Raw genomic sequence first — 72,089 nt, forward strand, 5'->3', positions numbered from 1 at the left:
CACATTTTTATGCGTGCAGGACAAGTTCCACCTGAACACCCTTTTAGATTTCATCAACCTCAGAGCATTTCATTTTATAACATGGGGCAGGGCTTCCCTGTTGGTCCAGAAGTTAAGACTCTAATGCAGGAGATCCCTGGTAGAGGTACTAAGATCCCACATGCCTTGCAGTGTGGCCAATTTTTTTTTTTTTTAAAGCATAATGTGGGCAGAAGCTCAAACAGGAGAAGGGACATGTCAGGTCCACAGGGGAGTCAGGTGTCAGCACTCACTGTCACACAGGTTAGTGGAAACCTCATCCACAGATTGCCCTACTTGACTGGGGTAGCAGGGGGACCCCATGGCCTCAGGAGAGGAAGGGGCATGGACAGGGAGAGGAGAGGCTAGTCTGGGGAGGACAGAAACAGCATGGACAACAGACAGGCCAGAACAGCCCAGCAACCTTTCTCTCCTGGATGCACTCCCCAGAAATGGGCCAGGGTACCTGGCCAAGGCCAGCATGCACCCGGTCTACAGTGAGGCGGGTGGACACGTGATCAGCTCTAGGAGGAGTCCCACACCGTGACCCCAGGAAGGTAGCAGGTGGCTCTGGGAGAGAGGAGACAATCCATGGGACCCAAAGATTTCCTGGGGTCTTCCCTGGTGGCTCCTGATTAAAAAAAAAAAAATCTGCCTCCCAATGCAGGAGACGCAGGTTTGATCCCTGCATTGGGAAGATGCCCTGGCGAAGGAAATGGCAACCCAATCCAGTAATCTTGCCTGGGAAATCTCATGGACAGAGGAGACTGGTGAGCTACAGTCCACGGGGTCATAAAAGAATCAGACACAATTCAGCAACTAAACAACAACAAAAGATTTCCCAAGTGGTGCTTTCCTCATTACCCCACATTTTATTCTAGAAAAATCAGAAAGATGTGAGCTCTATGGCCACAGGGTTGGGCACAATTCATCATCCAAGAACCTGTGAAACTCCAGAACCTTGCTGAATGGGGATTCACAGTGACAAGTAGAAGAAAGTGTCTAGTGGCGTGCCACAGGACTCTGTCCTCTACACTCGACTACTAACAACTTTTATTAGGTTCATACATGACATGCATGCATGCTAAGTTGCTTCAGTCATGTCTGATTCATTGCAACCCTATGGACTGTAGCCCGCCAGGCTCCTCTGTCCATGGGATTCTCCAGGCAAGAATAGTGGAGTGCATAGCCCTGCCCTCCGCCAGGGGATTTTCCCAACTCAGGGATTGAACCCTCATCTCTTATGTCTCCTGCATTGTCAGATGGGTTCTCTACCACTGGGGCCACCTGTTCATACATGAACTCTCTGCAAACCCAGATGGGTAGAAAAGCAAGTGTGAGGGATAACAACTTCAGGATCCCAGACAGGGTTTCAATAAGCATTTATTAAGTGCCTACTCTGTGCAAAATTCTTCTGTCCCCTAGTCTCATGATGACTTTAGCCTGAGAAGACTGAGGAAAGAACACAGTGGGGTAACTGAGGCAAGAAGAGCCCCTGGCGATGCAGCTACAGTCCAGGGGTTATGGGGACAGAGAAGCCTGAAAGGAACCCCAAGGCTCCACACTGCCACCCAGACCCCTCAGGTGGGGGTCCATACAGGAGAAGGGCAGCAAGGCTGGGAGCAGTTGAGTGTTAGCAGTAAACTGGCCCCAGCCTCCCTTTCCTATGAGCAACCCCACTACTCCAGCATGATGGCGCAGACACTCCAGGGACCTGTTGCTAAGAGACAACCCTGAAGCCAGACTCTCCGTGGCTGCTGACCTGGGGGTGAGAGGGAGGGATGGGAAGAAGATACACCATCGCTAGCTGCTGCCCCTCATTTTGCAGGCCTGGTGACCCAGTGGGAAAAGGATACCCAGAAGGTACCTGGAGGTACCCTCCTGGAGGCTGGTCCTGGTCTCTCAGCCACCACACCCAGATGCTCCTCTTTAACCCTCTAGGTACCAGGCCCCTCTCTCCACCTTACCATTCTGTCCTGAACACCACCGCCCACCTCAGCCTTCAGCTCAGTCTGCCTCCTCAAGGAAGCCTGCAGAAACCCGATACTCTGCTCTCCCTAGACTCAAGTAGCCCTGATTCATCTGGCATGGGTTTTCCCTGTATCTCGTAACCACACTCAGAGATCCCCTACAAGCTTAGAGAGTCCTGCCCCGTCCCCTGGCAGTTTTAATCACCCCCTTTCTTTAAGCATCTGGGTCAGATCTTCGCTGTCCACAGGTAAAATGTGAGACAGTGTGGGCTCTCTCTGTCCAGACTGGGTGCTCTGTAATTTGTTTATTCCATAATAAGGTGTATGCCAAACCCTGAGTTAGGTGCTAGGGACACCCCAGTAAACAAGACACCAGCACTGACTTTAGAAACTTATCGTCTAGTACAGACAGAGACCAGTAAATGACAATCCAGGTGCCATGCTGCAAGAAGGCAAACCCTAGAGCCTGCAATAGTACCACGTGGCAAGGGCACCTAACTCACATCAGGGGCATGCAAGAAGGCTGCCTGGAGGAAGGGGCATGCACTCTGAGACCTAAAGGATTAGCAGGAATTAGCCAAGTGAAAAAAAGGGAAAGAGTGCGTTTTTCCAATAAACAACACCTATTTTTTAAATGTCTTCTTTGCACCGGACACTGGGGATCAGCAGTGAATAAGGCAAACACACTCCTTGCTTTGATGGAGCTTAGAGCCTGATGTGGACACTGATGTAACACGAGTAATCACAACACTGAATTACAACTGTGTAAGAAGAAAAGGTCAGGGCATTCAAAATGCAAAGTAAGAAGACAGGCTGGTCTGAAGATGGAGACAGAAGTCCCCGGGAAGGTCAGTTTAGGCTGAAGCTCAAGGAAAGAGAAGGTAGAGGTCTGCCAGGCATAGGGAAATGCAGCCAGGAGGGACAGAATTACAGGCAGAATGACCTGTGCAAAGGCCCTGAGACAGCAAGGAATTCACTACTTTAATAAATGAAAATGAGAAATGAGTTTTTCCCATTGTGGCAGTGCTTTAGTTACCCTTCATTATTATTGACAATTAATATTGTTCAGGGACTTTAGAGGTTTTAATGTTATCATATTTCTTTCCCACCTTAGTCATCACAGGTTATGGTGGAACAATCTCCCCACTTCACAGATGATGAAATTGAGGCTCAGAGGTAGAGGCAGGTGCTCAAAGTCACAGAGCAGGAAGTGGGTATGAGGATTCAAACCTAGATCCATGGAACCCCAGAGGAGCCTCTTTGCTCCCCTCCCCACGGCTCCAGTACATGCCCAGCACCACAGCCTCACTCACTGTAGGTGTGAGGTTGTACAGCTCAGACCCACCCCCCGGGTCCATAGCCTCCCCAGGCCACGGAGGTTCCTGGCCTCTCATCTCATCTCACCAGCTGTACCCACAGACATGCTTACTGGCCTCAGACTCAAACACTAATTGCCCATAAAGTTTTTTATCTCAACAGATCCCAGCTGTGACCTGGAGGGACATGGGAGGCTTAGGAGAGGAGGTTGTTAAAATGTGGAACTTGGAAATAGCCATCTCCTTCAAAAACAAAAGCGTGTTTTCACTACAGACATCTCAAGGGCCTCTTGTCTCCTCAGTCACCAGCCAGAGTATGCGTTGCTTGTCAAGTGATTCCATCTTAATCGACAATTCAATTGGTCCAAATTACATTATGTATGTAAATTTCCATCTGCAAATCAGCGCAGCTTGGACATCACTCTTGTCGGGCTGCTGCTCTGGTCTCCGGCTCCAGAGCCCACCCTCAGCTCAGCCTCTGCCACCCAGGGAGAGATGCTCTGGGAACCAGGAGGTAGACAGGTGTTGGCGTTGCATACCATGAAGTAGAAGTGCCTCCTGACCGAGGCTGGGGGATGAACCAGGCTCCAGGTGCAAGCTGGCTTTATACCATCAATTCCCAATAAGAGCAAAGGGGAAAGCACCTGCAGCAGAGCCACCTACCTCTGACTTTAAGTCCAGGCAGCATCGGAGGAGGCCAAACAAGGGCACTCTGCCGCGGGGAGGCTGTCATGTTTTAGAATATGTGTTCTGGAGCTGGACTGGTTGGGTTTATATCCTAGCTCTGCCACTTGTCTGCTCTCTGACCTTGGGTAGCTTGCCTAAGCTCTCTCAGCTTCACTTTTCTGTAAAATGAGGATAGAATGGTCTCTTCCATAGAGGTTAAGTCAGGAGGCACTATGGAGCATTTGCTGTCACCATCAGCATCTTCATCAGTACTACCACTTCTTTGCTGCACAGCAGGCTAGAGTATTGTACATGTTATGCGCTAGAGTGAATCTGCTAAACTCTATAGGGCACAAGCTATAGATGCCCTCCGGTGGGCAGGGGCGCCCCAGGCTTTGTGGAGCTGGGCAGTGGGGAGTCTTAGACCATGGGAAAAAGGGAAGGCAGATCTGCAGGGGAATCAGAGGTAGAATCAGTCAACTTTAACTTCCCTTTCAGCCTGGAGACCCTCTGATTTCTTGATTCCTGGACACTTGGGAATTAAAGAAGGAGCTCTGACACAGCCAAGGGCTGCAGGATTCCAGTCAAAGGAAATGGCAGACCCTGGGCAAGTCCCTTGGTCTCTCTGGACCAGAAAATGAGAGGCTTGGGAAACGTGGTCACAGGCTCTCTGGGCACAGCCACCTCCCAGGATTCTTGGCTCTCAGTGGCCGAGGCACAGGCAGTCCTGGGCTGCACTGGTCGCCCCAACCAAGCCCCAGTGAGGACCAGGCAGCACACACGTGGAAAAGGGGCCCGAGTTCAGGCCTCAGTGGGAGATGGGGTCTTTGTGTCTGGCTGTGAGTTGCGCTGAGGTATTGGTGAGAATTCAACCAAGGTCAAGCCCTGGAAGCTGGTCTTTATGCTTCTGTGCCTTGACTCCACCAGTTCTCCCAACCCTTCCTTCCAACCCTGTTTCTGGGCTCTCAGCACTATACTAACCTCCCAGCCCTGCATCCTTCTGCAGACCCATGGTCCTTCCACCTTGTATGCCCTTGTCCACCTTCCTTACCTGGAAAATACTCATTCACTCTCTCATTCAGTGAGCGTCTACCAAATATATTATCCCATGGGCCAGGCACTGTTCTAGATGGTGAGAATTCAAGGGATGCTAAGACAGGGTCCCCAACCTCCCTGGGGACACAGATACATAAATGATTAAATGTTAAGTGCAGTGCAGGAGATAATCACAGTACCATTCAGGCCTCACTTGATTATCACCTCCTCCAGAATTCCTTGCTAGCATCAGACAGCCAGGGGCCCTCCTGTGTGACCCCATAACACCCTAAATGAGCTTCAAGCACGCTCTTGTCGGGCTTCCCAGGTAAAGAATCTGCCTGGCAAAGCAGGAGATGCATTTCGATCTCTGGATAGGGAAGATCCCCTGGAGAAGGAAATGGCAACCCACGCCAGTATTCTTGCCTGGGAAATCCCACGGACAGAAGAGCCTAGCAGGCTATAGTCCATGGGGTCACAAAGAGACGGACATGGCTTAGTGGCTAAACAACCACAACAGGGCTCTTATCACATATTTTATTATGGATACTTTTAAGCAGAATCAGAAACAAAGGTATATTCATTTCAATATCCCTAAGACCGAGCTCAGGACCTGGTACTTGTGAGGATGGGTTGAATCAATCAGTGAATGAATGAAGGCAGACCATTTCCAGCTTGTTTTCCTGTGGCTGTTTCTATTTGCACACACACTAGTGTGTATGCATGTTTCTGTTTCGCTGACCATCTTTGTGGACACTTACTACCTGCCTGTTGGGCAGGTCCTGGGGCAAGCGGACAAGTGGGACTGGGACGTGCCTCCTGACTGCAGACGGCACGGGTGGCAGGGCAGGCAGGCCCATAAACACATGGCCGCATCCAGTGGGGGCTCTCCTGACCTGTGCAAATGTGCATTTCCACTTGAGCCATGCGGTTTCACTCTTATCCCCCAAAAGATAATTGGAAACGTGCCTGGTGAGTCCATCGAACCCAGTCATCTGAGAGTGATTTTGATGATACGACAATCTGGCCTTGAGCAAAAAAGAAATGAGGAAGAAAGAGGGAACTTTTGTTGGTGGAGTTGAAAGCTTGAGTGCAGTCCAGGGAAGCAGAAATGATGGTTGAGAAAGTGGTGGGGGCAGAAGAGAGGAAATGAGCCATGGCATCTGCTTGACCAAACAGTGCTGGGACCTGGAAGGTGGCTGTGAAATTGGAGCAAGTTGAAGAAGAGGTGCCTGCCATGGGGAGGCAAAACCAACTCAGAGGCAGTGCTGGCAGTGTCCTGCAGGCTGGGCCCCCAAGGGTGAAGGGCACTCCCTCCTTGCCCACTCACTCGTCTCGCCCCCGCCTTCTCCACCTGGTGTCACCTCCCAGAGGTGCACAGACTAAAGAAGGGCCTGGGTCTCCACCAGGCAGCAGGTGGACAGGAAGTGGCATTTGGCAGCTCTCTGATCAGGGGTGGGAACACTGCCGCTTCCCCAAATTGGTTTTCCGACAGTAAATGATAATTGCTCTAAGTGTTCTAGAACTCAGGGATGGAGATTAATTACAGCTCCGTATCCTATGGCGCCCTGAACTTTAAGCACAGCATGACATGCAGGTTGTTAATAAGAAGGAGGATCTGGGAGGACTTTTCTGATGAGCAAATAAGAAAAGGAAAACAATTTGAATTGGCTTCTGTACCTACCAAGGGGGACCCTATGGGCCTGGAAGTATGCTTCCCATCTTCCCAGCCTGGCCACGAGTCGTGTTTATGATGGTCAGAGACACAAAGTGGCTCCCAGGACATGGGGACTGATGGTTGGTCTCCAGTCCCCCTGGCCAGGATGGATCCAACTCCCAGGCCGCTCAGTCTCTACAGGGCTCATGAGACCAGCAGTCACAACTCAAATGGCAGCCAAGTCAGGAAGGCAAAGTAACCAAGCAGGGCCTGCAGACAGGGGACACGGCAGGGAGAAGTGGATACTGGGAGCTGAGGAGCCCATTATCTCAGGGGCAACCTCATGTCAACTCCAGCCCGCCACTGTTACCAGGGAAAGCTGGGTCTTTAAGAGCAGAATGACAGGTTTCTATATAAAATCTCTCTTTTTACAGTTGGAAGCTTATTAACATTTTAACATAGTTGACAGGGCCAAATAAAACATATCCATGCTGGAATCTGGTCCGTGGGCCACCATCTTGAAACCTCTACCTCAGCAACCAGTTACTTCCCTCTGGCGAATGGGAAATCTGGACCTCTGTCTTCCTGGAGAGAGGAGAGCTTTCCAGCCATCTGCCTCCTGGTTTCTTCCCTCCCACTGCGTTCTCTCCACAACCCTTGCCACAGGCACCGTCCTCATCTTCTCCTCTGTCTCCTTATCTCCTTATTAAACTTTGAGCCCCTTGACAAGCATGGATTATGCACCCCTGAATCCAGAGCAACTAAGGAAAGGCCCCAAAAGAAAGAGCTCAAACAATGATTGCTGAATGAACGAATAAACATCATGAACTTTAAAACCTCTCTGATTTTGCCCTTTCTCTTCCTCTAACTCAACAGTCCCTAATTCAAAACTAGACACATGCATATACTCCAAACTTCTGTCCCCTCCATTCCCTTCACCACATCCACAGCTTCCAAAACATATCAACACCAAGGAGGGTTAGAAATAGAAGGGACATAGAGTCTGGTAGCCATGGTTCAGAGGTGGGAAGCAAAGTCTGGCAGGAAGAAAGGATTTTCAAAAGACCAGACCATGGTCCGAGCTGAACCTTCAGTCTAGAGTGGGTCAAGGTGATGTGGATGCTCCTGACATGTCCATCCTGGGCCCTCCTGCCCTCCTGCCCTCCCTGCCTCTCCAAGGGCACTGCCTATGCTCTGGACACCAACCACCCTCCTGCATCCCATTCTGGGGACAGGCCTGAAGCAGTCCAAGTAGCCCAGTACTTCCCACTTCCTCAGCAGAAGACCTGAGAGCCACCATCAGCCCAACATGCACTTGGCTCGAGATGCACCAGGAAAGCCATTTATGTAGCATAAAACAGAAATTACTATTTAGAATATGAATGTAATGGATCTTATCAAAATGTCTTTTGGAGCCAGGTTTCGTGGCTGTTTATCCCTGCTGTTGGGCCCACGTGGGGGACACTGATGCTTGTAGCCCAGTGCTTGGCTGAGACCAGGGCTGTGACCTGCCCCATTTGAGGGCCACTGCTTGCTGACATGGTGGCAGTCAGGCTGCCATCTGGATACAAGAAAGAAATTCAAAGGAAGAGCACTTTTGTGCTGAGGGCTAACTGGCTTTCCTTCTTCCCTGCTTCTTCAAGGTGCAAACCCAGTGGGAAATGGATGTGGGTGAGTATAGAGGTCAAGAATGTGGGCTTTGGAGTAAGACAGACCTGGATTAGAGTTCAGGCTCTGGTGTTTACTAATGTGTGACCTTGTACCAGCCTTTTTATCTCTCTCTGCTTTGGCTTCCTTCACTACAAAATGGGGATATGTGAGAAGAATATAAAACAATCAGGTTCCAGGTACTCATTGAAAGATCTCCCATACTTTAGATCATTTAATCCTCATGGACATCACCCGATGGCCAACATCAAAATCAGATTGATTGTATCCTTTGCAGCCAAAGATGGAAAACCTCTATACAGACTGCAAAAACAAGTCCAGGAGCTGACTCTGGCTCAGATCATGAACTCCTTATTGCCAAATTCAGACTTAAATTGAAGAAAGTGGGGAAAACCACTACACCACTCAGGTGTGACCTAAATCAGACACCTTATGATTATACGGTGGAAGTGAGAAATACATTTAAGGGAGTAGATCTGATAGACACAGTGCCTGATGAACTATGGACAGAGGTTCATGACATTGTACATGAGACAGGGCTCAAGACCATCCCCAAGAAAAAGAAATGCAAAAAAGCAAAATGGTTGTCTGAGGGGGCCTTACAAATAGCTGTGAAAAGCTAGAGAAGTAAAAGGCAAAAGAGAAAAGGAAAGATATACCCATTTGAACGCAGAGTTCCAAAGAATAGCAAGGAGAGATAAGAAAGCCTTCCTCAGGGATCAATGCAGAGAAATAGAGGAAAACAATAGAATGGGGAAGACTAGAGATCTCTTAAAGAAAATTAGAGATATCAAGGGAACATTTCATGCAAAGATGGGCTCAATTAAGGATAGAAATGGTATGGACCTAACAGAAGCAGAAGATATTAAGAAGAGGTGGCAAGAATACACGGAAGAACTGTACAAAAAAGATCTTCACAACTCAGATAATCACAATGGTGTGATCACTCATCTAGAGCCAGATATCCTGGAATGTGAAGTCAAGTGGGCCTTAGGAAGCATCACTACGAACAACACTAGTGGAGGTGATGGAATCCCAGTTGAGCTATTTCAAATCCTGAAAGATGATGCTGTGAAAGTGCTGCACTCAATATGTCAGCAAATTTGGAAAACTCAGCAGTGGCCACAGGACTGGAAAAGGTCAGTTTTTATTCCAATCCCAAAGAAAGGCAATGCCAAAGAATGTTCAAACTACCACACAAATGCACTCATCTCACACGCTAGTAAAGTAATGCTCAAAATTCTCCAAGTCAGGCTTCAGCAATATGTGAATCGTGGACTTCCAGATGTTCAAGCTGATTTTAGAAAAGGCAGAGGAATCAGAGATCAAATTGCCAATATCCTCTAGATCATTGAAAAATCAAGAGAGTTTCAGAAAAACATCTATTTCTGCTTTATTGACTGTGCCAAAGCCTTTGACTGTGTGGATCACAATAAACTGTGGAAAATTCTGAAAGACATGGGAATACCAAACCACCTGATCTGCCTCTTGAGAAACTTATATGCAGGTCAGGAAGCAACAGTTTAACTGGACATGGAACAACAGACTGGTTCCAAATCAGGAAAGGAGTAGGTCAAGGCTGTATATTGTCACCCTGCTTATTTAACTTATATGCAGAGTACATCATGAGAAAAACTGGGCTGGAAGAAACACAAGCTGGAATCAAGATTGCTGGGAGAAATATCAATAACCTCAAATATGCAGATGACACCACCTTTACGGCAGAAAGTGAAGAACTAAAGAACCTCTTGATGAAAATGAAAGAGGGGAGTGAAAAAGTTGGCTTAAAGCTCAACATTCAGGAAACGAACATCATGGCATCTGGTCCCATCACTTCATGGCAAATAGACGGGGAAACAGTAGCTGACTTTATTTTTGGGGGCTCCAAAATCACTGAAGATGGTGATTGCAGCCATGAAATTAAAAGACACTTACTCCTTGGAAGGAAAGTTATGACCAACCTAGACAGCATGTTAAAAAGCAGAGACGTTACTTTGTCAACAAACATCTGTCTAGTCAAGGTTATGGTTTTTTCCAGTGGTCATGTATGGATGTGAGAGTTGGACTATAAAGAAAGCTGAGAGCCAAAGAATTGATGCTTTTGAACTGTGGTGTTGGAGAGACTCTTGAGAGTCCCTTGGACTGCAAGGAAATCCAACCAGTCCATCCTAAAGGAGATCAGTCGTGTTCATTGGAAGGACTGATGCTGAAGCTGAAACTCCAATACTTTGGCCATCTGATGCAAAGAGCTGACTCATTGGAAAAGACCCTGATGCTGAGAACGATTGAGGGCAGGAGGAGAAGGGGATCACAGAGGATAAGATGGTTGGATGGCATCACTGACTCAATGGATATGGGTTTGGGTAGACTCTGGCAGTTGGTGATGGACAGGGAAGCCTGGCGTGCTGCGGTTCATGAGGTTGCAAAGCGTCGGACACAACTGGGCAACTGAACTGAACTGAATCCTCATAACAACTCTACGTGATATGTACACTAGTAGACTATCAGTTCAGTTCAGTTCAGTCACTCAGTCATGTCCGACTCTTTTCGACCCCATGAATCACAGCATGCCAGGCCTCCCTGTCCATCACTAACTCCCGGAGTTCACTCAGACTCAAGTCCATCGAGTCAGTGATGCCATCCAGCCATCTCATCCTCTGGCGTCCCCTTCTCCTCCTGCCCTCAATCCTTCCCAGCATCAGAGTCTTTTCCAATGAGTCAGCTCTTCACATGAGGTGGCCAAAGTACTGGAGTTTCAGCTTGAGCATCATTCCCTCTAAAGAAATCCCAGGGCTGATCTCCTTCAGAAAGGACTGGTTGGATCTCCTTGCAGTCCAAGGGACTCTCAAGAGTCTTCTCAAATACCACAGTTCAAAAGCATCAATTCTTCGGCACTCAGCCTTCTTCACAATCCAACTCTCACATCCATACATGACCACAGGAAAAACCATAGCCTTGACTAGACGAACTTTTGTTGGCAAAGTAATGTCTCTGCTTTTGAATATGCTATCTAGGTTGGTCATAACTTTCCTTCCAAGGAGTAAGCGTCTTTTAATTTCATGGCTGCAATCACTATCTGCAGTGATTTTGGAGCCCCAAAAAATGAAGTCTGACACTGTTTCCACTGTTTTCCCATCTATTTACCAAGAAGTGATGGGACTGGATGCCATGATATTTGTTTTCTGAATGTTGAGCTTTAAGCCAACTTTTTCATTCTCCTCTTTCACTTTCATCAAGAGGCTTTTTAGTTCCTCTTCACTTTCTGCCATAAAGGTGGTGTCATCTGCATATCTGAGGTTATTGATATTTCTCCCGGCAATCTTGATTCCAGCTTGTGTTTCTTCCAGTCCAGCGTTTCTCATGATGTACTCTGCATATAAGTTAAATAAGCAGGGTGACAATATACAGCCTTGACGTACTCCTTTTCCTATTTGGAACCAGTCTGTTGTTCCATGTGTATAGAGTATAATAATAACAGTCTCCATTCTACCGATATGGAAACTGAGTCACAGAGAGGCAAATTGAGTTATACAAAGTGACACAACCAGTAAATGCTGAACTGTTACTCAGACACAGGTACAGATAACTGTGAAATCCATATTCACCTTTTCTCAACTTTAACAGCTTATTGATCAGAGACATATTAATACATCTTTTGTTACACAAACGTTATTGACCAGAGGTGTTTTAATATTCACCTACATAACAAGTCACCGGCCACAGGCATTAGTTTCTGCAAAATCTCCCAGTTATTAAGAAACTTAAGAAAACATAAACATGATGCAAACCTCAGAAAGCATCAGAAAAAAAACTCAGAAAGATAGAGAAAAGCAGCCTTCTCGTCATTATCCTGTGCCTTCAACCATCCTCTGCTTCAAAACTATTTTTCTACATCTCTTATTTTAACTTAAAGAGTTTCTTTAAGCATGTACAAGAAATATGATCACAAATTTTACCCCTCCCTTATACTTGTTGTCCTGCACCTTGTTGTTTTTATTTTTAAATCATTTAAGACTCACTTAGAAGTTCCAGAATAGTGCAGAGAATCCCAATGTACCCTGCACCCAGCTTCTCCCAATGATAATATCTTAAATAACTATAGTACAACTATCAAACCAGGAATTTGGCAGTGACACAACACAATTAAACCTATTGGGGTCTCCCTAGGCTTTGATGTCATTTTTTTTTATGTCTTGGTAGGTAGCTCTATGGGGTTTTATCACATATGTAGATCTGTGTGACCACCACCTCAGTCAGCATTCAGGACTGTTTCATTACCACAAACAAGTTCCACAAAATACCGGTTTATATTTACACATGCCTCCCAACCCTGCTGCTACTGCTAAGTCGCTTCAGTCGTGTCCGACTCTGCGCGACCCCATAGACGGCAGCCACCAGGCTCCCGGTCCCTGGGATTCTCCAGGCAAGAACACTGGAGTGGGTTGCCATTTCCTTCTCCAATGCACGAAAGTGAAAAGTGAAAGTGAAGTCGCTCATTAGTGTCCGACTCTTAGTGACCCCATGGACTGCAGCCCACCAGGCTGCCCCGCCCCTGGGATTCTCCAGGCAGGAACACTGGAGTGGGGTGCCATTGCCTTCTCCATAGTGACCCCATGGACTGCAGCCCACCAGGCTCCCCCGTCCCTGGGACTCTCCAGGCAGGAGCACTCGAGTGGGCACCATCGCCCCCTCCGGCCTCCCAACCCTGCCTCTGGCAACCACTGAGCTGCTCTTGGTCACTATGTTTTCTCACTTCAGTTATAATAAATAATACACAGGGGTTATAACCAACATCTTATAATACCTAAAATGGGGTTTGATGTTTAAAACTTGTGAATCACTATTTTGTACATCTGAAACTTATAAGTCAGTCAGTTAGTTCAGTCACTCACTTGTGTCTGACTCTTCCAGACCCCATGGACTGCAGCACACCAGGCTTCCCTGTCCATCACCAACTCTGGGAGTTCACTCAAACTCATGTCCACTGAGTTGGTGATGCCATCCAACCATCTCATTCTCTGTCATCCCCTTCACCTCCCGCCTTCAATCTTTCCCAGCATCAGGGTCTTTTCCAATGAGTCGGTTCCTCACAGCAGGCGGCCAAAGTATTGGAGCTTCAGCTTTAGCATCAGTCCTTCCAATGAATATTCAGGACTGATTTCCTTTAGGATTGACTGGTTTGATCTCCTTGCAGTCCAAGGGACTCTCAAAAGTCTTCTCCAACATCACAGTTCAAAAGCATCAATTCTTCAGTGGTCAGCTTTCTTTATGGCCCAACTCTCACATCCACACATGACTACTAGAGAAACAGACCTTCGTCAGCAAAGTAATGTCTCTGCTTTTTAATATGCTGTCTAGGTTGGTCATAGCTATTCTTCCAAGGAGCAAGCGTCTTTTAATTTCATGGCTGCAGTCACCATCTGCAGTGATTTTGGAGCCCCAAAAAATAAAGTCAGCTTCTGTTTCCCCATCTATTTGCCATGAAGTGATGGAACCAGATGCCATGATTTTAGTTTTCTGAATGTTGTGCTTTAAGCCTACTTTTTCACTCTCCTCTTTCACTTTCAAGAGGCTTTTAGTTCCTCTTCACTTTCTGCCATAAGGGTGGTGTCATCTGCATATCTGAGGTTATTGATATTTCTCCCAGCAATCTTGATTCCAGTTTGTGCTTTATCCAGCCCAGCATTTCACATGATGTACTCTGCATATAAGTTAAATAAGCAAGGTGACAATATACAGTCTTGACGTACTCCTTTCCTGATTTGGAACCAGTCTGTTGTTCCATGTTCAGTTCTGACTCTTGCTGTTTGATCTGCATAGAGATTTCTCAGAAGGCAGGTCAGTTGGTCTGGTATTCCCATCTCTGGAAGAATTTTCCACAGTTTGTTGTGATCCACATAGTCAAAGGCTTTGGCATAGTCAATAAAGCAGAAGTAGATATTTTTCTGGAACTCTCTTGCTTTTTCAAAGATCCAATGGATGTTGGCAATTTGATCAACTGACAATTATAAATCAACCTTACCTTAATAAAAGTTGTTTAAAAAGAATAATAAATAACAAATGGAATCCATAGTATGTGCCTTTTGAATTTGGTTTTTTAAAATTCAAGATAAAGCATCCACCATGTTGCGTATATCAATAGCTCACTCTTTTCCCTTGCTGAGTAGTATTTCATTGGGTAAATGCAACACAGCTTATCCATTCACTTGTTGGAAGACCTTTGGGTTGTTTTTACTTGTAACTATTACAATTAAGGCTGTTTGCACACTTGTGTATAAGTTTCTATATGAGCATAAGTTTTCATTTTTCTTGGGTGAATACACAGGAGTAGAATAGCTGGGTCATAAGGTTCGTGCATGTTTGACTTTGTAAGAAACTGCCAAATTATGTTCTGGATCGGGTGTTCTGTTTTTCCTTCCTATATGATAGGTCTTTTGCTCTGCATCCTCACCAGCGTGTTATATTGTCAATATTTTTATTTTAGGCATTCTAATAGGTGTGTGGTGGTACCTCATAGTACATCTTACTGCTTTAACTTTGAAGAGCTTGACTCTCTTTCTGTATCAGAACAGAAAGCTCCTTTTTTCTTTTTTCTTTCTGCAGCTGCATCCTACTTCCTTTGGTGTATAATCCTTACAGACATTCACTAAAATTTATTTAACTGATCCCTTTCTGATTGATATTTGGGTATCTGCAATCTTTGTATTTCAGTTATTTAAGCCACAAACTCTCAACCACCATATTTAACTGCCTTTGCAAGTATCAAATGCTCTGGGCATGTACATCCCATTTTTTTCAGCAAAGGATTCTTCCCTGGTGGCTCAGACTGTAAAGTGTCTGCCTGCAGTGCAAGAGACCTGGGTTTGATCCCTGGGTCGGGAAGATTCCCCCAGAGAAGGAAATGGCAACCCACTCCAGTATTCTTGCCTGAAGAATGCTAAGGACAGATGAGCCTGGGTGGGCTGCAGTCCATAGGTCACAAAGAGCAGACACGACTGAGTGACTATCACACAAGCCACAAACTCTCAGCAACCCTATTTAACTGCCTTTGCAAGTATCAAATGCCCCGGGCAAATACATCCCATGTCTTTCAGCAAAGGATTCTGAGTGATTCTTTTGATTATAAGTGAAAGAAACCTAAAACTATCTTAATTTGAAAGAGGTGGAAGTGATTGGATCACAGATGGCAGGACTGAGCAATCAAACAGCAGGAACAGTGGGGTCAGGACCCTCAGAACCAGATGGTACCTGATCTTTCTCCACCTCCCCTGTTTGTCCTTGCTCGTGTCCAGATCTTTCCTCCTCTCTTCACTGGACAGCAAGCATGGCCACCGACAACCTCCCCCACGCTGTGGGGGAACCGCTCGCTGCTCTTTGCCAAATCTAAATCAAAGGTGTCAGACAAGGGTTCCGGTCCATTTGGGGAGGAGGTTCCCTTTAAATACCACCTTGGCCATCTCAGGTAGGTAAGATAGCTCCTGATAGTCCCTCCTGTGTGTGCAAAGGTTGGAAAATGAATCCCAAGATTCAGAGATTTCTCCTTTCTTGGGATTGACCATATCAGATTCATTCCTATATCTCCCAACACAAATAGCCACACTCAGCACACATTACATGCTAAAGGCATGAGGCTCATTCAGAACAAGATATGTGTCAATCAATCACACTTTCTAGTAAATTGCCTCTTATTTCTTCGCATGCTGGGGAACCCACCATTTAAAATAATACCGTTAAATTCCTCTACGAAGCTGGCTTTCTTCACCTAAATGCTCACAGCAGGATTTGCTTAAAGTGGGGCATGCCTGTAATCTCAGTTCCTGGGGGAAACCTTTGATTTTCCTGACAACCCACTGAGATAGGCGAGGATGTTACGAGGGCAAATGGTTAATGGATGTGAAAGCTTTCTGTGACCTGTAAGTGGTACAGAAATGTAGGACCTCACCATGACTATTATGATTATCCTTATTTCATCTCTTCTTTGAAGAGCTTTACACTGTAATTTTGGAAGTGGAATTGGAGACACCTCTCTAACAGTTCAACTTCATACTTCTCCTCTAAGTCTCACTCCGGGTCTCAGAGCAACGTTTCCACCAGCCTATTGCTTCTATTAAATGCAACATAAAGAGGTTTCCACAGCCAGAGGCCTCCCTGGATGGGAATAAAAGGAGGCACTGAGGCACGTTGAACCATCTCTAAACTACCCTACACCCACTCTTTCTAGCCCCAATTTGAGGATTTGGTTTCACAGTCTTCCTAGAGCACCTAGCTCTATGCCAAGCCCTGTGCTGGATGCTGGAGTCCCAGGCAGCCCCCAGCCTGGGGGAGGCAGTGTATCCCTCTAATTGTGTTTCCAGGAGGTGAAGAGAGACACAGAGGTCCCCAGGATGGAGAACTGGGAAGGTGATTTGGGAAGAGTGGGTTCTCTGGTGACTCAGACAGTAAAGAATCTGCCTGCCAATGCAGAAGACCCAGGTTCAATCCCTGGGTCAGGAAAATCTCCTGGAGAAGGAAATGGCTATCCACTCCAATATTCTTGCCTGGAAAATTCCATGAATGGAGGAGCGTGGTGGACTACAAAGAGCTGCAAAGAGTTGGACATGACTGAGCAACTAATTTGGAGGAGGGGGCGGTGTGGGCAGGTAGGTGGAGAAGAGCTCCAGCTCTGCCCTTGACAGAAAGATGAGATGGATTTTAATGATACCACTGACCCTGGTAACCTCAATCCTTCCCAGCTGCCCCTCTAATCCTAGGGCCCCTGCAGCTGCATGGGAGTCTCTGTATTAATAGTCCACCCCCAAAGTTCTTCCTCTCCTTCTCTACATTCTCCCCTCCTTTTCTCCAGATTCCTTCTCAGTGCTTTCCCCGCGCTTTAAAGTCCGCCTCCATTCCCACCTCCTGTGGGAGGAAGTCTCCTGTGCTCAGTTTTACAAAGAATCCCACCAGCATCCCCTTCCTTCCCTTGCTCTGTGGGGCCACAGTAAAATGGATGTAGCTCCTAGAGCCTTGGTCATAAATCAGTCTCTATGGAGGCTCGATCGTGAGCATCTTGTCGTTCCTCTCCACTTCAGATATTGGCGAGCTTGGAACTCACAGCCCTCTAACCAGATACATCTCGTTAGAGACCTGCCAACGGCTGTGCACCTTTGCACTGTGAGGCTTCTCCGGCCAATTATCTTACCCCATCATAACTTTTGGCAGACACCCCCAAAAAAGGCAGTGTAGGTTGCATTTCTCTTATTAACTAGGAGTCTCAGGACCTCACAGTGCCTGTTCTTCCTTCTTCCTCATTCCTCTGAGGCAGCACATCTCTGGGGATCCCAGAAACCATGGCTGAGACTGGGCAATGATGTTGAGGACCATCCTGAGCCCCAGCGCCCAGAAAGAGGTTGAAGGGCTCTAACGCATCGGAGCAAATGCCACCCTGCAGTCAAGAGGCTCTGTGATATTTATGGTACATAGAAAGGTTGGTGAGTGGGCAATAGTGATCAAAGGAAATGAATTCTACTGAAGGGTAATATATCACAATGGTTAATAAACACAGACTGTCTGAAGTCAGAGAACTCAGTGGAAAATATACAGGTCACTAGGACCTTGAGGAAGTACAGACAAAGCAAGGCGTGGAATTGCTGCAGACTGTTTATATCCTCACCATCTCAAGAGGGAGGTGAGCTGAGAACCTGCTGGAGCTTGACCAGATGAAGCAGGGGTTCCCACAGAGGCTGGTCTGTTCATGAGCCCCTGTCTGTCTTAGAAGGGAGTAACAGAAAGAGAAAAGCAATGTGTCTGAATAAGTGTGGTTACTGGAACTTGGATGTGGACCAACGCGTGGTCTAATTAAGTTCCACGGTAGGAGCTTGGGAGAGGTCTATGCTGGGGACAAAGAAGCCCCCAGGTCTGTGCTAGGAACAAAGCGGGAGCATTTGAGAGCTATGTCAGTTTAAATGAGGTCTTTGCCCTCAAGGCAGCATGATCTCTCCCACTGGCTTGGGGTGAAATCAGCCTGAATTATGTCATGTGACCACAGGTCTGCATGGTCCTACCCATTCTATTGATGGGCACTGTCTCCTGTAAGAACTTTGGCCCAAGGGATGCTTGTCAGTCAGTTTGGTTGCTGAGCACTTGTATTGGTTTGATACCTAGATTCTTTACCTACCTGACTGATCTACAAAGTTGGGCCCTCCTGGAGGGGAGTAGTTAGAATAAAACAAGGAGTTAAGGGACTTCTCTGGCAGTCTAGTGGTTAAGACTTTGCCTTCCAGTGCTGGGGGTGAGGGTTTGATCCCCGGTCAAAGAGCTATGATCTCACGCGCCTTGTGGTCAAAAAACTAAAACAACAAACAAACAAAAAAACAGAAGTAATATTGTAATAAATTAAGTATGTGGAATAGTCCACATAAAAAATCTTTATTCGTTAAGTCGTGTTCAACTCTTGCAACCCCATGGACTGTAACCCTCCAGGCTCCTCTGTCCGTGGGGTTCTCCAGGCAAGAATACTGGAGTGGATTGCCATTTCCTTCTCCAGGAGATCGTCCCAACCCAGGAATCAAACCTAGGTCTCCTGCACGGCAGGCAGATTCTTTACCAACTTAGCTACAAGGGAAGCCCCCCAAAAGATAACAAAGAGTCAATAAACAGAATCAATTACTCCTTCAAATCTTAGTTACTGAGAATCTATTATTGCCAGGACCATTCTAGGGGCTATGAATACAACAGTGAACAAAACTGACCCCTCCCCCCCAAATCTCTGACTTCATGGTGTTTATAACCTAGTTCTCTGAATATTTTCTGAAAATCAGATGACCCTGTGTGTGGTTAAAACTGAAAGACTTTTCTTCCTTAAATCTGTCCTCTTCCCTTTGCTTTCTCAACTACAGAAGGCTCCATACAATAAAAAAACCTAAAGCTTAATGTGCAGTTCAGAGAGAAAAAGAAATATGTTTCAGTTTAAGTGGGAGCATTAAGCAAATCCACTCAAAATTTCATAGTCAAGAACTGAACAGCAGTCTCTATGTTAGGTATAAACAAGATTAAAATAATCAGTATGGCAACCATGCAAACATTGTTCAGGGAAAAAAGAAAGGGAAAGGAAGAAGCAGGTAAAGAATCCAGTCTGGGGGTAAAAAAAAAAAAAACCCAAATAATAGAAGAACTTGTCTCCATTATAATAAACCTTAAGTAAATAAATGAATGTACCAAAATAGGAAGATAAAGCACAGATGATGAAACAGAAAAACTTTCACTTGCAGCCAAAATGAAGAGATGGGCACTAGATTTACCTTATCACCTGAAACAAGCAAGAAAAGGGACAAAATATTTGAAACAACAGTTCTCAAGACGAGGACGGTGATCCCTTAGAGATAGGAAACAAAAGAGATAAGCCTTACAGTTGTCTCAGCGTATGGCCTGGGGCTTCTAGGCATCAAGTGTGCAGGTGATCATGCAGGGTAGGAAGGGTTCCTGTCCCCACGGGAACAGACAGAATGCACACGCAAGAGGCAGAGCACTGAACCTTTTCTTCAGGAAGTGCAGCAAAACTGGCCCCGCACTAACTGTTGCTCTGGTCAGACTTAGCAAAGCTTAAAAGCAAACATGAAAAGATTAAAGCACATCCTAGAACAAAGCTCAGTGTATATATATACACACAAACTACATACAAAATATATATACACATATATGTATGTATGTAGGTAGGTAGGTAGGTGTGTATGTGTGCCAAGTTGCTCCAGTCATGTCCAACTCTTTGCGACCCTATGGACAGTAGCCTGCTAGGCTCCTCTGTCCATGGGATTCTCCAGGCAAGAGTACTGGAGTGGGTTGCCATGCCCTCCTCCAGGGGATCTTCCTGACCCAGGAATTGAACCTGAGTCTCTTAACATCCCCTGCACTGGCAGGGAGATTCTTTACCATCATGCCGCCTGGAAAGCCTGTATGTGTGTGTATATATATATATGGTGCTAAGTCATTGCAGTCATGTCCGACTCTGTGCGACCCCATAGATGGCAGCCCACCAGGCTCTGCATATATATATATATATACACACAAGTATAATATTCATATATTAAATAAGAATATATATTCATATATATATAGGAATGTAAAATACACAATATATAAGGAATGTAAAACTATCTAGCACCTAATAAGATAAAAGTCAACATCACCAACATGCAATAACAGATTATAAGAAAAGCAGGAAAAGCTAATCCATAATGAGAAAATATGATCAATCAAAACTGACCTAGAAATGAAACAGTTAACATAATTAGTACACAAAGACATTAAAACAGTAATGATTATTGCACTTCATATGTTCAAGAAAATGGGGGAAAGGGGTATGGAGACTGATGACATAAAGACCAAAATCAAAATCCTGGAGATGAAAATTGCAATGTCTAAAATGAAAAGTAAACTAGATGAGATTAACAGTCAATAAACCATCATAGAAAAATAATATTCATAAGCTTTGAATAAAGCAATAGAAACTATCTAAAATTAAATATGAGAAATACAATTTAAAGATTAAAGTCTGCCTAAGTGTGGTCATGTATGCATGTGAGAGTTGGACTGTGAAGAAAGCTGAGCGCCAAAGAATTGATGCTTTTGAACTGTGGTGTTGGAGAAGACTCTTGAGAGTCCCTTGGACTGCAAGGAGGTCCAACCAGTCCATCCTAAAAGAAATCAGTCTTAGGTGTTCATTGGAAGGACTGATGCTGAAGCTGAAACTCCAGTACTTTGGCCACCTCATGCGAAGGGCCGACTCATTGGAAAAGACTCTGATGCTGGGAGGGATTGGGGGCAGGAGGAGAAGGGGATGACAGAGGATGAGATGGCTGGATGGCATCACCGACTTGATGGACGTGAGTCTGGGTGAACTCCAGGAGTTGGTGATGGACAGGGAGGCCTGGCGTGCTGCGATTCATGGGGTCGCAAAGAGTCGGACACAACTGAGCGGCTGAACTGAACTGAACTGAAGTGTGGGACACTCTCAAGTAACCTAAATAGATGTGTAACTGGAGTCATAAGGAAATAGCAGGACAATATCTGAAAGAAATAATGGTTGAAACTTTTCCATATTTGATAAAAACTGTAAATACAAAGACCCAAGAAGTTCAACAAAGCCTAAGCACCAAAATACGTGAAGAACAATACACCAAGCCATACAATCAAAAGATTGCTTTAAACTGGTGATAAAGAGAAACTCTAAAAGCAGCCAGAGGTAGGGCAAAGATGCATCATGTTTAGAGAAATACAGACAACAGCATGTTTCTTATCAGAACCAATGGGCGACAAAAGACAAGGAGCAATATCTTTATTTTTTTTAATTGGAATATAATTAATTGTTTTACAAAGTTGCGTTAGCTTCTGCTGTACAACAGCATAAATCAGCCGTACATATACATATATTCCCTCCCACTTGATCCTCCCCCCATCCTCCCACATCCCACCTTTCTAGGTCATCACAGAGCACCGAGCCGAGCCCCATGTACTATACAACTTCCCACTGGCTATCTGCTTTACACGTGGTGGTGAATATATGTCAAAGCCAGTCTCTCAAATTGTCCTGCCCTCTCCTTCCTCCACCATGTCTACAAGTTCATCCTCTACATCTGCATCTCTATCCCTGGCCTGCAAATATGTTCATCCGTACCATTTTCCTACATCCCATATATATGTTTTAATATATTAATATGACACTTGTTTTCCTTTCTGACTTACATCACTCTGTGTGATTGACTTTCAGTCCATCCATATCTCTACAAATAACCCAATTTTATTCCTTTTTATGGTTGACTGATATCCCATTGTGTATATGTACTACATCTTTATCCATTCATTTGTCGATGGATATCTAGACTGCTTCCATGTCCTGGCTTTTGTAAACAGTGCTGCAATGAACATCGCTGTGCATGTGTCTTAAAGTACTGAAAGAAAAAACCTGCCAGCCTGTAACGCCATACCTGGCATTGCTAGTCTTCCAAAAGGAAGGCAAAGGAAAAGTTTTTTCAGACAAGTAAAAGCTGAATGGATTCCTCACAACTAATCATACAAAATATGGGAAAGAAAAGCATTCAATCAGAAAAGAAATGACACCATCACCATACGGAAATGGAAATCTACACAACAAAGAAATAAAGAGTGCTGGAAAGGATCACTATGTGAATAATCATAAAAGGTGTTTTCCTATTATTTAAATCTATTTATAAGACCATAGGCCATTTAAAACAATTCTAACCACAATGCATCTAAGGAAATATAACACATATAGAAGTAAAATGTAGAGGAAAAATAGCTCCAAGACCCGGAGAGGAGAAAGAGTATATTGTTTTAAGATTCTTACACCATCCATGAAGGATAAAATATCAGCTAATGGTGGGCTGTGGACAGCTGAAGATGTGTATTACATGCCCTAAAAGCAAGACTAAAATAACTAAATAAAGAGATACAGTTAATAATTCAAGGAGATAAAGAGAACACCAAGGGGTGCAAGGAGCTTATATTCACTATGGTGATTTCTGTTAATGCTCTTACGGTGAATTCATATGCCCAAACTTACCAAACTATCACTTTAAATATTTACAGCTTGTTGTATGTCCATCATATTGCTGTCAACCTGTTTAAAAAAGCTCTAGAACAATAGAGAAGGGAGTTACAGAGCCAATGAAACAAAAGAAGAACCGTCATCATGCAATTACAGAACTAATAAATAAATCATAAAATGAAGAACAGAATAAATGCAGAGGAAAATTAATTCCTGATTTTAAGTAAAGAGTTGTAGATGTGCTGCCAAGCAGTACAACTCCAGGGAGCTTCCATGTCTTAGTCGGTGATGTGACTGGGGCCCCCTGGAGCCCTGCAGCCATAGCCCTGGCAACCCCATGCCGCCCTTCTGCTTGAGATGATACAGTGAATGCTCAGGAAAAATACAAGAAGATCAAAGAATATAATGAGATTTTAGCGGACTTAGAGAACAAATCTGTGTTAGAATAACTGATGCTTTCTTAATGGAAAGCATCATAAATGAAATAAAAATGTAATAATGCAAATAAAAAATTCCTAAGAGAAATTATGGAATTGCTGATTGAAAAGCACACTGTTCCCAAGGACTTTTCAGTGGGAGGCAGGGAGATGATACTGAAACATCAACATCCAGACATAACCTGGCAATCTGTTGAACTTTAAGGACAAAGAAAGAATGTTTCACACATCCAGGTAGAAAAAAAGTTAAGTCATCAGTAAGCTATAATAAGACAGACTGACCTCAGAATCTTTGGTAACAATACATAATTCTAGAAGAAAATGGAGGAATATATTCAAAATTCTGATGTAAAGAAAATATAAGCCAAGAGTATTATATCCAGCCAAGATGTCATTCAAGAATTAGGACCACAGGAAGATATTTCCAACTAGCAAAGAAATGAAAGAATTTCAGAACTCTTGACTCCTTGTTGAAAAGCTATTTGATTTTGAAATCTAGCCAGTAGTGGTAGAAACCCAGTGGTGGAGACTTATTACTAGCTCCCAATATCTACTTCTCCACCATCTTTGGTCATAAGAATCTTGATATTTCCCTGAAGACATTTCACCCACCTACAAGATGACGTCCCCTAGCCTTCCTGCAGCCAGTTATGGTCAAGTCACAAAGTTGAACCAATAGCATATAATCAAATGTGATGTGTGCAACTTTCAAGAAGTCTAATTAAAGGGAAGGAAGACATCTATCTTCTGCCTTCATCCACCCTGCTGCCTAAAAGAGTGATGTGATGCGTGGAGTCCTGGCAGCCAACTTAAACCATGAGGACAAAGACTAACCCTAACGATGATAGAGAAATCATCTAGAAAGAGCTTGGCTGCCTAATAAATTTGTGGATCTGCCAAATCTTCTCTGGACTGCTGCTTCAGGTTTATTTTATATGAAAAAAAAAGTAAACTTTCATTTTGTTTAAACCATCATTTTTTGTTGTTGTTTTGTGGTTGTTATATGATGTAAAACCAAATTCTCATATTCGAGTTAACTAAGAGATATATCTACATAAAGAACTTAGATATGGAGAAGCTATTGTTTTACATACAGAGTTCATTAAATTTATTTCTGAGACTTAAAAACTGGTATAATTATGCCTACAGAATAGAATAAAAATGTTGTAAAGCTTAAAATCTTTTGTTGAAAAGAAATAGAACTAACAATATCAGGCAGTGAGAAAAGGGAGGTGAGGAAAGTGGGAGCGTGCACATCCCTTCACCCCTTTCAGCAGGAAATCAATCAATACTGTGTAAATTTAAAAGATGTCATTTCTAAACTGACCCCCACCTCCTAATGCTTTTTATAATCCCTCAGAGGGGATCTGTTAGACAATAGTATCTCTTATGCTGAAGAAATATTTGTCTAAATGGAGCAATTCCTTCTATTTCACTTTAGATTCTTTTTTTTTTCTTTTAAACTAAAATAAAATTAAATTTAATACTTTTATTAAAAATTATCTTGTGTGGTATATGATTTCACCTTTTTATTTCCGTCTATGTAGACTTCTATCAAGATATCTCTTGATTTCTAGGGGTTACATTTGCAGGGGGGTTATTTATTTTTTCCTTAAGTAGTTTTCTTAATTTCTTGAATTCTTTATAATGAGCATGTATGATTACTTTTTTTAAACATCAATGAATTGATAGTGTACTTTCTGTTGTAGTCACATAATAATTATCAAGGGCATCCCTCCAAGTCAGTGATTAATACCCTATAGCATGGATATACATTAATTTATTCAAACATTTCCTTATATATGAACATCAAGATTTTTTTATACATTTCACCCCACCTTCTCACATCATTTTTCTGTAGCCTCATTTTCCAAAACTGGGGGCTCTGATCAAAATAATATGCATATTTTAAACCCTAATAGTGAAAAGATTATGCCCTGACTACATTCCCACCAGTTATGAGAGTGCCCATGTTCCCTCTCCAGTATTGGATACTTTCAATTTGTGTCAATTTGCTGTAAAAATTGCCTTTCATCATTTTCATTTTCATCTCCTGGATTCTTTGTTAGGGAAAGCCTTTTTTTTCCCTTATGTTATTGGTTATTTGTGGCTTTTTCTTGTTCATTTATCTATCATGTTATTTGTCTTTTTCTTATCCACTTGTAAAAAGCTCCTTTTAGATAAAGGCTATTAATTTTTCATAAAACATCCTGTAAATCTTTTCTTCCAACATTTATCATATGTCTTTTGTTTGTGGTATCTATTTCCAGACGTGTATGCTTAATTTTTATCACTTTTACCATAGCAGTGAGGTCATTTTTTTAAATACTCAGAACAAAAGCAATGCTTCTGCCCATTGCATCACTCCCAACTCCCACTCTCAGCCTTTGAAATCCAAGTTCCTCCAGGGCAGCTTACAAAGCTCTCCATGAGGGTCCTGTGTTCTGGTCCGGTGGGTCTGCCCCCTCATTCTTGGGAGACTGTGTCCTTCATAAGCACAGCTGCTCTGTTACTGTCTCATATACCTCACGGATACTCTAAATACTCGGATACCTCTAAAATACTCCTCTGCTGTTCCCCACTCTTAGCCAAAGTCCACTTTCCTCCAAGACTCTCTCCTTGCCTAGGGAGGTTCCCCTGCATTTCCCGTCCCTGTCCAGCAACCTAGAGAACCCTCTTCTGGATACTGTCATGCCCTGAGCCCAGCCAGTGTCCATCTACTGCGCACCTGGAGGCCACCTGGATGCCCACCTTTCAGCCCCCATGTTGACTGACCAGGGCTCAGGCCTTGTATTTGTTGTTGTTGTTGTTGTTTAGTTGCTCCGTTCAGTTCAGTTCAGATCAGTCACTCAGTCGTGTCCGACTCTCTGCGACCCCATGAATCGCAGCACGCCAGGCCTCCCTGTCCATCACCAACTCCCGGAGTTCATTCAGACTCACGTCCATCGAGTCGGTGATGCCATCTCGCTATCTCATCCTCTGTTGTCCCCTTCTCCTCCTGCCCCCAATCCATCCCAGCATCAGAGTCTTTTTCAATGAATCAGCCCTTCGCACGAGGTGGCCAGAGTACTGGAGTTTCAGCTTCAGCATCGTTCCCTCCAAAGAACACCCAGGACTGATCTCTTTTAGGATGGACTGGTTAGATCTCCTTGCAGTCCAAGGGACTCTCAAGAGTCTTCTCCAACACCACGGTTCAAAAGCATCAATTCTTCGGCGCTCAGCTTTCTTCACAGTCCAACTCTCACATCCATACATGACCACTGGAAAAACCATAGCCTTGACTAGACGGACCTTTATTGGCAAAGTAATGTCTCTGCTTTTGAATATGCTATCTAGGTTGGTCATAACTTTCCTTCCAAGGAGTAAGCGTCTTTTAATTTCATGGCTGCAGTCGCCATCTGCAGTGATTTTGGAGCCCAAAAAAATAAAGTCTGACACTGTTTCCATTGTTTCCCCATCTATTTCCCATGAAGTGATGGGACCAGATGCCATGATCTTCGTTTTCTGAATGTTGAGCTTTAAGCCAACTGTTTCACTCTCCACTTTCACTTTCATCAAGAGGCTTTTGAGTTCCTCTTCATTTTCAGTTGTGCCCAACTTTTCAAGAGCCCATAGACTGTAGCTGGCCAGGCTCCTCTGTCCATGGGATTTCCCAGGCGAGAATACAGGAATGGGTTGCCATTTCCTTCTCCAGTGGATCTCCTTGACCCAGGAATCGAACCTGCCTCTTCTTCATTGGCAGGATTCTTTACAGCTGAGCCACCAGGGAAGCCCTAGACCTTATATGCCGCTACTTATTTTTATTGATAATATCACTTGTGATCTGAGCACGTATCTACTGCCCTCATTAGAATATATTTTAAATATCCATTTATAGTTATGTCTCCTAGACCACCAGCTTCCTGAAGGCAGAATTATGTCTTATTCATCTTTCTATCTTCCACTCCCGCCCAGTGAAATGAATGGATGAATGGACGGAGAAAAGTCCCCAGATAGGCCCAGCAGAGGGCAAAGTTTCGGACAAGATTATGCCTAAAAATGAGTGACAAGTAGAGCTGGTATCTGAAAAAGGCCTTACTTGGAGCTGAATAATCACTAACTTCTTGATTTGGGTCCTTAAACCATGAGTATTTATGAAAATGATGTTTTTAGGAAAAGTACGTTATTTAGTATCTAGCAGTAAAGGGGCTTTTGTCCGTAATAACTGAAAAACAAAATGCCAGTATATAACACAGACAAAGGGATCAAGCAAATAAGATGTTGACAGTCTGGGGAATTTGGGTGAAGGGTATTTGGGAATTCTTTGTAAATGTCTTGCAAATGTTCAGTAAAGTCTGAATTCTATATCAAAATCAAAAGTAAAAAAATAAAGTTTTTTTTTCATGAAAAATTAAAATTAAAAAAGCCCTTCTGTTTCCTTCTCAGCATCTCCACTTCCAAATATTCTATCACAAAGATGAATGAAATTAAACAACAAAATAAAAAATAAATAAATAAATAAACAACAAAATAAAGCACGCATAGACCATTATTTTTCTTCCTAGCGTCACACACGTTCATTCTAAGCATTGCAATCTTCCAAATCACTCAAATCTATCACATCCTTGCAACCCCTGAAGACTGCTGTGAGGGGATGATGTAACCATTTTACAGAGGAGAAGACAGAACCTGGGAGAGCCAAGAACGTGGCTTAAATCTTGAGATCTGAGATAATAAATCACAGGCTTAGTTCTGGAAAGCACTCCGAGATACATTGTCCCACACTATGCCTTCAGATTGATAAGGTACTAAATCTCAAAGGGCCATCTCATCACAGCTTACCCATTTTCTGATTTGTTATTTCAAGTACCTTGGGATACGAGACATCAGCAATCAGGTACGCTCCAGTAATCAGCAGCAAATAGTTCTGTCTCTGAAGTTTTAGCAGTTTGCCAAATGTCTCCTGATCTGGCCACCTCAATATAAATTGTGCTAAAATATTATTTTATGAATATACAGGATCCAATAACAAATAGTATCTTTTCGTGAAATTAATTTCAATTTATCCTTAACTAATACTAAATTGCTATGGAATTACATATTACATACACATTACTACAGAAAGAAGTTCATCATGATTAATGTTATTACAGTGAACACCAAAGGAATTAATAATGATTTGCAGTTATTATAAAGTGGTACTGGTGTAGGAAAAAAAAGGTTAAGTCTAATTAAATTCTGGCAACCACTTTAGGGCTCTGTAGCAATGAGGATGCTGGGGTTTATGTTAATTAATTCTATATGAAAGGTTGCTGAAGTGTTTTAATATAATTCAAAGAGCCATGATTTTACTACCAGCGCGTGTTTCGATTTTTTTTCCCCACAATGACCTCTTGGCATGGGTCAGGTGTTAAATTCTTGGGAACCACCAGGTGTTAGGAGGCTATGGGTTTCTTCTCCTGATCTCAGGTAGCCATACCTGGAGGTGAGACCAGTGACTCTGGGGAATGGCATGGGCTGGAAAATGGGTGACCTTTCTTGGGAAATGGCTCTTGGGGTTCCTGAGTATCTTTCTGGGTAAAATGCATCTCTATGCTTGCCCCTACACATGGGTGGTCTGGGTCGCCTGAACATCCTGGAAGGGTCCCACCTGCCCCAAAACAGGACTCGGGTAACACAGTGCCTGATCTACTAGAAGCAAAGACGGCGAAAACTCAAAACGTCAATATCAAGAAGAAAAGGTTCGATGCACGATACTGGATGCTTGGGGCTGGTGCCCTGGGATGACCCAGAGGGATGGTACGGGGAGGGAGGAGGGAGGAGGGTTCAGGATGGGGAACACGTGTATACCTGTGGCGGATTCATGTTGATATATGGCAAAACCAATACAGTATTGTAAATTTAAAAAATAAAATTTAAAAAAAGAAAAAAAAATGCAGTCCACATAGTGAGTTCTGGGTTTGGGAGAATCTGAAGATTCCATTTCCTCAGGGTTCTGTGGCTTATTTCCTTTGTAACTTGGGGCAAGTCATTTAAATTCTGAGTCTGAATTTCCTCAGACTTCACAGTATTGTTTTCAGGATTAAATCAGAAAATGAATAAGAAGGAGAGGTGGGAAACTCTGAAAGCTAAACAATTAAGGAGCTTATTCACAACCCTCCCCTGGGCGATGTTCCACAGACACTCATCTAATTCCTACACCTAGCCTTCCACGCTCTTCAAAGAGGGGAATGAACCTTAAATTTAAATATTGTTCCTGTCTCATGCCACACAGAAATATTTAATCTTACATTTCAGATAGTGATGTTCAGTGGGAACTTGTTTTCATTAAAGTAGATGTTAAATCACAACTTTTAAAATTAGTCAGAGAACACAAGTTAGTAACCCTGATTGTCTTGTGTATGCAAGCCAAGGGCATAGCTGAATGCTTGGCACAGAATAAAAGTTCAAATAACATTAATTCAAATAAATAAATTTTGAGTTGAAAGAAAGGATGGATGATGGATGGGTGGGCATCCTGATTTCTCTTACCCAATATAGACAGCATTTGTGATCATTCAGTCAGGGTCAAATCTGAATCCTGGTCATGATTTCAGCGCTCACTCTCCCAGTCTTGTGGGCATTGGTGGGAGCAGGTCAGGCTTTGGCAGATTTGTCCTCAACATTCCTGCTCCTGATCACCGTTCTGGCACCTCAGTGCCTCCCGGCACCCAGCAACTCCTCACCCTCCAATGTCCATTTCTAAGGCCTTCTTTGGAGATGGCCCATAAGCACACATGATCTCCATCCTCAATGTGGATCAATCCTCCTTGTGGATCTACCATCCACAATGATCTCCCCCTCCTGTGGGTCCACAGAAATCGAAAAGTTTAGCCCAGAGGGTCTCAAACTTAAGAGATGTGAGAATTGCCTGGAGTTCTTGTTAAAATACAAATTGTTGGGTCCCACCCTCAGAATTTGGGCTGATGCTTGCAAATTTGCATTTTAACAAATTTCCAGGTGATGCTGTTGCTGTTGGTCCAGGGACCACACTTGGAGAAGCTCAGGTTGAGTCCATCAGTCCTATAGAACTTACCACAACATTTCCTTAAAAAAAAAAAAGGTTATTTTGAGTCAGGAGTTTGTTGAACACTGACATGGTTCCTCCTTTCTGCCTTCTAGCAGGGAATCCAAGACGGTAGCATTACCAGCACCCTTACCTTCCAGAAGAGGAAGCTGGCTCTTGGAGAAGGAGCAGCACAATGGAGGTTGTGGGGTCCAGATCGTCTCCCGCGACCTTGGGCTGGCAGTCAGGCTGGAAAGGCAATTGTCGCAAAAAAGCCATGTGTTTCTTCTGGAAACAGACTCATACAGTGAAATACACATGCTGGGAGCCCCACAGTGTCTCCCCAGTAGTGGGTGGGCACTGACGGTTGATTGATTAAGGGTCAGTATGGAAGGGATCCCGGGAGGAAGAGTCTAGCCTGGGTCACCTGACCTGGTCTGTGACCCTTGGGAAGCCAATTAACCTCTCTGGGCTTCTCAGGTCATCTTGCCCCGGGTTCTCACCCTCTTCCCCCTCTAACATCCACGCACCTTCAAGTCTGAGTCTGCAGTGCCCTGAGTGTCTGAGAACCCAGTGAAGTGGCTTTCCTGGTGGTGTCATGCCCTCTGCGCCACCCAGAACAGTGGGACAGAGGACCAGGGCTGCCACTGTGGCCCACTGCCAACCCTCAGCACCCGGGGCATCTAATTGATCCTCCTGTGGTCTTTTAGGGCCAAGGAGGAAGTTACCAGAAGCCAGAAATGCAGACAACCAGTTCCTGATGAAAAGGAAACCTATTGTGTGGAAGTTATTTGAAAAAAAAAGCCACCGTGACTCCTCCAGCGAATGCCACGTTTCAGGGCTGTGTCATCAGCCCCGAATCCATTCTGAATCCATTAGCAGCCTGAGTGCTGGCACTAAGGCCCCCAGACTCCTTGGAACCTCGAAAGTGATTCCCTGTGGAGCTGACTCAGCCCTTTATCCTCTCAGAAGTAGAGAAATTGGATTCCAAGCCACAGAGGATGGCAGGTCAGCATCCAGAAGGCTGGAGAGACCAAGGGCTTCTGCCAAAGAGAAGGACAGCCCAGAGTTCCTGGCTAGAGCAAGAGTGGGACAGAGGAGAGAGAGGGAGGGGGGAAGGGAGGGAGTAGGGGCTGGGGGCAGAGATAGAGGGATGGAGGAAGAGAGGGGGCAGGGAGGGAGAAGGAAGAATTGCTTGATTTCCCGCAGCTCCACAGCAGGTGCTGTGAATGCCATGTCATTAATTCTAACAACAAGTTTTTAAGGTTGGTATTATTATCCCCATTTTATAGTTGTCATAACTGAGGCTCAGACCATGGAGTGATTTATGTAGCTCAGGCAATATACGACATAAATCCAGATTCAGATTTCAAATCTTGAAGGCCAAGCCTGATTCATCGCCCTACACAGTGCTTTGGGGTTGGCTGCCAAGAAGGCTGGGGAAGAGAGGAGAGAGAGGTGCTCTGGCAAGTGGTGGTGGAAGGTGTCTCCCAGACACCGAGTTAAGACTCACCAGACCCGAGCCCAGGAATACCTGGTCCCTATAGAGAAAGATAATCAACAGACCTTACAAAGTCTTCTGTGGCTGCTGGAGTGAAGGACGGATATGCTATGTGCCCACTGGGCTCACGGCTAACCCACCAGTGGTAAAGTTGCCATAGGCTCAGGGGCACTGGTGGATCACTCTCATCTTCCAGACCTCTAATGGAAAAGCCCCTGCTCTCCGGGAAGCCTGGCTGATTCTCCGACTCCCCAAGTTGACCCCCAAGGTGCAGGGAGCCCTGCTAGTCAGTCTAGTCCTTGGACCCATCTTCAACGATTCACAACTATAATGAAGTGTGATAATTCTCTACCTGACTATGCGCGTCCTAGAGGGAGGATTCTCTCTTTCTCAACTCCACATCCTCTTTACCCCTGGGCTGATGAGCACAAGATGTAACAGAAAGAGATTAGATCATAGCTGTCCAGTAGAATTTTCTGCACCGTCCAATGTGGCAGCCACTAGCCACGTGTGGCAAGTGGGCATTTGATGCCTTACGTTGCTAGCGCAAATGAGGAAGTGGCCTTTTCATTTTACTTTATTTCAACTAATTTACATTCAATAGCTCTAGGATTATACGCTCCATAAATAAATGTTGGGTAGAAGAGAAAGTGGAGAAGAAAGAGAAAAGGGACGAGAAGAAAAGGAAGAAGACAATGAGGATGAAGAAAATGCATCCAGAACAAGAAAGGAGGGTAGGAGGGAAAGAAGAAAGGAGAGACAGAGGGAGGGAGGAGAAAATGTTGATTACGAGTCCTATCAGACAATATCAAGGGAAGCTGCAGGTGTCTGGCTGACATTTGAGCACTTAGCCAGTTTGCCTTAGAGTAAAGGAGAAACACAGGCCAGCCTTGCCCACCCAAAGCTCTCTTCACCCTTGGTTAAGCTCCCGACAAAGCCTAAGTTTCTGGATTTGAAAGAACATCCAGTACTGATCATCCTCCAAAGCCTCAAAATTTAGAACCATAAACTCAAGAGTGTCAGACAGAAAGGGCTTCCGGATCTCAGCCGACCTACCCTCCTTGCTGCCCAGAGAGGAACTGAGCCCAAAGGCAGGCGAGAGACGGGACTGAGAGAGGTGAGACCTGCCCGATGTCAGGTGAGGACCTGTACACTCCTGCCCCGCCCCCACACCCCTCCCCCACATCCCTTCCCCCCTCTGCCTCCATCTCCACATTAGCAATATATTTCCAGGACACTCTAATGAAGTACATCTTGAGTCTCCTTTTCACGGCTAATGAGGAGACAACAAGAATTTGACTAATACCAGTACAATTACTGGAGCAGTGAAGCGAGGGCCTCTGATTAGACGTGATAATTTGCAAGGCTGGGCTCTTCACATTAAGTTTGCAAACAGTTTAAAAATCACTTCCTCTATTTATCCAGCTAATCCCTGTTTAATGACTCCAGACCCAAGAAAAAGAAAGGGGAAATGTCTCTTTAAAAATTAATAAATAAATTAATTAAAACACTAACAATCCCAGCTTTATTTGCCCAGACAGGAGACATGGCAGGAGTGTGACTCGATTGCCGTCTTTTCAGACTCAGCCAAGATTTCATAGCTCCGAAGGACTTTTCTACCCTCGAAACCTTGGTCCTTGCATTCCCTGCAGATGCTAACCCAGCCTAGGCTCCCCCTCATAGGACGGCTTGTCCAGCAGAGAAAGGTCACGTCCCTGGTGATTGCGTCTAATGGCCTGATTTGGGGACTTCTTTGGCAGCCACCAGTTTCCGAATACCGTTGAAAGGATGGACACAGGTGAAATTCCATGGTAGCAGAGGCCTCTTTGTAATCTTACCAAAGTGTGGTCCTGGGCCCGGCGGCAGGGGCATCACCTGCGAGCTTGTTACAAATGCAGGACCTTGGGCCCCATCCAGACCTGCCGCTTGGAATCTGCCTTTTCCCAAGCTCCCAGATGACATGTGTGCGCGCTGACATATGAGAAGCACTGCTTTATGACATATCATTTGCCTGACTGGAAGGGTGACCTAGAGCCACGTGGCTTTGTGGATTTCCATACTATTGATTCCGCGAATCTGTGCTTGTCAGGGTGCATTCCGCAGAGATTTATAGCAAGGATTATGCAAAAAAGAAAAGTGCATTTGGGAAATGCTAGGTTAAACTAAATTTAACTTACTTGTTTACTGCACGTTTTACAGCATCTTTATAATACAAGTAAAGCATGCTGATGTCCAGGGAGTCTGTTTGCAATGTTTCCCAAACTCGGTTGAGGGTAGAACCCCTCCTGGTGAGTGTGGAGCACCGCAGTTTTCAAGAGCAACGAGAGACAGAGGAACATTCTGTAAGACGTGTGTGGTTCTCTGATCCCAGCCACAGGGCTTCTCCTCTGCAACAAAGGTAACATCCAGGAAAGGAAAGCAAGGGCCTCTGTGGCTGTATCCAAAAACTTCTTTCTCTCATCAATTGCTTTCAGCACTCTCGCGCTCAAGCAGAAAAACCCACCCAAAGTATCAAATAGTTAAGACCATCAAATCCAGGCTTTTGGACAAGGCAAAGGATCAGAGAGTGGGAGCTGGAGGATACGAGCCTCCTTTCTATAATAATTCGCCTTAGAGGTGATGGCATTCATACTCTTTCTCCTCCAGTTCTTGTTGAACTAAGAACTATTACTATGATCTGTGACTTTCCCACTGTGTCAAGAGCATGCTGAGCTTAGTCCATCAAAACTCCACGAGGCCCTGTAAGTGGCCACTCTCACAGGCCCATTTCACAGATGAAGAAACTGAAGCCCACCCAGGTTGCCTGGCTTATTCAAGCCGAGCCAGCCAGGATTCAAAGTCAAGCTGACCCACCAGATCCTGTGCAGAGGGTACGCAAAGTTAGGTAAGGAAATTCTAATCAACACGCACAAGCTCCTGCACACTCAAGTACATGACCTTAGCCTCCAAACACTTCCATGCAAAGTTAAATTCAGGCTTGCATTCATGTGCAATTATACATCTACATATATAGGACAACACTGTAATGAGATTTCTTGTGCCTGCAAAACTTGGAAATCATGGAATTAGGAAGAACTTGGTACGGTTTCCAAAAGAGAATTTCATCTTCTCCTCATAATGCCCAGAGAGTAAAACAAAGCAGGCCTTATAGCCCCACTTTATGGGTGGGCAAGCTGAGACCAAAAGGAGGAAGTGATTCCTCTGAGATCTCATGTTTGCCAGAAGTGACCCAGCAGGAATTTGGTGTGCCCTTAAGTTTCCCTGGGGCCTGAACCCACACTCGGACCACCAGCAGAGGTAGCTGCCCACCACAGGCTGTTTTCCACCTCCAAGTGCCAAAGGAATTTCAAGACCACTCAGGACCTGTGGATCTTACAAACTGCATCTCTCTGGAGAACACAAAAGCCTCAACATCAAGCTATCATGGGGTGAAGACTGTAGGTCTATGTGCTTGAGGCTTGACTGCCATACACACACGTATACACACACGTGTGTGTATGTAAACATATGTGTACACGTGCACATACATGCGTACACAGTACACATGCATGCATGCACGCACATATACAAGATATACAATACACACAAACATATACAGAATATGCACACACACACATATACATAATATATATATATGTATACACACATAATACACACATGCCCACACACACACACATGCACTGTGCACAATACACACAGGCACAAATACATGCATACACATATGTACAGATACGCATGCACACATGCACAATATGCAAATGTACACACATCACTGACTCAAGGGACGTGAGTTTGAGTGAACTCCGGGAGTTGGTGATGGACAGGGAGTCCTGGAATGCTGCGATTCAGTTCAGTTCAGATCAGTCACTCAGTCGTGTCCGACTCTTTGCGACCCCATGAATCGCAGCACGCCAGGCCTCCCAGTCCATCACCAACTCCTGGAGTTCACTCAAACTCATGTCCATTGAGTCAGTGATGCCATCCAGCCATCTCATCCTCTGTCGTCCCCTTCTCCTCCTGCCCCCAATCCCTCCCAGCATCAGAGTCTTTTCCAATGAGTCAGCCCTTCGCATGAGGTGGCCAAAGTACTGGAGTTTCAGCTTTAGCATCATTCCCTCCAAAGACATCCCAGGGCTGATCTTCAGAATGGACTGGTTGGATCTCCTTGCAGTCCAAGGGACTCTCAAGAGTCTTCTCCAACACCACAGTTCAAAAGCATCAATTCTTTGGCTGCGATTCATGGGGTCACAAAGAGTCAGACACGACTGAGCGACTGAACTGACTGACTGACTGATATGCACTATACACAATCCATGCATGCACATATATTGATACCTATATGCAACACACATGTATACACATACACGCACATATATGTGTGTACAGATATGCATGCACATACATGTATGCACCATACACATATAGACACATAATACATGCATGCACCCTGAGATAAAATACATACATGCACAGTTACCCCTTGTGTTTTACACTACTAGGATGTCACTTCAGCTGCCAGCTTTGCCCAGATTTCATGCACAAGCCCCTTTGCTAGTGGAGGCCGCCATAGCCAATGAACACTAATAGAAATGGGGCCTCTTGACACGTGGATGAGGAGTGAGAGAAGGCAAGACACAGTCGTCTTGAAGGAAGCCAGGAGGAAGCTTGGGAGGGAAGGCGCACAGACACTGCCAGGTCAGGAGGGTGCTGGATGGGGGCAAGCTGGGGCCTGGGCAGAGGCCCAGACTACCACCCATCCTGGGACCTGGAATCCACCCCAGTTCTGCTGCAGTTGGACTGTGAGACCTTTCCCCTTTTCCCTCCTGCCTCCCTCTGTCCATCTGTGCAGTGACTCTGTTAAGTTGTTCAGCGGCAAACTTCTGTGAGACTGACATTAAGCCTGGTAAGTGGTCAGAGGAGCCACCAAGAACTTGAAGCCTAGGAGTGCAGAGGACAGAAGTCTTACCGGGGAGCCCCCACGGACATGTCGGGGAGCATCAGGTACCCAGTAGTGACCAAGGGATGCTTCCCCTCCAGGAGTTGATGGTGCATAGCTGTGAGACCTTGACCAAGTCCCTACCCCTCTCTGGACTCCATCTGGTTCTTGAAGATGTGGGACCAGGGAACTCTATCTTCCCCAGCAGTGTGACATCACCAAGAGGAAGAATTCTAGACCCAGACTGCTCAGGGTTCAAATCCCAGACTTCATCACTTACTAGTTACCCCTTTGGGTGTGTTACTTGATTTTTCAGTTCCTTAGATTCCTCCCTGGCAAAGCATGAACAGTAATACCGCCCACCTGGGAAGAAGAGACAGGACACAGGAGACCATAGCCTTAGCTGGGCTGTACAGGGGAGGGAAGACTCACCCACCTTTGGTTGGGGTCCTGGAAAACAATTTTTAAAAGCCCAGCCGGAGAATCAGCTCACTGTTTGTAGGCATCTGGGTTTTAAAACTCAAAAGCCTGAAATAATTATGGCTCAATCTCTGCTACCAGAGGACCCCGCAGGTCTCCATGGTCTGTGTGGCTGGATCTCCAGGTAACACTGTTCAGTGGAAAAAAAAAAAAAAAAACAGGGTGCAAAGCAAGGCACACAGAATGCTTCTGCTGGAGTAAGAAACGCAGGAGATCCAAATGTAGCCATGTAGCTGCTTATTTTGCAAATAGAAACTCTGGGTTAATAAACAAAAAACAGGGGCTGGGGGGAGTTTATTTACTGGGACCCTGAGGGCATGGTCAGAAGCACAGGGTTGGAGGTATGTACCTTTTCATTCAGTAATCACTTTGGAGTAGTATTCAAGAACATTCAAAAATAAAATGAAACAAAGCTCAAGGTACCTTAGAGTAGGCAAAGAGTTTGGGAGACTAGCCCGAACCAGCCAGCTTTTCTAATCCAGGTGGACAAGCAGACAGACAGAAAAACAGCCCGAAGGCCGCCGAAGTCCCTGAGGACTGAGGACTGGGCCAGCCAGGCAGCCAGCACCATCCCCTGCGCATCTCACCCCCCACCCCAGCCAGCCCCAGTGCAGCAGGCAGCCCTGCGCCCTCTCACCCACACCCCTGCTGGCAGGAAGCATTCCACTCCCGGATTCTTCCCGGAATGAATGCTTTCTCCAAACTCATTGCAAAACATCCTGGCTGGAGCTGCAAACGGGAATCCAGACGCACCCCCGGGAGAGAGGTAACCCGTTTCCTGAGGACATTCTGGCCTGGTGCACAAGAGGGCCTTCAGCAGGAGAGGGCAGAGCAGGCCAGGCTGCCATTTGCAGCTGGGTCCCACCTGGGACCGCGGTGGGCAAGGCTCCGTGTCAAATGAGCCTGAACGGGACCGGCCGCCCGGTTTCAGGCGTTAGTGAGTGTTGAGGGGTTTGCCCAACCCCTACTCCGTATTCACTCCTTGGAGCTTGCCCAACTGAGACCTCTCGCTTTCAACAGCTTTGGGGGCTGTGCAGGGCTTGCTGAGGGAGAAAAGAGAAGGGACCCCCCTCTGGTAAGTTCCTTCAACCCCCACACCCTCACCTCACCAAGTATGGGAGGCAGGGTGTCACACAGCAGAGCCTAAGCTAGTGTCAGGGGTCTGAAATCATCACACTGCCTCCATCATCAAATCATCCCGTCTCATCCTCATCAACACACCCATCATCATCACCACCCACCGTTTCCACCATCCTCATCACTATGTCCATCAGTAACGACGTTATCCTCACCTCCTTCCACGTCTCTCATCCTCTCCATATGCCTTTGCTAATCAACCTTCGATCGGGCATGGACGTTCTTCCTAAATCACAGATAAAATCATGATCATCAATGGTTTGTAACTGCTCACTTTCCTCAGAAAAATTCCAAGTACCTTAGCACTGGTCCACTCACAGTCTGACTCCAACGTAGTGTTCCAGCCCCACCTCTACCAAGCCCACCCTGTACCCCAGCAACGCAAGGCTCAGCCCCACCACTTATGTGAGCACACCGCACCTTTCCGTCTCAATACATGTGCCTCCCTCAGCCTGTAATCCACATTCCCTTCTCTGACTCCTGATCCTAAGAACCTTTCAAATTCCCGCCTCTAGGAAGAAAAGATCAGCCTCCCCACCTGGGTCCGATCCCTGGTCCCAACTCCCACCTGAGTATCCAGTCACCTGACAATTCTAAGACTGTGGTCACCTCCCTGCCAGACAGGGAGTCCTTGTGACCCACGACTGCATTTCTCTCCTCGGTATCAGCCTTGTCACAGTTCCATCCCAGCAGTGGCCTGGGACCGGGCAGGAACCTGCAGGAAGTTTGAGAAAGAGGGGATAGGTAACAGAGTTGGCAAAAATGCGCACAGGAGAAATGAGGAAGGAATTCTAACTGTGTCTGTAACACACCCAGAGCTCAGCCCAGGTCCGAATCAGCCTCTTCGCTGGTGCCAGTCTTCAGAGGATGGGAGGTAATTCCATGGAGACAAGAGGTCTCGTCTCTCCCGGTTCCTCCTCAAACACAGCCATCCTACCCCCGTCCCACGTCATGCCTGGGGGCAGCAGAGGGGTCACAGCACCCCGAAGCCCACGCCACGGTGCTGGCTCCAACCACCCATGCTTCCCAAGCTCGTCACACATTGAGACTCTCAGCGCAGCGGGTGAATTCATTCATCCGTTCACAGACTTTTACTGTGCACTTGATAAATGCCAGGCCTTGTACTGGGGAGCGGAATTCAGCAGAGGTCAACTCAGGCTCATCCTGCATTTTTTTTTTTTTGAGTTGGATTTGAGGCTGAAGACCAGTCACCATTTCCACCACCATCACCACGATCATCACCATCACCCCCTCCAGTGCCACTCGGAGGACTTGCTGCACTCAGTACCTCCATAGGTCATTCCTCAGGAAAGGCGTCCCATCTTGCTGAAGCAGACCCTGGGAACGAGCCACTTGTCCCTGACGCTCTCAAGTCAGGAGACCAGCATTTCTGCCCTGGTCCTAGAAAAGACTGCCTAGCAGCCTGACCTTGGACAGGAGACCTCTGCACTCTCCGTAAAAGAGGAAGCCCTCCTGCCTCAAAAGCCAGTCATGTAACTTGACTTTTACACACAAGACTCCAGCCAGTGGTGCTGCTGCTGACACATCTGGGGAGGTTCTGGATCCTGGGCAGAGATGGGTGAGGGCGGCTGGCACATCCCTCCGCAGCCCTGCCCACAGGACTCTGGCCACAGCACTGGACAGGGAGGGGGCTCCAGCTGAGGGAAGAGAGGGCAGGGTGACTTCACCCTACTCTACTCCACCCAGGGTGCCCCCAACCCTCGACTTTTGCCCAGAGTGCCAGCCCATTGTGGATTCTTGATTCGGATTCTTCACTGGGCAGGGGCCTCCCCTAGAGAAGAAACTGCTTTGTGTAGGTCTCCTAATGCCCTAAACTCCTCTCTCCAGAACCTTAGGGCCCAGACAATGCCATTTAGCTGTCTTGAGTCTAATTTCAGCTCCTAACAAGGTAATCCTGCCCCACAGGGGGTCATCAAGGGACCCGGCTTTACCCGAGCCATATATGGGGAGGAGAGAGCCAGTCTAGGGATTGGAGGGACTGGTGGGCGAAGGCCATGCACACAGAGAAGAGGAAATGGAAAGACAAGTAAACTCAACTTTAAAATAATCATCCCAAAGTAGAAAAAGGTTGTGGCCGCCCTTGTTCAAGGGGAGGGGGAGTGATGCCAGGCTGCTTGGGTTTCTGAACTCAGAGTCAGGACCCTGTGGGAGCATCATCTTCCAGAAGGGAAACTGAGGCTGAGAAAGGGCGCTCTGCTGAGGGCACTCAGTGGGCATGCTGCAGGGCCAGCCGGCACCCAGGCCCCTGATGATGGATTCACTTCTGAGCAGGGCCACCCATGCTGGGCAGCCTGGCGCCTCACTTCACAGCTCAGTGCTCCTTGCAGGGCCTCCTGGGGGCAGAACTTGGGTACATCCACTGGCCATGGCAGGCTCAGGGGCACCACAAGACTTCCTGGCCCTCAGGTAGCCTGGGGACCTGGCTCCATGCTCTGAGCATGCTAACCAAGGGGACGACAGCCAGAGGCTGCAGCACCTCGCTCAGGAGTGAGAGCCAGCCAGGCCCCCAGTCCAGGCCCCTTTCCTGCCTCCTGCCCCCTCCCTGTACCACCCACTCTGTCCCTGTGTCCCCAGGCCCAGACCTCACTCACCCACCTCTGCTCATTCATTCTGTTGCCCTCTTTTTCTGCTCCCTTTGAATTTTCCTATTCTTCCTCTTTTCCTCACCCCCAATCTCTTCTGTCTTTCTAACTCTGTTTCCTCTCATTCCTTATTCCTCTTTTTCCTCTCTGTGTCTCTGTCTCTCTTTGTGCCTTTCTGTTGTGTGTGTGCATGCGTGCAGTGGATTTGTTTACCTCTCACGTGGCGTTTTAGTACAGTTGAGAACGCACTTTTCCATTTGTTACCTCATCTGCTCTTAACAACAACTCTGTAAGGAAAGCAGGGCGGAAAGGCAGAGAGATCACTTCTCTCTGTGCCCAGGGGGAAGGCAGAGGCTCAGAGAGCTCAAGAGACTTCTAAGGCCACACAGCTTTCAGGGCCACCTCCGGACAAGAGCATCAGCCAACGCCGGTGAGAGTGTCTGTGCAGGTGTGTTCTGGCCTCACCGAGCTCCCGGTGATGCCCAGCCACGTCCTTACAGCCTCTGCAAGAAGCTACTGGAGCCCTGAACCTCTCTGGGCTTGTTCTGACCCATATTCTTCCAGATCAGCCAGCCTGACTCCAGAAGGACCGCTCTGCCATCCCTAGATGACCTCAGAGGTCCTGGGACATGCCAGTGACCGTCAGCATGGTGATTCCTGGAAGCGACTCTCTGGAGACCATGCCTGGCCCTTCAGTGGTAGGAGGCAGCGGGTCCCGGGTGGGACAAGTGGACCCGTGGCTGTGTTGGAGTGGGGCCCCCAGAGAGAACAGCCCTGGGCTGGAGTGGATAGGGATCCTTTGTCCTGGGACTGGAGGAGGGCTCTGCACTCGGAGTCACAGGGGAGGTGGGCAGGCCAGCAATGCTTCCACCCAGGGAGCCGCTGCTGGCTGGACCTGTCCTAAGGGTTTCCCAGGCACCTTCAACACACCACGTCACATCTGGGCTCAACATCCCATCACCACCACTGCTGACCCATCTCTTCTGGACATGCCTTCAGGAAACCAAGAACACCACCCTCCACCCTCCGGGGACATCAACAGATACCCAAAATCTCTCACTCCCCCATGAAAGCCACTTCCAAACTGGCCTCCTCTGGGCCTCTCTCTCCCCACTCCTGCCACGTGGCTCTGTTCTGGAATTCTACACTGCCTCCTGCCTGGGCTGCTGCCCCCTGCCTTTCCCCCACGCCGCCTCCTACCGCCCACAACACCCTCCCACCTGGATGAGCACTGCGCTTCTGTTCTGTAGCCAGAGAGACCTAGACTTGAGTTCCTGTGCTACTTCTACCAGTTTGACTTTGGGCAAATTACTTACTTTCTGAGCATCTTGACATCAGTGAGCTAACTCCCTTGACTCTGTTCTCATGCTTACCAAGTGACCTGCTAATTATAATTTGACTTCCTGCTGGAATCATCTACCAGAGAAGAGTACGCTGAACTAAGGGATGAGGCTATTCTACTCAACATAACAACTGTAGCTCTTTTTGCAAATTTATTATTCGATATTCTTGTTTGCCAAAAATAGAAGAGGATGTAATGTCCGCATTAGAGGGAGAAATCTGAGAACATTCACACTAACAACAACAAAAATGACGAAGGCAGTAAAAAGATGAGTGTGTGTCGACTGAACTGCCTTCACATGCCTGGAAAGCTACTAGTGAATGAGGTTTATGTTTGCTTTTGCAGCTTTAAGATGCACATCTGGACAGATTTAAACTAAAGTAGGTAAGTACTAAATGCTAAACAACTAGGTAGTGAGCTGCCCGTGACTGGAGATATGCAAAAGGAGGCCGGGCAAACCTCGGTGGGGAATGTTGCAGAGAGCTGTCATTCTTGAGCCTTTCCTCTTCCTTTCAATTACTAACACATTCATTCAGTCACGAAGCACTAAATGACTGTTAAATCTGTCTGTCCCCGTCTATCCCCAGACACTGCTGCTGCTGCTGCTAAGTCGCTTCAGTCGTGTCCGACTCTGTGCGACCCCATGGACGGCAGCCCACCACGCTGCCCCGTCCCTGGGATTCTCCAGGCAAGAACACTGGAGTGGGTTGCCACTTCCTTCTCCCAGATACTACTCTGGGTCAAGTCACCATTTCCTTCTTCCTAGATGAAACAGCAGCTCTAGGATGATCCCATGCACCCAAGCTGGTCTTCTCCCTTTCATCCTTTCCAGCTGTGATTGTCCTAAAGCGGGAATAAGCTCATTCAATTCACCTACCACAACCCCACCCCCAGGCCCCCACTGCCCTTGGTGTAGAATCAAATTCCGTAGCACGGGGATTCGCCTGGGGATCCAAAGGTGGAGACGTCACCTTCCAGTGCGGGGCGTGTGGATTCAACCCTGGGTCAGGGAGCTGAGATCCCGTATGCCTCCCTCCTGGCCAGAAACCAAAACATAAAACAGAAGCAATATTGTAACAAATTCCATAAAGACTTTAAAGATGGTTCACATCAAAAAAAAAAAATCTATAGCATGGCCATCAAGGCCCCCTTACCTCTTCCTGACCACCTCTCCAGTGTACCGTCACCACCCACATTGGCATGTGTGATGCCCAGCCAGGGGGGACTACATGCTGCCTGCTGTTGCTGCATGCCCGCACTCCTCACTCCCCACAAGCCACCATCCAGCTTTCTGGCTTTGCAGACACCACTGTCTTTGCCTGCAACACTCTCTGTTACATGTTCCTCCTCTGTCTGACTGACTCCCATTGTCCATACCTGAGCTTCCACCTCTCCCTGGCAACCCCTCCAAGGTACCCCGTACACACCCCCAGCCCGGGCTAGGCTCCTGTAGAAGCAGCTCACAGCCCATGTCACACTGCATCCTCCCTGACTCGTACCTTTCCCTTCAAGAAGAACTCAAGGCCAGAGGCCATGCAGGCTTCACCACAATGGCCCTGCCCGCGCCTGCCGCCCACGCCTGGATCAGGTCAGTAGTGGCTGGTTTAAGACAGAAAGGAAAGAGGGCGAGGTAAGCATGGGGCAGGAGGCCAGGCAAGCAGACTGGACACTGCCCTTAATGTCCTGGCCCAATCTGGTTTTCTAGAGCTTAGTTATGAACACACAGAGAGGGAGGGCTTGTCACTAAGTTAGGGGCCCCAGAATAAATTTCTGTACTGCCACTTGGGCCGTTGGCTGCCCAGGGGGCACCATGGAACCACCTGCCAGAGACCAGGCTGAGAGGAGCCCGAAGAGCTCCTCGGGGTCTCAGGCCATGTTTCCTGTCGGCTCGAGTTAACGGTCCCCAGGTCCAGGAAGCGCCACAGCTTCCCCAGCTGCTCCTGGGCACCAAGGCCTCTGCACCATTTGGAATTCATCACAACCAGAGCCGTGTTGAGCCCCGGATCTGGCTAACATTATCTTGGAATTTTCAGGGTCTCATATGTAATGCCCAGCTGGTTCCCAGGAACCGAGGACAGAAATGCATGCCCACCCCCCTCCCCAACCTCTTGCTCTCCATGTACCCACCAAGGCAGCCAGACAGGAAAGAGAGGACGGGACAGACAGGACCCTCAGGCCACAGCTCCCCATCTGGATCCCAGCCCTGGATATCTTGGCAGGAGCCAAAAAAAAAAAAAAAAAAACAAAGCCAGAATAATTGTCCAGTCCCCTCCTCAGACCCAATGCATCCATTTCTACCACAGCTACCATGAATTAGTGCTTACTTCCACTAATCACCACTAAGTTCTGTGCATCTTACACATATAAATTTATTTAATCCTTACAACAGCCCTATAGAGGCGCTTCCATCAGCCTTACTGGCAGATGAGGAAACCAAAGCACAGAGCGGTTTACTTGTCTGGAGTCCCACAGTTATATGTACAGGGCCAGGATTTAAACCCAGAGAGGCAAGCAGGCTAGATTCAGACTCAACAGCTTCCAGAATATTCTTTGAGCAATATAGCCAAAATCAAAGGCCACACTCAATGCTGAGTCCTTCAAACTTGGGCAACGAGTACCTTGGTGTCCTAGTCCTGGATGGTTTTCTCTGCAGCCTGTCTTTAGGATCATCACCTTCCTTGGTGCTAAGAACTGAAAAACGGTACTTCGAACACAAGAGGTTGAAAAGGCATTTACAGTCCAACAGACACCAGTGGAAGCCACGCTGGGGTAAAACGGAACGAAAAGATTATGAGGAAAATACAAGAATGATGAGAAAAGAAAGCAGTCGATCTGGTCCTAGCCTCGACTCCCTCTCCCACCAGTTCACAGCCCCAGCCATGCCTCTCATCCCACTGACTCTCAGGGCTTCCCTTGTTAAACGAACTAATGCATTCAGCCTCAGATTGAAAAAAGAGAAGGTAGGAAGTGCTTGGTTCAAGGCCTGGCACATAGTGGGCCCTTGACTAATATGCTTAAATCCAGATCTGAAAGCAAAAGTGAGAACAGCCCGAGTCCTTCACCCCAAGGAGGGGCTGGTGGCTTCAGAACAGACAAGAACTGATGGGCATCCACGGGGATAGAGAGCAGTGTGGAGCCCATGAAAAAATGTGTAAGCTGTGGGAGGGAGCAGACGCCCCTCCAGGGAAAAAGGCGCACAGGTCTCCTCTTGGCTTTAAGCCACCTTCCAAGGATCGTCCAAGAGCCCATTCAGCTGAGCGGTTTTATCCCGTGACAACGGAAGGGGCTCCTGCTCGGTTACTCTCCACCCACTCTTGATTCACAAAGAAAATACACTTTATCTGGTTTGTAAATCAGGGCTGGTGACTGGGGAGAGAGAACATCTGAACCGTTATTCCCAAGGAACATTTTCCAGAGCCCATGGAGAGAAGTCATTCTCCCCAGCCCAGGACAGCTGGCCCGCAGAGGAGGAGGGGCCAGAGAAGGAAGTGATTGTTGTAAATATAAAGTGGCCCCACACTCAGCATACAGCACACAGGGAAAGGGGGCCACAGTAGAGGGAAGGACCTGGCCAGGGCCCCTGGGTGCCCTGGTAGCAGAGCTGGGTCAGGTGGAGTCAAGTCCAGGGCTGGGGAGGACCCTGCAGCGGAGTTCAGAAGGGCTGTGAGTGGGGAAGGTGCTGAGGGTCCCCTTCTCAAAGCTAGAAGCTGCGGGGACCAGCAAGAAGGAGACTGTGCTCTGTGGTGGAGAGATGACGGAGGCGTTAGGCCACCCAGCTCAAACGCGGCTTCCTCCCCTACCATTGACAGGGCTGAGCCAGAGCTGAAGCCCTCTGCCCTCCACTTTCACACCTGGCAAAGGGAAGGAGGCTAACTTGTACCAAAGCACATCCCATGCCTGGCACCCAGCAGGTTCTCAGCTGATGCTTGTGAAGTCCCAAACACTTTGTGGGGATCAGAGGGTCCTATGCAGTGTTTGGGCTGACTTAGTGTTTGGGCTTGGTGTCTGCCGAGGCTTGACAGAGCACTTTCTCTGGAAGGTCAGAAGCGCCTGCCTCCCAGGGATGTCACCCATCCCAGAGGATGGGATGGTGCAGTGGAAGAAGAGTCAGGACACGTTTTCCATCCAGGGAGCCTGGGTCCGTGGCTTCCCTTCTGTGTGATTCTGTTTCCTCATCTGCAAATGATGTCTTAGATCTTTGTCTTTGACCTTCTCAAAGTGCTGCTGCTGCTGCTAACATCACAGTCAAATCAGGAAACATCACTGCTCCTTCCTGAGCCTCAGTTTCCTCCTCTGTGAGATGGGGCAGCCTCACTTTCCTCTTAGTTCTGGCCCTAACCTGCTGTTGATCCCCTGGGGGAGGGGTATGTGCCTCTGGCACCACAAGGCTTGTTAGGGGCCCTTTTCCTTCTACATGATGCTCTTATAAAGATATAAGCAGAGAGATGTGAGTCACACAGCAGAGGCTGAAAAAACCAAGGCCTCCCCAAGCCATTAGATCCTCACGGAATCCAGGCTAAGTCCCTTTAGTCGTGTGCGACCCTATGGACTGTAGCCCGCCAGGCTCCTCCGTCCATGGGATTCTCCAGGCAAGAATACTGGAGTGGGATGCCACTTCCTTCTCCAGGGGATCTTCCCGACCCAGGGACTAAACCTGTTTCTCCTTCATCTACCTACATTGGCAGGCGGGTTCTTTACCACTAGCCCCATTAGAACCTGGTGATCTGGAAACCAGCGCTTTTCACCTCTGCTTCTCAGGTGCTCCTAAAACCAGAGGGCCAACAGACCAGGACAGAGCAACTCTATGAGGAAGGAGGTAATATAGGATGGGAACCCAAAAGTCAGAGCAGGCACTGCCGTGACTCCTATCTGGGGGGACAGGAGAGTCAGCCCAAGACCCCACTGCCACCTCAATACTCTGGTGCCATCAGTCTCAGCTCAGACCCTCCCTGAAGGCCAGAACCCTCATCCATCTACCAGTGGGCATCTCTTTCTGCCTGTGCCGTGGACAATTCAAAACTCACTTCAGCCAAAACTCTCTCCCCACCCTCTCATCTGGTTCCTAACCTTCCTCTCTCTCTCTCTCCAGTCTCCCTCTTAGGGATAATCCCACCATCCACATGCACATCAGGAAACCTGCCCATCACGTGGAACTCCCCCCCTCCCTTATACCTCTCCCAACTCAAGTAGTCCCCAGCTAGGATCCATCCAACTTCCCTCAAGCCCTGCTTCTCCACACCCACTTAAACCTTCGTTCAGGCCTGGTCATACAGTGGTAGTCTGTTTCCTCTGCTAGATCGGGAATTCCTTGAGAGGTGGGTGACTTCACGCAACATGCTACCCTCTGTCCCCCAGAGCTCAGAACATTGGTACCTAGTAGGTCCTCAATAAATGATTCTGAATAGAAAAAATAGGAAGACTTCCCAATGGCAGAGACAAGAAGTCTATAAACATGAGCAGAAGTTAATCTGATGGTCCCCAAAAGAAGAAGTGTTTAAATGACACCCTCTACTTGTGCTCCCCAGACCCATGCCCTAGCAGAGCTAGGCCACTCCTAGCAGAGATTTGGAAGCGTGATAGAACGTTGAGGCACTGAGGCAGAAGCCATGCAGCCAGATGCTAAAAAGCATTGAATGCCACACCAAGGAATGTGGTTTGGGGAGAGCTGACTTCCCTGGTGGCTCAGACAGAAAAAGCATCTGTCTACAATGCGGGAGACCTGGGTTTGAGCCCTGGGTTGGGAAGATCCCCTGGAGAAGGAAATGGCAACCCACTCCAGTACTATTGCCTGGAGAATCCCATGGACAGAGGAGCCTGGTAGGCTACAGTCCACGGGGTCGCAAAGAGTCGGACACGACTGAGCGACTTCACTTTCACTTGGCTTCATTCACTTCTCTTTTAGATTTGTCTTTCAGGCAAAGAGCTCTCTGACAACACTTGAGGAAGACAAATTGTGAGACCAGAGCAACACTTGGCTCTCAGAACCTTGCCCTGGCCTCTCAAGAGATCAGATTTCCTTGCTTTGGGCCAAACTCTTTAAAGCATTTTGGCATTGGGTGAAGGGTTTGGGGGGCCAGAGGGCTGGCGGGGAGCAGCTGGGATGGCACCCAGGGTCACTCCAGCGCTTTGCCCTGCTCTTGCTCTTACTCCCCATCCTGATGGCTCTTCTGAAGCAAGAAAATGGGCCAGAGGTGCCCCAGCTGGGCACCAAGGGTGGGATGAAGACCTGGGCTTCCCCCTTCCAAGAGCATCTGTTGCTACAGATGCAGGTCGGTGGCCCCATGGCAGCTGATGGCTCCTTTCTTGAGACTTCTGCAAAGCCCAGTCTGGGGTTGTAGTCTTCAGAGTTGTCCATGCATTAGAGCACCTGGAGCCGGGCCTCACCCCAGAGCTTATGAGGCAGCGTGTTACAGCTGGGGCCTGGGAACTGGAATTTTCTAACAGGTTCCAGCAGTGCTGAAGCTGTTGGCCCTGGGACCATGCTTTGAAAACCCATGCTTTGGTTGAGTGAAGGAAGCCGAAGGCATAGAAAAAGATGAAGAAACCAAAAAGAGGAGGTGGGCTGGAGTCATGCCACGCAGGACCTTCCACCGTGGGTCGGGGATTTACAGTTACATGGGTGAAGGTGGGGGTCTGGAGCAGCAAGAAAAGACTCAGGGAGTCAGAGGCGCCCCTGGCAGTGCTGGGCCTGAGTCCTCTCTATCCTGACTCTGCGGCTTCAGCCAGCTCCCCCCAGGGGCCCCAAGTCCCCTCCTGGGTGAAGGCACACATCCCCCTGCCCGCCCACCTCCTCAAGGGGCAGGTGTGCCTGGTGGGGCGATGGCCTTGAGAGGGGATTGCAAACTGGAAGGCCCTCAGCAGATGTGAGAGTGATTATTATAATCCCCCTCCCCCAGATGGCACGGTCTGGGTTGCCCCCACCTCCGCCTGCCAGGCCCGCTCTCTGTGGTCCCTGGGGACTGAAGGGCCCGCCGCTCCATGGCCGCCTCCAGGGCCCCAACCCGGGCTCAGCGTGAGCCAGCCTCCAGCTCGCAGGGTCTTTCTTCAGGTGCAAGGACCCAAGTAGCTGACAGCGGGCGGCTCCTCGGCAGGGCACCTCGGGCGGGCGGGGGTGGCGCTGAGCAGCCGGGAACAAAGGCCGGCTGGGAGCTGGCAGGGCGCCATCAGGGTTCAATGCACAATGGCCCGGGGGCTGGCGGCTTCGCTCCTGGCCGGCATTTGCATAATGTCTGGGGCAGGAACAGGTGCCCGGTCAATAGGCAATTGTGAGGCTGTTCTGTCAAAAGAGAAGGGGCCTGTATTGAAGGCTAGGCTTGCCTATTGCAATGCAAATAACATTCAAAGCAGAACAGCCCAGCACAGGCTCCGGGGAGCTCCAGCTTCATGAAAGCCACCGAGCCAGCCCGGCTGCTGCCTCTGCTGGTGCCCGCTTTGTCTGAGACCAAGGGGTGGCATTGGCAGGGGGGGCTGGGACCTCACGGCAGGGAAAGGGAGTGGGTCAGCCCACCCATCCAGGAGGGCTTCCTGGAGGAGGAGCTGATGTCGCTGAACTTTGGCCAAGTCGCTGAATTCAGCTTTGCAGTTTCTTTGAAGAGAGGCCCCAAATAAGGGTGCTAGCCCACCAGTTGGTGCTCCTTGTGAAACCTGCTAGGCCCCCAAGCCACTCCTCACCTCTCTCTGCGTGGGCCCAGGCTCTGAGAGTCAGGGTCCTTGCTGCCACAGCTAACTAACACTGACTGGTACTGTCGCACATGGAGTAACTCATCCCGTCTTCACAGCAACCTACGAGGTAGGGGATGTTATTATTCTCATTTAACAGATGACGAAATTGAGGCACAGAGAGGTTCAAGGTGGCACAGCTAATATGAGTCAAAACTACGGAGAGAACCCAGGCAGGCTGACTCCAGAAGCCACCCCTTTAGCCTCTGAACTGGAGTTGCCAGGAGGAGCCCCTCGCTGTTTAACAAAGGCATTGCAGTCCAGAGAGGGCTCAGGACTGCCTGCTGCCTAGACAGGAATCCAATGTTCCTGGCTCCCTGTGCAGCCTGGTTTTTATCTCTGCAGACACAAACATGCCAAAGGCAGAAGGGGCTCAGGTCCGACTGTTAGGGGGCAGTGACACCAGTGGTGGGTGTGGTCTGGATGATAACACCAAGATGGTGTTTTTCCCACATTAACGATGAGGAAAACTTCTCTTCATAGTAATATTCCAAACACTGGGGACTTTCCCTTGGCGGGTTTTGTAGTTTTCCCAAAAAAAAGTGGGGACCTAGCAGCTGGGTTCAGGTGCCTGCTTTATTACCCACAAGCCAGATGACTTTGGACAGCTCACTTTTGTCTTCTAGGTCCATTTCCCCATTTGTTAAAGGGGGGACTAGGATCATTCAAGTTCTAGGGATGTGAGACTTGAGTATAAGGCCTCCAGAGAGTAGATCCTATTAGCATCAGCTTGCTTCCCCACGCTGTGTGCTTTTTGGAAGCCAGTGCTTCCAAAATATTCTACCCCGCCCAGTTTCATGTTGAGTTGAAGGAGCACAAGCATTTGCGTGGGTGTGAATTTATTAAGTCACTTGCTCACATTCCATTGACTTCGCAAGAGTCATTTCTTTTTTTTTTTTTAAATTCTTAAAAATTTTCAGGGAACTCCCCATTGGAAGCCATTATCTGCTGCACAATACTTGAGATTCCAGAATCAGATAAAAGGAAACTCCCTATGAGATGGACAAGCTGAGGGACTCTCCAAACTTCTCTCCCAGGGCCTGAACCCCGGGACTTGCTCCTCCAGAAAACATCAAAGCTCATCTGGGCATCAAGGCACAATAGATTCCTTCTCTCAGCCACTCTGATGGATGGTAGGCTGTGTTGAGCACGATTCTGAAGCAGCCTCCAGGGACGCCAGGAAACAACGCTGCGATCCACGAGAGAGGTCTGCCACGAGCACTGGACTGAAGAGGGGCCGTGTGCGCGCCGTACGTTCGTCATCTCTGATCTGGCGGCTACATGAGGAAGTCCAACCCAGAGAACGGCTTCCCCCAAGTCACATGGCGACAATGTTAAAGCTGGAATTTTTTTTTCTTTAAAAGAGATGTTTTACAGTGCATCTGTACTACTTTTGGAACTGGAAAAATAATGTGGTATTGCCAGTTGAAAAGTTAAACAAAATCAAGATGACCCTACTATTACCAAAAGAAAGGAAGGCACGGGGCAGTCTGGGTAAAGCTGGGATGCTGAAGATGTTCTAATGGTGGGGACAGCTATGTTTTCATCAGTGTCCCTGCAAGCACTGTGCAGTGCTTTACAATTTCCGCACTGCAGCTCATCCACTTATCCAGTAGGTCTTCCCCAAAATGCTGTGGAGGCAGGAAAAGCAAGCCTTATTCTACATTATCCCATCCTGCATATGAAAAAACTGAGACTCAGTTGATAAGACATACCCAAGGTCACAGCTTGGGTGAGTGGCAGAACAGAGATTCAAGATCTGGGGTTAGGCTTTGGGAAAAGTCAGGAGGGAGCCCAGAGGGAAACTGGGACCTTCTATTCATAGCCAGGGAGGGTCTCAGCATCTGAGGAGGTAGCCAACCTAGGCAGACCCCCTGCAGCACGTGCCCACCAGCACCCTGAACATACCTGCTTGTTCTGGGAGCCTGGGCTGTCCCCAGAGGTAGACAGAGCAGACAGAACATCTTCTGGTTCCCAGGCCCCTCCTAACCCCCCTCAGCTGACCTCCTCAGCTCCTGGACCACAATGCACCCTTCTTCCCCCAGCTCTTAATTAAACTAGCCAGTGGCAGTCTTCACAGCAGAGGCCCAGCCGAGCAAGCGCCTGCATCCTGAGCCGCCATTGTCTCCCCAGCCCGCGGATCCAGCCTCCTGCAGGCACACATTTTGCCCCAGGGCCCAGCATCTGATAGGCCGGACTCCTGGCCACAAACAGTGAAAACACCAGCCTCACAAGGAGAACCTAGATTTCTCTTTACTGAACGTCTCTGAAAGAAATCACAAGACACTTCTGGGTTTTTATTATGAGACTCAAATAAACCCCTATTAATTTAAAAAAAAAAAAAATCTGGTGTCCCAAGGCAAGGGTTTAAGGCCTGATTCCCCAGTTGATAAACCAGGTGACCTTAGGTGAATAGTTGCCTCTTTGAGTCTCAGTTTTCACATTTATAAAATGGGAGTTGTAAGGAAAATGCAGGCAAAGAAATGATAGGAAAATGCAAACCAGATGACCAGAAAATGTAGAAGGCTCAGCTTAACTGGAGCCAAATGCATCTCCCACAGACCTCATCTGGAGGGAACCTCCGTCCAGGCTGTCCTGTTACAGCTGTAAGAAGTCTGACCTTCACTATACCTGCAGAAGAAGAAAACTGAGTGTTGTTAAGAAATGCACTGCTGTTCTTCCATGAATAAGACCGGGGACTTGGGTCACTCGGACGGTGACTGAGGGGTGGGAGAGGGACCAGCGAGTTGGTGGAAACTTGATGATAAGTTCTTGCCATTGCATCCTGACTTCATCAGCCACATATTTGGACCTGATGCTTGACCACCACTTTGCAGTTCTCACCCAACAACACAGAGCCAAAATCAGAGCTCAGACTCCAGAGCCATGGGAACCTGAGTTTGAATCCTGACTCTAAGTGGGAACTCAGGACTCAGTTTTCCTCAGCCTCAGTTCCCTGTGTGCAACAACAGAGTTCACCCCACCCACTGGTCAGCATCACTAAAGATGAGAAAGGCCGAGAAAGGTGAGGGGAAATCAGGAATGTCCTCTCCCCAGAACCCTCCCCACCCTGCCTCCAGGAGGCTCTTCCGAAAATATAACCCATGTCTGGCCCCCATTAAATCCCTCAAGAGCCTCTCATTGCAATAAAAGCCTGACTCTTTACCGTGATATATAAATCTGTCTTCATCCATCCTGTTTCTTGCCAGGCGTGTTCTTATCAAGACTCCCCCACACTGTGCTCCAACCACAGCCAGTCACCTGGCCCCCGGTGTGCCTCAGTGTCTCCAGGCACCTGCCCTTGCAGGCCCTGCCTTCATTCTCCACCTGACCCACTCCCACCTCCGCCTCAGCTAAGCTGAAAATATCCTTTGCATCTCTCTTTTTGAGAAAGTTAACGATAGCTACTTTTTGAATAGGTAATACATTCACAACCAAAACCCGGAAGGCACAATGTGCTACAGTGAAAAGTCTCCCTCCTGCCATGGGCCCAGCCTCCAAGTTCTTGGCTCTGCTCCCCAGCAGCAGCCACGGGGTCTGCGTGCTTCCAGAGGTGAACGTGCAGAACCATTTTCATATATACGTGCATTGGAATATATAAGGCACGTATATAAGGTGCTGCTTCCATTGCTGTTTCCTATCATTGCTTTGCCTGCCCTTTTCTTACAACTCCCGTTTTATAAATGTGAAAACTGAGACTCAAAGCGGCAACTATTCACCTAAGGTGCTACTTATATTGTGTGTACATAATACAGATTATGCTACTGTTCATATTAAAATGAAGAAAATAAAAAAAAATAAATAAAATGAACATATATGTACATTAAATACGAATTTGTACATCATATACATTTACGTATTTTGTATATATATGTGTACACATATATTCATGTTTTTTCTCCTTTATACAAATAAAAGAATCATTTGTATTCCATTCTACGGAATGCCTTGCACTTTCACTTAAAAATGTATCTTGGAGCTCAATGCACATCAGTGCATAAAAGTACTTCCTACTACCCTTTCCCCTCCCCTCTTCTTCATGATTGCATAGTGTTCAGTTGTACCAATCCACCATAAATTATTTAGCCCACCCTCTAGTGAAGGACACTTGGGCTGTTTCAAATCTTTGGTGATACTGAAAATGCTTCAGGGAACAATCTGGTACGTGTGGAATAGCCTTGTCCGTGTAGAGATGGGATGACTTGCTGAGTAGAGGCAGTGCTAAATTATTGCCAGGTCACCCTTCAGAAGCGCAGGGTCAAGGTGATCTCTGTGGTCTGTGTACAACAGCACGCTGTGCCCACGAGGCAGCAGTGTGTGCCCGCTGCACACCCTCGTCGGCAGTCTTGAGCAGTCTGAGGCTGGGGTTGCGGCGCAGTGCCATTCTATGTACATGGCTCCCATGATGAGTGAGAGTCAGCCTTTTTCACACGTCATTGGTCTCAGAGTTCTTTGTACTCCCTTTTTGTGAGCTGTCCGTTCATATCTTTGCCTGGATTCCTATTGGATTGTTTATTTTCCTTAATGATTGGTAGGAGCTCTTTATTTACCAGGAAAATCAATCTTTTGCTCTGACTTGAATTGCAAATATTTGGGATCCTTTGTGGGAAGGCTTCCTCTAAAAGGTCATACTCCAGGGGAATTTGGTCCCTCTCATCCATGCTAGGTGACTTGCTGAAAGAATTGATGGAGAGGAGATTGAAAAAATGAATGAGTGAATGAATGACTGTGGCTCCTTCCACCTAGCTCGTTGTCAGCCAAGACCCAGCCCTGGCCATGAGCAAGTTGATAAATTACTAAGATCCTACCTGGCCTGAGCAGCTGCCCACCTGAACCCAGGGTGGACCCAAAGGGCTCCTCCTAGAGCTTCCTCTGCCTCCTCCCCCCTCCTACCCAGTACCTCCTCCCTGGACAGACCTTAACATCAGCCAAAGCTCCACAGGGCAAGCGAGTAGGCCTGCATCTCCCACTACAGAATTTCTCTCTCTTGTCGGCCTGTCAGAAACAGAGAATTTATTACCTCATTCACTTTGAACAAAACCTGTTTCTAGAGATTTTTATGATGGAGGAGTAAGGAAAGGAGTAAAGTGAGGGAGGAAGTGTCAATGGAGGGGATGTGGCCTAGAATGTATAATCTCATGGAGAGAAGCGTTTTGGCAAAAGGCCAAACGGACCGTCCGGCATCTCTCTGGTTTCCAGACAACCTTGTTCCCGGATACACAGAGAGTTCTCATCAATGTGCGTGTTAGATAGACGGGTTCATCACACAGAAAGCAAGGGTCCTGCCTCTGCCCCGAACTCAGGTCTCCAGGCTGCGGTCCTCCCCAGGCCGTGTCACACTGGCCCCTCTCTGCTCAGCCCAGCTCCAGGGCTGTCCACTCTGCTCCCCGCTGGATGCTGTCACCCACCTGTCACCACCAGACTTTTCCACATGTACTGGGCAGAGAACAAGGCCGAGGGGGCCCCTGGCCTCACAGAACACCTCCTCCCCTCCCCCGCAGGAAAGACAGAGCTGCCATCGAGGACTGATGCTCATGAGCACCTAATGCAAGCCCTGCTCTGGGCTGGCGCTCCACGTGGGTTAGTTCCGTGAATCTCTCAGTACCCCAGTGGTTCAGGACAGTTATCGCCCATGCCTCACAGAAGAAATGGCCGAGGAATGACAGAAAAGACAACCAGCTTGCCCAAGGTCACGGCTAGGATTCAAATACAAGCAGTTTGATCCAAAAGCCATCAGCTCAGTCCCTGAGCCCTGCTGCCCAGCAGGCGTTACAGTTGCAAGGAGCGTTAGGCAGGGCAGAGTTGGGCACTGCGGGTGCTCACTGGGGCAAGCTCCTCCATCCAGAGGATACTGAGGGGTACCTGTGGGCAGAAGCAGGGAGAGAGGTAAGGACAGGAGCCACCAAGCCAGTAGGAAAAGCAAGCCCAGGGTGGACAGAGCATGCGAAGTAAGGCCAGGTGGTGGTGGAGGAGGTCACAGGAGTAAGCAGGTGTGAGTAGGTCAGTGTGGGCAGGAGTGGGCAAGCGCGGGCTGGTCAAGCATGGCCCTCTCCTCTCCTTTCCCTTGGGCAGTGCCTCCAACCCTCAAGATCTGCCTCAGCTGACCCTCTCTATAAAGCTCACCTGTCCCGATTCTCTACTCCCTGCAGCTCCCACTCGGCATTTCCTCCTGCCTTCATTCGCCCATCACGCCTGTGGTGAGCCTTGTTGCCTACCGGGCCTGCACCAGCCACTGGGAATAGGACCATTAATAAGGCACATGAATAAATCACGGCGTCTTCTAAAGAGAAGAGCAGCTCTAAGTGCTCTAATAAAGTGGCATGTGAGTGCAGAGGAGGGAGCAATTAGAACTGTCTGGGAGAAGGAGGCCAAGGCGCGGAAGGCTCTTCTGAGGCCCTGACACTCCAGCTGGGCCTGAAGGGCTGGCAGACAATGGCAGGAAGGACGGTTCCACGGAGGGCCGGCTGCCTGCACAGACAGAAGGGGCCGTATTTCAGGAGCTGCTGGTCTGATGGACGGACAGAGGTGGCGGGATCCAGACCATGAAGAGCTTCAAGTACTCAGGAAGGAGTCAAGCTTCTTGATAGAGACAAAAGGTGTACATGGTCAGGTGAGGATGCAAGAAAGACCTTTTTCACTGCAGAACAGGGAAAGCAATCCCCACTTTTGGCTTTATTTTTCTCCATAGCACTTAACACCATTTGGTTAAACTGAATGAAATGGCTCTTTTTGTGGGTCAGGATAGTGAAATATTAACAAGCCTAAATAGTTTTGACATATTTTATTTGTTGTTCATCCCTCCACTTTCTCCCCCACCCTTCTTCCATGAAGTAAAGGATTTTAATCATTCTTTTGTTCATTGCTACATCCGCAGTGTCTGGAACAGTGCCTGGTAGTGGGGATCAGTAAGTATTTATAGAAAGAATGAATGAACAAACAAGAGACTTGGGGGCAGAGCTCCTTCTAGTTTCCCTTCCTCAACAAGGAAGCCCCCAAAGACAGAGATCTTTCACTCAAGATTTCTGACTTGAAACAACAGATCCACCTCTCTTCTTACTTTCTGAGTCACTTTGAGAAGGAACTGACTTTTTAAAGCTTTTGTTTCTTCATCTGCAAATGGGAACGAGGGAAGATTCCGCAAGTGTGTGTTAGTAAGATCATATCAGAAATCATGGGAGGGAATTCCCTGGCAGTCCAGTGGTTGGTGATTTAGTCACTCAGTCGTGTCTGACTCTTTGTGACCCCATGGACTGTAGCCTGCGAGGTCCTCTGTCCATGGGATTCTCCGGGCAAGAGTACTGGAGTGGGTTGCCATTTCCTACTCCAGGGGATCTTCCTGACCCAGGGATTGAACCTGGGTCTCTTGCATTGCATGAAGATTTTTTACTAACTGAGCCACCAAGGAAGTGGTTAGGATTTTAAGGAGAAAAGGAGAGAGAGAAAGAAATCCTGGGAAACACAACACAGCTTCATAAATGCTATTTCTTCCTCCCTCTCTTCTTAATACACCAAGCCCTGTTTTACCCTGTTCATAAGTAAAGACCTACAGAATCAAGATTTTTTTAAATATGAAAATGGATATGTTTTGAGTTTGATGAGAGAGAACTTACCCCCTACAATGAGGGGAGGGATGTGCTGTGGTGGGAAGCAGTGAATGCCCAGCAAAGGGACTCAGGTCCTCTCTGCCTCGGCCCCTCACTGGCCTCACTGGCCTCACTGAGAAAGTCAGCCTCTTGACTTCTGCTCTGTCATAAGAGGGAGGTGAACCTGCCCATCTCACTGTCTCCAGCCCATTTGCTGGAAGTGTCCCTGCAAAGCTCCCCATACTCCCTAGAATCCAGGCTCCCACCTGATCTTGTGAGTGGAGAGCACCATGCCCTCTCCAAGGGGGATGCAACTGATGACAGAATCGGGATTGTCGCTTCTGCCCAACCATCTGCCCCCCCTTCCTCAGGTGAGTATATCACCCACCATGCTGTTGCAGGGGCAACAGGCTTAGGACTCCAGGATTCTGAGCTCCCATGAACCCCAATCTCCACCATGGTGGCACCTCCACCTCTGCATATCCTGTAGGTCTCCGGCATTATGACTGCTTTTGAGTTCCTGTTTTAACACAGCCATGTTAATGCAGAGACATGTTCAGTTCAGTTCAGTTCAGTCGCTCAGTCATGTCTGACTCTGCAACCCCATGGACTGCAGTATGCCAGGCTTCCCTGTCCATCACCAACTCCCGAAGCCTACTCAAACTCATGTCCATAGAGTCAGTGATGCCATCCAACCATCTCATCTCTGTCATCCCCTTCTCCTCCCACCTTCAATCTTTCCCAGCATCAGGGTCTTTTCAAATGAGTCAGTTCCTCACATCAGGCAGCCAAAATATTGGAGTTTCAGCTTCAGCATCAGTCCTTCCAATGAAGATTCAGGACTGATTTCCTTGAGGATTGACTGGTTTGATCTCCATCCAGTCCGAGGGACTCTCAAGAGTCTTCTCCATCATCACAATTCAAAAGCATCAATTCTTTGGTGCTCAGCTTTCTTTATAGTCCAACTCTCACATCCATACATGACCACTGGAAAAACCATAGCCTTAACTAAACGGACCTTTGTCGGCAAAGCGATGTCTCTGCTTTTTAATATGCTGTCTAGGTTTGTTGTAGCTTTTCTTCCAAGGAGCAAGGGTCTTTTAATGTAATGGCTGCAGTCACCATCTGCAGTGATTTTGGAGCTCCAAGAAAATAAAGTCTCTCACTGTTTCCATCATTTCCCCATCTATTTGCCATGAAGTGATGGGATAGGAGACGTGTTAATTCTGCCTAAAAACGTAAGATTTGAGTTTCAGCTCTCATTTTCTTGTTGTCAAGTAAGACGTGGAAATGACCATTGCCAGCCAACGCCCTCCATCCTCATTTTTCTGCAGCCGTCACTTGGCCCCACTCTTGGTGAGGACCGGCAAAGGGGCACGAAGCTGGGACGAGATAAGGTGAGGAGAGATGTACAGGATGGTAAGGAGTCAAGGGAGGGGGGCAAGGATGTCTTCTAGGCACATTCTTGGAAATAACGGGTGAGTATATTTACTTCTACATGGGGCCTTAAGTTAAGTAAAAGCCGATCAGTTGTGTCTGACTCTTTGCGACCCCACAGACTATACAGCCCATGGAATTCTCCAGGCCAGAATACTGGAGTGTGTAGCCTTTCCCTTCTCCAGGGGATCTTCCCAACCCAGGAATCGAACCCAGGTCTCCTGCATTGCAGGTAGGTTCTTTACCAGCAGAGCCACCAGGGAAGCCCTGGGGCCTTTGATACAGCCAAATCAAAATGCTCCCCTTAACAAAACAGCCCCCTCTTGCCTTCCAGGAGACGTGACCCCTAAATTTCTGGCAGAGTGGCAGCCTAGCTGCCCAGGGAGGGGGATCACAGGCAGTGGCTGGGCCTGAGGAAGCAGACAGGACAAGCCAGCCCCAATCCCACTAAGCAGAACCTCTCAGAAGCCTTCCTTGAAGTACTTGTTGTTTTTCAGTTGCTAAGTTGTGTCTGATTCTTTGAGACCCCATGGACTACAGCACTCCAGGCTCCCATGTCCTCCATTATCTTCCAGAGTTTGCTCAGATTCGTATCCATTGAGTTGGTGATGCTATCTAACCATCTCATCCTCTGCGGTCACCTTCTCCTTTGTGTATGTGCTCAGTCACTCAGTCATGAACAACTCTTTGTAACCCCATGGACTATACCCCACTAGGCTCCTCTATATCCATGGACTTTTCCAGGCAAGAATACTGCAGTGGGTTGCCATCTCCTTCCCCAGGGGATCTTCCTGACCCAGGGATTGAACACATGTATTTGTGTCTCCTGCTTTGGCAGGAGGATTCTTTATCACGGAGCCACCTGGGAAACCCTGCTCCTTTTGCCTTCAGCCTTTCCCAGCATCAGTCTTTTATAATGAATCGGCTCTCTGCATCAGGTGGCCAAAGTACTGGAGCTTTAGCTTTAGCATCAGTCCTTCCAATGAAGTGTTTATGAATCACAAAACCCCACACACTCCCCAGTTTTACTTGGTCTTCATCAGTGATGGAGAAACTGAGGCTAGAAAACATCCACCACATTCCTGAACTGATGGAGAGGGGAGCTGAGAGTGAAGCCTGAGTCCCCTGATGCCACACCTCAAATTCTTTTGATCCTCTTGATACTCCCAGAAGGTGAGTTATACTGCTACAATAATGTCAACCCATTTTACAGATTAGAAAATGGAGGCTTGGAGACTAAAAGAATTCCTCTGAAAGTGGCCCTGTTCACCGGTAATGGAGAAGCTCCAAACCCAAGTCTTTGGACTCCTGACCCAGGATGAAAGCACTTTCTGGTATCTTGAAGCAGGTTTGGCCATGACACATAGGAAAACCTGAAAAGTTGACACTGGTGAGGACAAGGAACGCAGAGAACCAGGGAGCACAAGGAGGAAGACCCCGAGGGACGCAGAGATCACTGACAGATGTGCCCACCACCTCTCCTAGCAGACAGAGCCCCTAGTGCCAGTGGACAGCCCCCATCCAATCCAGCCGGCATGCGCTGGTGACCACAGAGCCTGCTGTGTCCACCCAAACCCCACATGTTAAACTGCGGGCCCAGCCAGCCGGCCAGCTGCCCAGGCGGTCCTGCTTCTCCTGCCCATCAGACAGATTGATCAGAAGCAGCAGCAGGACCCAGGGGAGCCCCGTCGCCCACCCTCCGTCAATCCCAACACAGGGGCGGGCGGGAGATGGAATATATGTAAGGTCATTTGGAGATGGAAAAAAAAAAAAAATCATTCACCACACTCCCGAAATAGCCCATCTCCGCTTTGCAGCGATTGCCACCTTCTTGGCTCTAAATCAAATTCTGCTGCGAGAAGCAAACTCAATCTCTCTCTCCCAAGTTTTGCTTTTTATGAGTTTGGCAATAAATTGGGGCGTGGATGGAGAAAAGGCACCAAAGGTCGCTGGAATCAGGACATGCCTACACAGCGTGGAGGAGATAGAGCGGCAGAGAGAGGTGAGAGGACAGCCTCGGGCGTGAAGCAGGGCTGGGGATGGACATGAGTAGCCCAGCATCTCTGTGCTCAGTCAAGCACCCAGTGAATGAATGAGCGAAATCCATACCTACAACTACACAAATTTCCTGACTTGGAAAATGTTTTACTCAGGTTAAAGAGAAAGTGTCTTGGTTGCCGAACTGGAATTATGACAGTCTGGGGGGTCAGCCTGCGGTGACAGCCTCCAGGTGTCAGAGAAGCTCCCTGAGATGAGGAGACATTCAAGACCACTATATCCCCAAAATGTGGGCGCTTCTCTGGCTCCATCTTTGGGGCTTTTCTCTTTACACTCAGCTTTAGGGTTCTCTACCTGGGCACAAAGGACATTTGGGGCTGGATATATTTTGTGAAGCTGTCCTGGCTCCAGTAAGATCTTTCGCAGCATCCCTGGTCCCTGGTTACTAGATGCCAATAACACCCACCAGTCAAGACAACCAAAAATGTCTCTGGTGGTGGCTTAGTCACTAAGTCAGTCATGTCTGGCTCTTTTTGACCCCACGGATTATAGCCTGCCAGGCTCCTCTGTCCATGGGATCTCCTAGGCAAGAATACTCGAGTGGGTTTGCCATTCCTCCTCCAGGGGATCCTCCCGACCCAGGGATTGAACCCAGGTCTCCTGCATTGCAGGCGGATTCTTTATCTATTGAGCCACCAGGGAAGCCCCAAAATGCCTCTGATGCTGCTACATCGCTTCAGTCGTGTCCGACTCTGTGCAACCCCATAGACAGCAGCCCACCAGGCTCCCCCCATCCCTGGGATTCTCCAGGCAAGAACACTGGAGTGGGTTGCCATTTCCTTCTCCAATGCATGAAAGTGAAAAGCAAAAGTGAAGTCCCTCAGTCATGCCCGACTCTTAGTGACCCCATGGACTGGAGCCCACCAGGCTCCTCCATCCATGGGATTTTCCAGGCAAAAGTACTGGAGTGGGGTGCCATTGCCTTCTCCGAAAAATGCCTCTAAACATTGCCAAATGTCTCCTGATTGAGGCTCACTGCATACATGCTCTCTGGGGTCTAAATCACCTAAAGATGTCCCAGCTCTCTCTCCAGCCCCAGGCCCACCTGCTAAGCTGCTTACTCATCCCATAGGGCCACCTGCCTCTTGGCATTGCTCCCTGGATGGCTGCTCAAATGAGTAAGTCCCATTACTAGAGGCATGGTGTCCCCCCATCAGGAAATCCTGCCAGTACCCTCACCACCCCTGACTGCCCCCCACCTGCCCACAGAACCTGATCCTCCTCCTCTTCTCCTAGTGGACAGACCCTGGAGCAACTGTTGTTCTAGTAGATAGCTGGTCATTTCTACTCACCTCTGCTCACATTCTCCAATTAGTCAAGACCAGTGGACTCTACCCCAAAACTGGCCCTGCTCCCCAGTTTTCCTGCCACAGGCTGGTGAGGGCCTACCTGTCACTGTCTCCCCACCTCTTGGCATCCCCCTTCCAGTCTACCATCCAGACCTTCACCATGGAGAACTTTCTAAAGCTACAAACTTGGTCAGGTCTCTCACCTTCAGGCGAAGGGTCCATGGCTTCTCAAAGTCTCAGAGTTAAATCCAAACCCTGGGAGCCCACAGGGACGGTCCTCACCCTGCACCCTGTGTACACACACACACACACACACACACACACATGCACATGCATGCACACACATGCACACACACATCACACGGCTGATTTTTGAGCCATAATAGAGATGGTAATACTCCTAACAGCTGATATCTGTTAAGACCTTTGGCTCCCTGGGACTTTCTCACCGCTGTAAGTAATCCGTTATTTATACTTCACAATTACTCCGTCAGCGAATACCCCTACTATTTTCACTTTATCAACAGGGAAAATGAGGCACAGAGAGGCTGTGACAGGAAGTGAGGGGCATAAGCGGCTGCTCAGCCGATGCCGCGTTGTTTCTCCATCCACCATGCGCAAGGACCTCAGTCTGCCTGAACGCCCTTCCCATCAAGCCCCTTTCCCTGGAATATCCTTCATTCTTTCTGGCTCACCTTAGCTCAAGTCTCCCCCATCAGAGAAGTTTTCAGGCCTGGCCAGGGCCCCATCACCAGAAGCCCAGATCTCCCGCTGATGGAGCCCAGTCAGGGCTGGTTGAGCCCAATTAGCCCACCAAGGGCTAGTCCCCAGTGACAAGAGCAGCTCAGCCCAGCACACAGGCTAGACCCACAGATGGCTCCCCCACTCTTGCAGAACCCAGGCTCTGCCGCTGCTCCAGGGAGACCAGCCTTCTGGGTCCAGGGCACCTTGCACTGGACCACGAACTGGCGGGTCCCAGGTAGTTTGTTCAAGATGAGCCTCTCAATGACAGGTCAGCCTAGCGTCTACACCCAGTTCTCAGTCCTGTTTTCAATTTGAATTAGTTTGAGTCTCATCCTATTGCTTGCAACATAGAGTCACAACAAACCTTTTCTTCCCCTTGCCTGTGTTTCCAAGTCTCCCCTCTCTGTGTTCTAGAAGGCTCCATCCTCTTTTCTCTACTTTTCCAATTCTGTCAGGTCCAACTCAAAGGCCACCCACTCCTGGATACCTTCTCTGACCGCATAACATTGTGTCTTCAGCAGTGAGCTGCGTCCTTGCCATTTCCTAAAGCAAAATACAGGCAGGCATCACATCTGAAAAATGGCAGTAACAATAGTAACCATCTCCTAGGACTGTGGGAGGAGCAAAGTGACATCATATAGGAGAAAAACGTCTTTGGGATCATTTATCTGCCATATGGGGAGATTTCCATAGATGTTTATCTGAAAATATTAAAATAATTAAGCAACATGCATAGATGGGAAAGCATGACCCTATCACATAGGCAAATGAAATACTGCATTTCAGTGCAAGAAATACCATGTACTACAGGTCTGATCTGGAATGGACACATACACACTGTTGTATTTTAAATGGATAACCAACAAGGACCTACTGTATAGCACATGGAACTCTGCTCAATGTGATATGGCAGGCCGGATGGGAGGGGAGTTTAGGGGAGAACAGATACATGTATGATGATGATGATGCATTAGTTGCTCAGTCATGTCTGACTCTTTGCAACCCCAGGGACTGTAGCCCACCAGGCTCCTCTGCCCATGGAATTCTCCAGGCAAGAATACTGGAATGGGTAGACATTCCTTTCTCCAGGGGACCTTCCTGACCCAGAGATCAAACCCAGGTCTCCTGCATTGCAGAAAGATTCCTTTATCGTCTGAGCCTCTAGGGCCCTTGGATACATGTACACACGCAGCTGAGTCCCTTAGATATTCACCTGAAGCTATCACAGCATTGTTTGTTAATCAGCTATTAGTTCAGTCCAGTCCCTGAGTTGTGCCCTACTCTTTGGGACCCTCTGGACTGCAGCACACCTGGCTTCCCTGCACATTACCAACTCGCAGAGCTTGCTCAAACTCATGTCCATCAAGTTGGTGATGCCATCCAACCATCTCGTTCTCTGTCATCCCCTTCTCCTCATGCCTTCAATCTTTTCCAGCATCAGGGTCTTTTCCAGTGAGTTGGTTCTTTGCATCAGGTGGCCAAAATATTGGAGTTTCAGTTTCAGCATCAGTCCTTCCAATGAATATTCAGGACTGATTTCCTTGAGGATTCACTGTTTTGATCTCCTTGCAGCCCCAGGGACTCTCAAAAGTCTTCTCCAACACCACAGTTCAAAAGCATCAAATTTTCGGCGTTCAACTTTCTTTATGGTCCAACTCTCACATCCACACATGACTACTGGAAAAACCATAGCTTTGACTATGTGGACTTTTGTCAGCAAAGTAATGTCTCTGCTTTTTAATATGCTGTCTAGATTTGTCATAGCTTTTCTTCCAAGGAGCAAGCATCTTTTAATTTCATGGCTACAGTCACCATCTACAGTGATTTTGGAGCCCAAGAAAATAAATCAGCTATACCCGAATACAAAATAAAAAGTTTAGGTGCACTGGGATGACCCAGAGGGATGGTACGGGGAGGGAGGAGGGTTCAGCATGGGGAACACATGTATATCTGTGGCGGATTCATGTTGATATATGGCAAAACCAATACAATATTGTAAAGTTAAAAAATAAAATAAAAAATAAATTTAAAAAATGGATGAACAAATGATAAGAGGCATTCCCTGATTCCCAGGAAATTATGATATTTGTTGATAAGGACCCACCCCGTGCTGAGCCCACAATGGCCTCCTCTGCATCCCTGCCACCGTCCACCCAGGCAAGCTTGTACATGGCAGGTATGGGATGAAGTCTTATTGGTTAAACACTGCAGAGAACAATAATTCCTCCCCACAACTAACTGAGAAGGGAAATGGAGAAAGAGGAAGGGATGGAGTAAAATGGAAGCAGACTCCAAAGACCAAACTCCAAGAAATCAGTCATCCACCTGGCAAGGGTGTTAAACTAGAAGCAGCTCAGGGTATGAGGACACCATTCTCTGGGGCAGTTTTAATCCACATGTTTTTCCAACCTGGAGGAACCAAATGGATACAATGGAATTTAGCCTGTATAGAGACCAATTCTGAGGACATGTCCAGCTCCTTTTATTAAACATGAATTGTGGTGCAGCCAGCATTGTCTAAAGCGGGTATCCTTGATGGAGATTGGGACTCTGAAGAAGGCAACACAGCCCTTTTGAGGATAAGCACAGCCTGGCAGGAACATTTTGCTATAGATAACTGTCGTGGTTGTGGGCTTATTGGGATTGGATTCAGCCATCAATTCCCCTAATGGGATTCCCTTTGCTGAGTTGCCCTCTCTAGGCTGCAGTGAGCTCCTTCTATATAAGATGAGGGGTTAGCCTAGATGATTTCAAAACCCTTTCCAGCAATAACATCCTGGAGGTAAATCATCAGCCTGATGTTTAGTTCCAGGCTGTCGTATGTGCGTGTGCATATGTGTGCACGTATGTGTGGAGTTTGCATGCATGAATGTGCGCATGTCTGCATGCTTACACAGACATGCTCAGGGTGCGTGTGTGCATGTTTCCAGTGTCCTTTAACTTGATCATTAACGCCTCACATCAGACGCCAACAATAAACAGACCATAGAGACTTCATTTCTAGCTGCTGCTACTTTCGAAACAGATAAGGGTCCTGGGAAAAGCATGACACCTCTAACACGCATAAATACACCTGGCAAGCTTTTGAGCCCCTAAGGTGTTTTTCATCCTGGCAGGTATGCTAAATGTGTCCACATAATTGTGTGACAAAAATTGTATCCAGCTTTCCTTAACAAAAATCTAGTGCCTCATTTACCTAGGAAGGCTGATGTACCACTTGATGAACAAGGCTGAGACTAACCATTTCTCTCAATAATTATATTCTGATGGCTGCAGGGACAGACCATGAGAAAATCAGATTATTTTTATACAGCAAAGAGAAAGTCGAGTTAAAGACTCACGAGTATTACCACTCGAATTATAGGTGAGCCCTTCCGAGAAGATAGCCTCTTCGATTCTAGGTAGACAGAATAATTGGAAAACCTATTGTTCTCACCATCATGTTGTCTTTTTAGTTTAGCTTGTCCCTTTTCACTATTTGGAGCTACATTAAATACATATATTTTAAAGAAGCTGTCACAAGAGTCTTCCAAATATTCTAAATATTCTGTTTCTCAATTATTCCCCCTTTGAGTACACGTTCTATCCACACTCATAGTAAGTGACTTAAAAATAAATAAACTACCATCATTCCCTTTCTCAAAAACCATCCCTGGGGACTTTCCTGGCAGTCCAGTGGTTAAGACTGCTTCCATTGCAAGCAGCAGGGATTCAGTTCCTGGGCAGGGAACTAAGATCCCACATGCTGCATGGTGTGGCCAAAAAAAAATCACTACTGACTTCTATCAGGTTCAAGTCCGAACCGTCAGTGTCTGTCAAGGCTGCTCGGATTCTTCAACTTGCCCTCCTTTACCGTCAGTCTTACCAGCAGCTCTGCTCCTCAGTGAGTTCTTCTCGCCCATAACCACATGGATCCTCCTCCCAGGCCCCCGAGACCCAAGTTCTTCCTCTGACACCCCGAAACCTCTGACATACCATCTCCTCAAACTTTCATCCTTCAGGGAGCCTTTCCCAAATGCCCTCACTTACTCATTCACAAACATTTGCTGTGGGTCCTTGGGCCCAGGTGTCAATGATACAGAAATCAATAGTGAGAGCGACACAGAGGCACACTGAGGTCATTTGGAAACCAGAAAATGTTACCAGGGCAGTGGAGTACAAGCCCCAACGTAGCTTCCAGCACGTGGCGGGCGTTCCTAAGGGCAGGTAGCATGAAGAGGGCTCTAGGGACAGATGAGCAATTCACCCGGGACAGGGAAAGCTGGGAGGCCCTCCTGCCGGGAGCTAGTGAATGCAGCTGCAGCTGATCCCATGTGGTGCCATGAGAAATGTCACCCCAACCTGGGCAACTGGTCTGGCTGCTGGTGCTGCCAAAGCCCAGGGGAGGATGGAGCCTTGCCCCGAAGCTGAGCCAAGTCAGGAGCTGGCCAAGGAGGTGGAGACAGGGAAAGCCAGGGTTCCTGGGGGTCGCTGAAGGAGGCAGGCTGGGTCTCACCCTGGGGAGACAGGAGGGACTCCAGCAGAGCTGCAGGCAGGGCAGCCTGGAGGCCAGTCCACCGCATCCTAAGGAGCCAGCCAATGGACAGGGGACATGGAGCTCCCGGAGAACCCAGCCTCGGCTCGGCCCGCATTGCTCACCCGGAGCTCTGGAGGCTCCTGGCATTCGGCGAGTGCTCAGTGCAGACCTGCCAAACCACTGAGTGAGTCCACGAGCAAGGGAACAAGTGAACCAAGCACAGCTGTGCAACACCTCCCCACGTGTCCAAGGAACAGCACTTTTCTTTGGGGCCTCCCTCGGTTTCCCTTTAAAAGAGAAACCTCCCAGGGCTTGTTTCTGAAAACAGTGAGACAGAGGAAATAGAGCCCCCTGAAGAAACAAAGCAAGTGCTTTTTTCTCTCAGGCCTCTCAGGGTACTTCAAAGACCCTCAGGGACATCCAAGCCTGGCACCCAGGGAGGCACTTGGTAAAGAAGGGTCGAATGCCCTCAGTAGAGCCTTCAGCTCTGCAAGTGAAGTCTAAGAGCATGACCTCCCTCCACCCCACTCTGGGCCCCAGGTCACACTGCCCTCCTGGGACCCCCACTAGCAAGCTTCTGGCTGAGGTGGCTGCCTTAGTTATGAAATACTTCCCTCAGTAGGAAAATAGCATTTTTAGAGAGACAGAAATCAGTAAAACGTAGCCACAACCTAAGGCTCTGCCTGGTTGGATTCTAGTACTGGGGAATCTCATTTCTCTCCCCCATCCAAGGAGCTTGGAAACGTCCCGCCAGGCAGAGTGCACAGCTGTCAGGAAAGGATGGATCCAGGTGGGTCCAGGCAGAGATGATGGAGGAATCGAGCCCACCCTGGACCTCAGACCCTGGGAAAGACTCCTGCTGAGCAGAGAGTCACCACAGTGCCCACAAGACCTGCAGGGGGTCCACAGCACAAGCAGGGAGGAGTGAAGGGGTGGGGAATACAGAGGGTGTAACCTGAGGAGAGCGGAGACGTCGGCTTGAAGAGTCTGACTAAAATCAACAAGCACGAGGGTGCCATGGAAGCCTCTGGAACAGGGGAAGTGCCAACCCAAGGTCAGACAGAAAAGCAGGGGAGAGACCAGAGCAGTAGAGCAGCTGGAGGCCTTGGGACCATCCAGAGTGGAGGGTGCACTTGAGGCAGGACAGCCGGCACCCTCCCCATCTGAAAGTCTAGAATTCCAGCAGGACTGTCTACAGACAAGGACTCCATTGCATATTTGGAGAAGGATCAGGAGGCAGTCCTCTTAGGTCTTCACATTGTCTCCAGAAAAAAAAAAAAAAAAAACAACACTGTACTCAAAGAGCAAGCAAGCAATTCAGGGGGAGCGGCAGCCGAGGTGAGGATTTGCCTTGGTTGCAGACAGTCTGGGTTGGAGCCTGGCTGGCGTCCCGTCAAGCCTGTGCAGGCGAGGATGGGGTTTGTCCGAAGTCCCAGGGTCAAGTGTGGTCTCATTTGATATCATACTATAATTCTGTAAGATGTAACCACCAGGGGAAGCCAGGAGACGAGACCACTCTGTACTATCTTTGCAACTTTCTGTGAATCTAAAGTTATTCCAAAATGAAAATATACAAAACTTGGAGTCATGACATTGCTCTTCAGCCCCTGATGCCACCAACCTGGTGATCCTTTGACAATGCCACCCAGCATCCAAGCAAAGACTTTGGCCTGCTAGGACATTTTCAAGAAGAAACTGTGCCCAGACTCCGTCCCTCCTTCCCACCAATGCTGCTCTGAGCCAGACTTGCATCTCCTCCACCTGGACGCCTTCCTCTAGCCCCTGTCTCCACCTTCCCTTCTAATATCCATCCCCTACGTCACTATCAGAAGGTCACCTCTGAATCTCAGTTCTGCTTCTCATCCTCCAGGGAACCCTAATTCTTTGGGGTTGAAGTTAAGCTCCTCAGCAAGTTCTCTAAAGCCCATTACAATGTGATCTCAACCCACATACCTTTCCAACTTCATCTCCCCACACAGGCTCCACCATCATAAAACCCCAGACCCCAGACACCAGTCACAATAGACCACCAGACCATCTTGAACCTCACCACTGATTTGCCCAGCCTCTTCCTTGCTTGGCCTTCCCTGGTGGCTCAGATGGTGAAGTGTCTGCCTACAATGCGGGAGACCTGGGTTCGATCCCTGGGTCGGGAAGATCCCCTGGAGAAGGAAATGGCAACCATGGACGGAGGAGCTGGGTTGGCTACTGTCCATGGGGTCGCAAAGAGTTGGACACGACTGAGCGACTTCACTATCACTATCACTTCCTTGCTTAGGTAGTCTCATCCACTTGGTGTGTGTGTGTGTGTGTGTGCGTGTGTGTGAGAGTATGTGTGTGTGTTAATTACTTCAGTTGTGTCTGACTCTTTGCAACCCTGTGAACCATAGCCTGCCAGGCTCCTCTGTCCGTGGGATTCTCCAGACAAGAATACTGGAGTGGGTTGTCATGCCCTCCTCCAGGGGATCTTCCCAACCCAGGAATTAAACCCAAGTTTCTTATGTCACCTGCACCGGTAGGCGGGTTCTTTATCAGAACACCACCTGGGAAGCCCCCACCTGGTAGACCCCTTCCTAGTCAACTCATTATATCAATCCTCCTCTTACTGAACACTTGGCTCAAAACCCTTTACTACCTCAAAACCCAACCCTCAGAATTCCCATAGCTCCTAAGAGGGGCACAGATGGGCTCCTGGTCCCCTATTGGCGGTTGAATCCTTGCTACTGGGAATGTCCTGGGGACGGGGCCCATGCCTGGCTCATGCTGGTCCCTCTGGATGTCTTGCCCACTGAAGATGCTGGATGGATATTTCTGGAATGTACTTGTTGAGGGAGACTCATTCCTCAGTACAGAGAATCAACATTTGGGTCCCAAAAGACCTGGGCAGCTGTTTTGAAAAGGAGTGGAAATTACTGACCTTCAAAGCAAATTTGAGCTGAGGGTGTGTCTGAAACAAAACACAGAAAGGAGGTGGGAGCAGGGAGGGGACACAAAGGCCTTCCAGCTTTGGTGGCACACCCGGGAGAACATCTTCCAGAGCCAGGAGGAGGTGGAGGTCAGGAGGGCTGGGAGCACAGCCTCCGTCCCTCCTCCTTCTGCTTTTCAGGATGCTGCAGGGGAGTTAGTCATGTTTTTCTCAGGATAGGAGCAGGAGCTGGCTTCCTCTGAGCAGGTTCTCCTGCAATGGGAGCCCTGGGTCCCCGGAGGAAGGCAGAATGTGAGCAGGGCTCCATCAAGTCAGGCCAGCAAAATGGTGCGCGGCTGGCTGGCCGCATCGATCCGCCACGGGTGGGAGGAAGGCTGGCGGGGCCAGGCCTGCTGTGCTCAGCGGGTATCTCATCTGCTCTCTCCTTGGCCGTGCAGCCTTGAGAGTCTGTTTGCAATTACAGCCTGTTTTGATTATTAGGTCAGAATATTCATCTCCATGGGCTTATGATAAAAGGCCAAAGCAAGACGGCATTTCTTATTTCAGACTAAATCTCCCTCTGTGTGTGTGTGTGTGTGTGTGTGTGTGTGTGTGTGTATAATTTTTGCCTTTTTCTTGTTAAACCAATGTATCCAATTCTTGACTCCAGGAAGGTGGTAGCTGCAAGAGGCACCCCAGAGGCTGCGCACACAGTGGCCCTGCATGGTGGGAGTGGGAGGCTGGGGCCGCTCCCTTGGAGCCCCACCCCAGTGAGGAGGCCACAGCTAATGGGGCTTGCAACTCATTCAGAAGGCAGCTGGCTGCCAAAAGCAGAGGCTAGTGTTGGGAGAGTCCCAGGCCTAGAAGGGAGATTGAAAGTCAACTGTCCAATTTGAGGCCCCTGCTTTGCTGCTTCTTCACATCCCTTCCAAGTAGTTAGGCAATTTCTGCTCCCATTCCTCCAGGGATGGGGAACTCACTACCTTCTTGGGGCACCTGTCTCATTGAACATCAACTCTAAAAATGAGAACAGCTCTTTTCTTAGAAGATCAATAAACCCTTGGCCTCTAAATCTTCTCCAGGACAAATATTCCTCTTTCTTCAACACTGAGTTTAATATGGCTTCGAGTCTCATTATAATCCTGAATAAATGCAACCTCCCCCTGTGGTCTGAACACCCAGAGCAATCAGGGCTTCCACCTCCCTTCTTCCAAAAGAACTTCCTCTCTGTGCATGGAGCCTATGTGGTTTATTTATTTATTTATTTATTTTGGGCAGATATGGCTCTGGACCTTCTTCCAGAAGGTCCGAGGGCACAGGTGTAATCACTGCCACTCCCTCCCCTGAAGCTCAGTCACCTGTCCTCCCCACCCAGGCACCTTAAGTTCAGTCCCAGGAGTCTTCACTCTGTGGCTTCGCAGAACCTCAGGAATCGTCAGGACAAAGAAGAAAGGGGGCAGAGAAGAGAAAAAGAAGTCATTATCCTCTTGGTCCCAGAGTAGTCAGTAT

At 47.9% G+C, this 72,089-nt stretch overlaps 2 long non-coding RNA genes across 2 annotated transcripts; both read right to left on the bottom strand.

Moving 5' to 3' along the window:
* Positions 1 to 29,167: 29,167 nt before the first annotated feature.
* LOC113885370 lies at positions 29,168 to 35,353 on the bottom strand. The gene is made up of 3 exons (XR_003509191.1): positions 34,009 to 35,353; positions 30,485 to 30,579; positions 29,168 to 30,371 (listed from the first exon to the last, which is right to left on the bottom strand). It is a non-coding gene; the product is annotated as an uncharacterized LOC113885370 (long non-coding RNA).
* Positions 35,354 to 36,624: 1,271 nt separating this feature from the next.
* Positions 36,625 to 43,924, bottom strand: LOC113885571. Its single transcript, XR_003509251.1, has 5 exons — positions 43,829 to 43,924; positions 43,207 to 43,365; positions 38,969 to 39,099; positions 38,540 to 38,610; positions 36,625 to 37,130 (listed from the first exon to the last, which is right to left on the bottom strand). It is a non-coding gene; the product is annotated as an uncharacterized LOC113885571 (long non-coding RNA).
* Between the last annotated feature and the right edge of the window lie 28,165 nt (positions 43,925 to 72,089).

The sequence above is a fragment of the Bos indicus x Bos taurus genome, chromosome 28, assembly GCF_003369695.1.
Source record: "Bos indicus x Bos taurus breed Angus x Brahman F1 hybrid chromosome 28, Bos_hybrid_MaternalHap_v2.0, whole genome shotgun sequence".
Lineage (NCBI taxonomy): Eukaryota > Metazoa > Chordata > Mammalia > Artiodactyla > Bovidae > Bos > Bos indicus x Bos taurus.